Source organism: Charadrius vociferus, unplaced genomic scaffold, assembly GCF_000708025.1.
Source record: "Charadrius vociferus isolate BGI_N301 unplaced genomic scaffold, ASM70802v2 scaffold76, whole genome shotgun sequence".
Classification (NCBI taxonomy): Eukaryota; Metazoa; Chordata; class Aves; order Charadriiformes; family Charadriidae; genus Charadrius; species Charadrius vociferus.
Window position 1 is genome coordinate 878,974 of NW_009648779.1, and position 67,491 is coordinate 946,464.

General features: G+C 38.4%; 1 protein-coding gene across 1 annotated transcript; it reads left to right on the forward strand.

The window, feature by feature from the left end:
- The first annotated feature begins 8,294 nt into the window (after positions 1-8,294).
- MCHR2 (melanin-concentrating hormone receptor 2) lies at positions 8,295-30,254 on the forward strand. Its single transcript, XM_009886759.1, has 5 exons — positions 8,295-8,476; positions 15,853-16,062; positions 26,497-26,691; positions 28,707-28,826; positions 29,939-30,254. Exons 1-5 carry the CDS (start codon positions 8,295-8,297, stop codon positions 30,252-30,254), a joined length of 1,023 nt encoding a protein of 340 aa, XP_009885061.1.
- The last annotated feature ends 37,237 nt before the right edge of the window (positions 30,255-67,491 follow it).

Below are 67,491 nucleotides of genomic sequence, written 5' to 3' on the forward strand. Positions count from 1 at the left end.
TGGGATGCTGGACCGAGGATGCTGCGATTTTCTGAACTTTTGTGTTCTGTGTACTGTCAGCCATGAGGGATTTCTTTCTTTTTCCTTTTTTTTTTTTTTTTTTATTTGTTTGGTTTGGTTTCGTTTGGGTTTGGGTTTGGTTGGTTGGTTGGGGTTTTTTTTAATTAAAAAAAATAAAATCCACTTTTGGCTTGATGCTTGTCTTTAGTGGAAAGGCGCGCATGTGCTTTCAGTAGGTGTTACAGAAGGTCAGTTGCCTGGGAGAACGATGAGAGTCAGAATCTCTCCAAGCCTGTCTTGGAGACAAAGATGCTGTGGCGTTATTTAAGGCAAAGTGCTCTAGATGGTGGTTTTATAAAGAAGAAAATAGGAAGGCTAAGAAAAGATTTTGTGTGATATGACAGCTATGGTTTAAGTCAGCGGTTCAACTCTTTAAAAGAATTATATTTTTCCAATCTTTCTTACTCATTGGAATGAGTCAGAATGACCTTTTCTGTTGGTCATTCATTGCTTCATATTTATTGAAGATGACACATATATCTTTCATTTGCAGCAGAAATTGAGTCAAAAATGAAACGTAGAGGGGTTTTTTAAAGGCTGTTGTGCAGAATGAACTTTGAGTATTAAAATCCAGGTTAAAAATCAGATGGGGTTATCGAGTTTATATAGTCTTTCTCCTGACACTGTACCTTTTTTTCTCTCATTTTGACATCAGACTCATGTGAAATCAAGTCATACCATGTGAAGAAAAATATCTTCTCTTAATAGTTTAACTCACATTTATTCATCAAAATTACAGAAATAAACATCTGCTTTGTAATGCCATCTAAGGAGTAGCTAGGGATTTACTGAAAAATTCTGTGGAAGTAGTTCTTTCATTGAATTTATATTGGTTTTACATAGAAATCTCCAAGCAGAGCTTCTGCTACGATATCATTAAAATTCTATGACTCAGTGAAAATGTCATACACTGAGCAACATTTTCAGTATTTTCTAGTTTTCTGTTGTTACATCCCTAAAGCCAAAGAAAAAAAAAAATCTATCAAAGGGGTAGATGTTTGTCTACATGACAGTGGTTTGTAAATCCAGGGTTATTATTCTGGATACCACATGAAAATTTTAATGGTGGTTTGGAAAGTCATAGTTATTCTCATCGGTGAGTATTTATTAAAAGCGTAAACCCAGATTATTTGCAGTTGTCTCTGATACAAGTGTGTGGGCAGTAGACTGCATGGGAAGCCAAGGAAAGGCAAAGAGAGTCTGTCATGAGTAAAGAAGGAACATCCAGAAGGTTTCTTAACACTCCCTGTGGTAGGGAGTGGACCACACACAAAGACCAGGGAAGATTATACTTCACCACGAAGTGCGATATCACTTAGCTACAACCTGGTCTTGAATTTTTGTCCATCAGATCAGTTATGTGGGAGCAAAGACGCAGTGGAACTGTGAGTATACTGAAACAGGGGAATACAGAAGAAGCGTAAGTAACAATTCTCCCAGTTCGGTGATAACATCCCAGTGGATGAAAATAGCAGGACAGACACTAAGCAGGCCAGAGATTAATGTTTCTGCATTCTCATTTAACCTGGTGTCCAGTTCATTGCTCATTTTGAAACTTAGTACTATGTCCAAGTAATGGGAAGTATCCTATATCTACTCTTATAAAAAGCCATGTAAACTGTTTAAATATATGTGCTGCTTCTGTTTCTTCAGCCTCCATGGATATAAATGGATAATCTAAGCAGTAACATTTACCTTGCATTTCCAGCATTGGTCTTGTCAACATGGGGCAGATGCGCTTGTTGCATGGTGGTAGAAGGACCTGTTTTAGTGATGCTTTACAGAACTGAGGCAGATATTCTGTGGTCCAAATTTGTTCCTCAGTTCTTAGGCCAAGTAGGTATATCTCTGCTTAATTACTTCCCTTCTTCTCTACTCTTTATTCTAACACAGCTATCCTCACCCAATTGTTAGTACAAACCAGCCCTGTTGATGAACAATCTCATTTATTTTATTTTATTTACTTGGACAACAACCTTAGACAAACAACCTGTTAACTTTTTTCCACCTTTACTGCCACAGCAACAAAAAAGGAAAGATAATTCTTGGGCTTTGTAAAATCAGAGTTTAGCAATCTCATCTTGAAATGGATACAGTAAATGTCACCAGTCTTCTCACTTGCTCCCTTGAGCAGGAGGATTTCTGGATGTCCCACATTCTTATGCAATGGCTTCAAACAACTTCACATAAATTTCAAATTTCTGCTTCAGACTTGTCAGCTCAGGGCTCTTTTCCTTTCCCAAATCTCTCTTCCTCCTTTCTTCTTAGTTTGTTCTCTTGTAAGTTTTGTTTTATTTTGTAAAATAATTTCTTTCCACAACAACAAAAAAGGATTAAAATGTATTATTCATTTGCAGAATTCATGCCTTTACTGATTGGGATCCAAAACACACTTCAACACTGGAGAAGTAATTTGAGAAAAGGAGTAATTTCACAGATGACTATTCTCCAAGTTTTGAACAGGTGCTTCAAAACCAGAATAACTATGTTCCTTTTCCAGCTTCCCAAAAGATGCTGAATATCATTCTCTACCTGCTTATGCTCCACATCCTGCACTTCCTGAAATATGCCTACTTCACACAGGTTACCAAGTGACAGAAAGTAATTCTTAGCTGAGAAAAGTTAATTACTAGAGGAGGTCACTCTAAAAGCAATAAGCATATTTTCCAATAAACATCAAAGTGTTAGTTCTTATGAGTCCTTTATAGTTGAAAAAAGAAAACAAATCTAAGAGATCAACGAGAATTAGTACCTAGTTTTAAATAGATTCTTGCAAGATACTTGTCCAAGATACTGAATATTAAGAAGTTTGCCCTTATTCCAAACATTCCAAATGTATTTTTATCCAATCATAGGCTGTCCTCTTCCAATCTATGGGTAGCTTTCTTCTTCTCTACACTCTGATGGGAATACTTTCAAGTCATATATTGGTTTAAAGAGAGTCATTTCAAATTGTAAATAACTGTTTCTAGAGAGATACAATGTACTAGAGAGAAGAGAATCTGCCACACAAGATAGAAATTAACTAAAACAAGCTACTTATACCATATTCACACCTGGTGGAAATCTGATGAGTTCTCTGGTATGGCCAGCTCTGTCATTTCCTGGACGTAGCTTTTTTTTTTTTTTTTTGGTGCCAGAAACTGTCTCAGTTGAACTGTAGAAATCACCAGAGTTTCTTCTGTTGTCTTCTTTTTAATCTTAAGTTTGTTCAAGCACAGAGGTCTCATTTTGAAGCACCCTGAGGTACTCTTGCATGTGCAGTCAAATGCCTTAGAAGCTGGCTGGAATTTAATCTTACTCTTCTTTTAAGAAATAGATAATCAGAAATGTCCGACAAGTAATAAATGTTGTAATCAAAATGAACAGCAATTGGCATAGAGTTAAGAGAAAGGGAAGTTTACAGTTCTGTGTGAAGAAGAATCAATGAATTCCCTAATGTGAATTATAAATATACTCAAAGCTGTAAGTGCTATTTGATCAAGCAGGATAGTATAAATAGTCATGTAGGTATTTACTTATTTTAATGAGGAATAAAAATCAAAGAACTACTTCAGAACTCATAGCCTATGACTATTCAAAAAGTACCTAAAAGCTCTTAAAGGCAATGTAAAAACTTCTACTGACAACAGCATGGCTCAGAGTTCAGGGTTGTGCTGTACAAGCACAGGTTGCACCCATTACTCTCAGGTTTTCCCACTTTTTATTAAAGCCCTTATGACTGTGGCATTGTAATTGTGTAATTTGTAAGACGTAGATTGAATACCAGTATAGAGAATATTTTCTGTCTCTGGATATTTTTTCGCTTTACTGAGGTGTAAGAAAAACTTCGTAAGTATTTGCATTTTGCAGATGGACTAACTGAGCAACAAAAGATTTAACAAACATGCCTGAGGTCATGCACTGAATCAGTGGCAGAAGCAAGAATTAAATCCACATCTAGGTTTTTGAGACAAAGGATCAGAAAGCAATGAGCCAGAAGATGCCTTTCCCTAATTAAATGAGAACAGTTTCTGACTCAGAACATTCCAAGTTAATGCTAAATTCAGTACTGAACTGCAGAACCTTGCAATGGCAAGATGTGAATGTGCCCTTCAGACAAAATCTGAGCATGTCAAAGGCACGAGAGAAAGTGAGAATAGTCACTAAGTCAAACAATAGTCAAATTCTACAGCTGACTTTTTCCATGTAGGAGTCAGTCTGTAATGGCACAGAATTGAATGAAAAGGTGAATTATTTTTTTTTATTTGATTAGGCTGTTGCCAAGAATTATTCCCTCAGAATGCATAAATTATAGATAAAAGAAGCTACTTTCCTTGATTGATTTTGCCTCTAGTAAAAGTGTGTTTTGTTACTAAAACCAAATCAGGGTTAGTATGCACTCACTCCTGTAATAGTCCCTGGCAGTTATGAGGAGGAAAAAATTCATAGTATAAATTCCATCTGGTTTAAGTGTCTGAACTGCTTAGTTACAGATATTTAATAAAAAACACATCTATATAGAAGAAGTTAAGTTAGCCTGTATAAACACTTCAGTAGTGTAATGGTCAGAATATACAGGAGAAATTTTAAAGAGACTCATTAAGAGTCACAACTATTCTATGCAAATCTTTACTCAGTTTCATTAGTCAGTTTGGTCCAGACCTCAAGAAGCAGCCCTACTCCATGTCCTAAATATCTGTTCTTCGATGCTTAAGCAATCAAGGAGCCAGCTCCCTCTTTTCTCAGCTTTTGGGTTTTGTGAATTTGTGTCACTGTCAGGGTGAATTTGTGCACCACTGGTTTCTGTGACCTTAAGTGATGAAAAATTACTGGTTTGAATTTCCCCCTGTAACTCTAGTTCTTCATGTAATGGAGTTTTGTTGATTTTACTGTAGGTGGTGGCTTGCCATGTCGTAGAGGAACAACAGGATGGGCTGTAAGCATCAGTATTAGGGACATGATTTAGTGGTGGACTTGGCAGTACTGGGTAAACGGTTGGACTTGATGATCTTAAAGGTCTTTTCCAACCAAAACGATTCTATGATTCAGCATGTTACCCTGACTTACAGAGCTATTATAGCTCTCCCTACACTTGCAAGAGTCTGTTTCCTCGCCAGAGTCTATGTGAAGTGAAGTACAAGAAAGAATTATGCTACTAGATCAGTAGGGCCCATGAGAAGACATCCCTGTGTTTATCTTCAGAATATGGACTATCTGGGTTTCACTTTTATAGTCAAACTTAGGTTAGCCAAGATGTTTTCCTTACTGACTCAGCCTTCCATTTTTGCACGGTAATAGCTTGTCAGATGTTAATACATATGTTAATACATAGCAGATGTATTAAACATTTGAAGCTTCAGAGAGTATATTTTAGCTTTTATATTTTGTCACTGAAAAAAGTTGATGATACACTTTTGAATAGTCTGTCCTTTCAGGGATGATGTTAATTAAATTATAAGGCTTTTTTCTACTCCCCAGCTGAAATTTAAAGGGTGACTGATGTCAATAATTTTGGAGGCAAGTACTAAAATAATGCTCTTTAATAAATCAAGAGAGTTAGAAAAAAAAAAAGAAGGGTTTATTAGCTTTAAAGCTGGTCTGTTTTATCTCACACTGTACTTCCTAAAGTAAATGATTATTCTTTTCCTGATTCTTCCATGAAGTGCTGATCTTACATTTTCAAACAGAAAGAAATATGATTTTTTTAATTGGCTGAAAAATTCTCATCTGCCCTTTTTACAAAGAAGGTAGCACTCATTTACTTCATAGAAGCTAAGCACTAAACAGGCACAATTTTCTTTTTAGCCCAATGTATCTTTTTACTATTAACGGATCATTGGATCAATCACTCACTGTAAATGGGATATTATACCAATAGCAGAACCAATTTTGGGGTTTCTACTTTTTTAATTCTTGAATGGTATGTGATTTGGTAGAATATGTGTAACGACCATGCCTCTAACATCGCTTATAACCGCCTTAGTAAGGTATGGTTTCAAGCAGAATTGTGAAGAGGAATTGTTTTCACTGAGTGAACCATTTATCTTCACCAATACAAGTAAGTGTGTTTATGATCATGTGCCCTTCACTCAGGCTTCGTATGGCACATATCAAACTTCACCATCAAAACATACTTTCCTACATCGTGGCTTTGCTGTGAAACATAAAGTTTGTAAAGTTCTTGGTGGTCTTTGACTTAAATGGATTATTCAGGTGGAGAAATTACCCCCATATTTGTAGTCAGGGAACACATTGTTGCAGGTAAGTTTCTTCTCTATAAACAACAGAAACTGCTTCTTTTTAAATTAGATTTTTTTAAAAAACCCTGTCTTTGCATTTTATTTTCATTAATTTTTCCTATTTCTGGTAATGTCCTGGAGCCCTGGTTTCGGCAAGTAAATTAAGCATTTATTACCCACTGCCTTCCTTCTATCTTGAAGAGCAGAAACCTGCTACTGTTAATTTGATGTTATTGAAGAGCAGTGACTCATCATACCCTAAAGACTAAAATCTGGTAAAAGGGTAATATTATTCTTAAATGCATAGGGGAATTTTATATTACATAAAGCATTTTTTTACTTCATCCTGCGCTGCAATTTTGCTTTAAGATATCATATTTACTGAAATAAAGACCAAATTTCCTACAGACATAAATTTGCCTCAAACTAGAATTAAAAATACACAAGTATGATCTGCCTCTCAATTTACTGTTTTTTAAAGTTGGGTATGGGTGTAACTGCAGGGCAGTATTGTTCTTCAGCGCCTTATCTGAAGTTGCAGGGCTTACTGGATTACTTTGAGCAGAGTGCCTTTATATATTTGTTCAGATCCTGCCAGCCTGAAGTTGCACTGGGCAAATAAAGCAGAGGGAGACTCAGGCTACAGCTGCATAGGTGAACTGGTAGGAAAAAAAATTATTTAAGGAGAAATATATCGTCTTTTCTTGAGGAAATATAGGATTGCCTATGCAGACAATTCAGAATCTTGAAGGTAAAGATTGATTCTGTTCAGTGTATTATGGAAAATGAGTGTACTGGATAGAAGACACCATTTTGCTGCAACAGCTGACGCTCTTGAAAAAATAGGCTATATGCATCTGCACCAATAGCTTTGTCCTCAGGTATAACTCACAGCTGAGAAAACCGTAGGCTTCTTGTAGCTTCAGGCATCTCAAAATGGACACACAAGATTAGAGATGATTTTGAATAAAAACCTTAGATCTAACATCATTGTCTCATATTTCACATAGTCAAGAAATCATAGAACAAGTGATGTAGGAAGAGACCTCTGGAGGGCACTTATTCAAACATCCTTCCAGAAGCAGGGGCTGCTCAAGCATGTTCCTTGGGGCCACATGCAGTTGTGGGTTTTTTTGACATGTCTGGGAGATATTTAGAGATGGATGTTTGTGGAGACCTCACAATCTCTCAGGGCAACCTGAGTCCGAAGTTTGACCACCTTCACAGGGAAAATTTCTTTCTTGTGTTCAGATGGAGTTTCCTATGATTCAGTTTGTGCCTGTTGCTACTTGTCCTGTCACTGGACACCACTGAGAAGAGTCTGGCTCCCATGCCTTCACTCCCCTGCAACTGAGTATTTACACACGTTGCTCAGATTCCCCTGAACCTTCTCCAGGCTGTACAACCACAGCCCTCACAGGCTCTCATATGCCAGACACACCAGTCCCTTCACTAACTCCATGGCCCTCCAGTAAGTTGCTGTCTGTCTTGTATTTGGGAATCCAGACCTGCATCCAGCACTGCAGGTGTGTCACCAGAGCTAAGCAGAGAGGAAGAATCACCTCTGTTGTCCTACTGATAATGCTCTGCCTAATGCAGGACTGCATGGTGTTGACCATCTTTGCTGCAAGGGCTCATTAATGGCTTGTGTTCAACTTCTTGTCTGCCAGGACCACTCCAGCCAAGAGAAAAAGTGGACTGTGGGCTTTCTGAGAGCAGAATAAACACTGTGGATCTAAAATGATGTGTCTTGGAAGATTACAAAATTCTTTAAATTACAATGGAGTTACTACGTCACAGATTTCATTTTGAAAACAACAACATCCAGTTCTTTTATGTCCAATCCAGAATGTACAAAATGTTTTGGTGAAAGGTTTTTATGGAATTCAGATGATCATTAAACAGTAATGTAGACTTAGATAACAAACTTAACTAATGATATTCAGATGATTAGTTCATGAATAATCAATTTTCTCTTGCTACCACAGAACTAAGTCCTAAAGTCGCTGAAGAATGACTGAATTTCAGCCTTTCTATCAGAATGGTACACCAGGCTTGTTTAACAGGTCTTGGAGCGGATGGCACCATTACCAGGTGATCGGTGCTGCAGAGACAATCATCCTTCCCTCTCTGATTGGGATAATCTGTTCAACAGGCTTAGTTGGAAATATCCTCATTGTGTTCACAATAATAAGGTATGGAATTGAACACCCTTCGCAATAAGATTTATTGTTGAAAAAATAAATGATGACTAAACTAAGGAAGTGAATTGCCTAGCAAAGACAAGGATAGGAAATTTTTCATGTTTCATTTAGCCTTTGACATTTACTTCTCATTAAAATAAAAAAATTAAATCATGACTACAGATAGCGGTAATGTATGCCTGCTTAGCCTTTTCTGTTGTGAGAAAGCACTTAAGTGCATGATTGACATCAAACATATTCAGGGAAACCAAAATACATGCCTTCTTCCCTGGCTTCCATTATAATTGGCAGCAACCTTCCCACTGGCCCATGCAGGCTGAACTTTAAACTTTAGTTATGGTACTAGTTAGGCATTATAATGTTTTACAAAATGCTTTTAAGATTGGTTATATAGTCTTTTTCTCCTTTGAAAACTGCATTTCTACCTCAGATTATTTTAATAACAAAACCCTAGCTAACTTTCGCCCATTTACAGCAGCTTCCTAAAACTCATTGCTTTTTTCCAGCATCACCTTACTTCTGGAAACAAGGGTCTTAGCGCCAGTCAAGGATTCTCACATGACAGGAACTAATACCTCAAGATATTTTTGTTGTATTCTCAGAAAGTAAAATTGCTGAAGTTGCTAAAGTTTTTTGGATCATAAAATCTGACCCAGACATCCTTTATGCAAGAAAATACATTCTAGTCTCTTAATTTGGACAAGATACCTTTTCTATATAATAAAGAATTTGCTGTCAAGTGGCTGATACTACCACAAACTCTAAACCCATAAGCATGTATCCTGAAAAAGTGGCTTTTATCTTCAGAGCAAATTAAACATAAAGAGTTATGACAGCATAAATCTAATATACGTCACACCGCACAAGGATTAATAGATGGAATCCACCTCTACATACTGTACTTTTAAAGGAAAGATTTCCAAAGGCCAACCTAGGACCAAGTGTCTGTCAGCCTCTGAGCTTTAGTAAACTTCCCTTGAAACTACCAGAAGTCCAATGTCTGGTACACTCAAGAACATTGTAGCTCATAATCTGAATGCAGAAGAGAAGAAATGTGGAAACAGTATGTCTGAAGTGAATACAATGGCAATATGACTTTTTAAATGTATGAATGAATAGAAAAGAGAAAAGAAACCAATGAGTTTCTAAAAATTAGTTTTAGAGTCTCTAAAATATTAGAATGGAAGGAAACTGAGAAGAAACAAAGATGGTTTTTGTCCCTGGTGAAAAGCCTTTGTCTAGCTTAAATAAAAATATGAGAGGCAGAGGGAATAGACACAGACAATGACTTGGAAAAGAAGAATATAATTTAAACCATATTTGGGTTCTAATTTATGGGCATGAACATTTATACATAGGAAAAGAATTTGAAAATAGTGTGTTAAAAAGTTAACAGAGTAGTTACCAACACTAAAAAAGACAGCCACAAACCTCTGACGCTGTAGATGAATGTACATTTAAAATGTAGCTACATTTTGAAAAATAACCGTGTCAAATTCTCACCTTTCACTAAACAGATTGGATTCTATTCAATGGCTCTGCTGCTGAGTTGCGTCTCCGCTCTTTATTGAACATATTTTCTCATGTATACATTTATATTTTGTTAGCATTACAGAGTCAATTCTTTTAAGAGAGAAGCTAAATTATCTCTCTAATTAACTAGAAAGATACTTTCCAGTAGCAAATGTTTTACTGATGGTAAACTGTGGTAAAGAAAGAACCTTGGAACTTCAGCTCTCCAGTTCTGTTTGCAGGTCGGCCAGCTAGGGACAAACATTTTTAAGTATGAATTAAAATCATATTATCGGCAACTTACTGGGAGAAAATAACAAAAAGTCCTAGTGAAAGTTACACATAATACATATCTATGCACTGAGATTTAATTTAAAAATTAATAACTCAATGTCTTTTGGCTGGCCCTCCTTGTGTGAATGAATTTCATCCCTAGGGAATAACAGAGAGAGTTGAGATGTGTTGCTATTTAATGAAAAAGAAAATGGGGGCAAAAATGCTGCAAGAGTTCAGTGTCAGCCAGAAGTACCCAATAATCACCCCAGCAACCTAGAAAAACTGGTCCCTAAAACTGCAGTTCTGCTAGCAAGCATTTTATGTAAACCTACTGTCTTTGGTGGACCAGCTGGTGGGAGAATGGTTATGGTTTGGGGGAGGGGAATGAGTGATCCAGACAACCTCTATTAGCTGCATTAATCTGACTTTATATTTTTAAGGAATTGTGTGTTACGGTACAGAAAAGGGAATCAAATACAATTTCAATTATCTATAAGTATCGCTTTTCAGATTAACTTGATTTTTAATAAGGTAACTAATTGCAAGTGGTAAAATAGCGTTTCCTAAAATAGAGATTGCCAGTAAGTGTCACAAAACTTATTACTTTCATTCTGAGTCTTCAGCTGGAGAAGGTGTATTTGCAGCTGAATGTAATCACCAGCAGAAAATTTTTGAAACTGATAGGTACAGCCAGCCTATCCAGATCAGAGATTTTACGTTACCAGATTTTATATCATGTTATCATGTTCGAAGTTATTAACTCAGCAAATGAACAATCTAATTAGTTCAAGAATTATAACATGAGTTAAACAAGTTTTCTGAAAAGATTTTCAGGAGAAATAGGTTAACGTGGGACTTTCAGGGACTGATTGTGGGGCCAGCCAGATTTCATACTTTGCCTTAGAGACCTGGGGCAAAGCGTAGGAGTGTGTCAATAGTATTCCTAATGACATACACTGGGGAGATGTGGCTGATGTGAAGGAGTATAGGCCTGTCGTACAGAAAGGACCCATTAAAGAATAGAGGAGGGACTAGGACTAGAGCAATAGAAATGCAGTAACATTTAATAGCACAAAGCCATATAATTAATTTTAGTTTGTTTTTTTTTTTTTGTAAGTAGGAAGCACTGCTGTCAGTTAGAAAACAACAGAGGAAAGCCTCCTGGGATTGCTGTGGGCTGTCAATAAGCTAAAGCTGTGTGAGAAATACACAGCTGTAACACGTGTAAGAGTCTGCCTTTCTGGGAGAAAGAGGTAAATGCTAATGCCATTCTCCAGGCTCGTAACAAGGCCTGAAATAAAACTCTCACCAGCTGTTTCCAGGAAACATAGGGTATTCAGACTGGAATAAAACCAGAAAAGAGCAATTACTGGAACCAGAAGAGTGGAGCTCTATGAAAATTCACCTAAATTTGTTTTGTTAAAAAAAAAGGCTCAGATGTGTATGTTTGCTCTCTATAAATCAGGTTCAAATACAACAGAAAGGGTAAAGAACTGTTTAAAGTAAAGGCTAAAACTGTTACAAGAGCAATTGGGTAGACCCCAGACGGGAGGTATCGAAGGCTGATAACTGGAAGGTGATTTTTGCCTTCTAGAAGGGTAGTGTTCTGTGATGGCCTTCAGCAGGCATAGTGGAAGTAAAAAAATTATTCGTGAGATTAAATTACTCTGTTATGAGGACGTCTTTTCTGGTCTTGTTACCTGTGACAGCCGATAACAGTTCTGTAACCATTCTGTATCAAGGGTTATCTTTTCCAATTTTAGGTTCCTGCTTTTCCTAAATCCAGCGAAAACCCCAAACATGTTAAACAATGTACCCAGTGCCCTATAACATAACTCGGCTGTTCTTTTCTTTATTCTTTGTTGCGATGGGAAAGCGAAGTGTCTCTGCACTGAGACAGCATGCTCTCAGTTTACTCTGATTTCTCTGATTCTGTTTCAGATTTGTTTCAGAAGTAAAAAACAAGCTAATGTTAGAAATGTGGGACTTCCCATGATGACATTTGGCACAACAACTGATACATGTGTCTAAGTGATGTTATCTGGCTTGAATATGAGATTCAGCTGAACGGTAATACTTTATGGACCAGAATATCTTGGATGAACATCTGTAGCTATTGCTAATCTAGTGCTGAATATTAGATAATCTTGTTATCCAACAACAAATTAGATAGTTGAATTATTTTGAATTCATCGCTAGATATGGTTAAATGAGGGAAGACACAGAGGGAGAGACGTAGAACAGAAATTTCTTTGTGTAGTTTTTCATAATGGGTACTGAGCAAGATTCAGTCTCACAAGATTTTATAGGTCTTATCCAATTGTACAGATGTAAGAAACTTTTTTTTATCCTAACTTTGACTGCCCAAGCTGGTCTTCTTGGTCTCTCCATGGAGAAGCATTACTGAAAGTAATAAATATCATCTTTGTCATATACCTATGTAAGACAGGATTAATTGCCCCCGTAGATCTGTTTCTCTGCAGTGATTATAGGACCAAGATCACTTGGAGACATTAGAGGTCTAAATTTCAAACACAAAATTAGCTTAGAAGAATTCCACCCTCAATCAAAAGGAGAAAAGATACACTAAGTCTTTCCTGATCAATATTGAGATATTTTTTCAGTCACCAGGGGAAAATCACATGTACAGAAATGATCCAAGAGGGAGCACAGTGTGTGCTTACCAGCACAAAAGGGCCACATGATAGTGTTAAGCAGGTGTAGGAATGCTGCTGTTGGACCTGTTCTTCTCAGGGACCGAGGATCAAGGTAAACTCCAAGTGAGAACAGAAGGGAAGCCAACTATGGTTACCATCAGAGTAGGAAATTTTAAAAAGCTTCTTCCAAGTCAAGCTGGTTTGCTGGGAATGGTTCAATTTTGTAGGAGAGATGTAGGAGAGGACAGGCCTGGGCAGGAGGATAACTTTAAAGCTGGTGTTACCTGCCATTGCAGACCTTGCCCATAAGGGATGCCATTTTCACCTTTCCTGTTTGAAGAAAGAGTATGTGTTTGTGTTTTTAAATGTGTGATACTTATAAATCGGCTTGTCTTTGACCTGACAGATCACTTCCAAATTAACACTTAAGCTTCTAGTTAATGAAAACTCTGTCCAGGAGGATATAATAAATAAATACCAATGACAGCACATAATGCAGTCAGAGTGGATAAATAATGACTGATGACAACACATAATGCACTTGTCATGTTTCTTGAAGTTGTTACTGGAGTGACAGCCAGTGTATGGATTATCACATTGTTGTATATGCTCAACACTTCTTTTTTTTTAATGGATTGGGATCATTCAAATTCATTTTTAATGAGTTTAATCTGTAGAAGTAGAATTGAAGAGAAGGTAGAGCAAGCCATAGATTTGACATATTCACAGATTTTGCAGAACAGCAGTTGTGCTTTTGTACATTTTCATAGGGTGTTTCAGAGACGGAAATTCACCTGGCATGGGTGGCAGGATGAATTGACCAGCTAATACCTGTGGCTTGAGAAACTGCTGAGAAGCTTTCAAATCTGTGGCAAGACGGTAGAAATCACTGAAAGAATTAAAAGAAAGAAGTTTGAAATTGGGGCTATCACGATTATTTTCCTGGATTTGTTGTTGTTGTAAAGTGATAGTTTTAGCAGAAGGCAAGCACCACTGTTAACAAAAAATAACTAAGTTATAAACTATAAAATGTGGCCAAAATTATTTAATATTACAAAGTTTAGTGCATATGTTACCATTTAAATATCGTGTCTCTGAGCCACCACAGGAAACTACACAAAAATCTGTATGAAAATACATGTCCTGGCCTCTGGACTCTGATCTAAATAGGCATCGTTTTTTGAACATAAGTGTAAAGCTTGAGACAGTGAATATTACCACACTTCCCTTTACATCAACCATGGGACGACTGTTCACTGTATATTCTTTGTTGATTAAATTTAGCATAAAGTGTGACATTTGAGAATTTGAAATGATTATTCTAAGTCCAAAAGTAATTTCTAATTTAGTATGATTTATCCTGTTAATGTAAATGAAGCAAAGAAGAAAAAGACCATTTTAACTTTTCCATAAAATGACATGTGCAGGCAGTTTTCAGATGCTTTGAAACCTGTGTGTTTGAGCATAATGATACCATTTGATGCCTTGCAGGAAACACAGTTTGGGGCTTTTCTTTTCCTGGAGATTTTGCATCCTTCAGTGTTCACAAAGCTAAAGGCACTTGAGTAAAAAGATCACATATGCGTCATTCTCTCCACAAGCTCCGGTCATTAGTGCCAGCAGATATACTTTGTAGATGTCTGGCTTTGGTTTCAGCATCATAACCAGATGACAGTGAATCATACTTTATTAAAAATGTTTGGAAAAAATACTTTTGTCTGGCTCATTCCCTCTAGCTTAAAATTGTTTATTTGGAAACATAATTTCATAGTTTGTATGTGAAAGCAGTGAAAGCAACATGAAAAATATGAAATTAGGAACTCTTCTCACACAGGTCATTTTAGGAAATTATGGTTGTACACTTGGACTTCTGAATGTGGTTTGTGGGCAGCCAGGTGGTGTTCTCCCAGCTGCAGGTTATTCTGTGTCTTCCGGTAAGAATGACAAATAAACTGGTACTTTGCAGTAGACTGGAAAAAAAATAATTGGTTAGAGATACTGAGAGTCAGCCTAAACAAATAGCTCAGACTAGACATCTAATTTATAAGCGAATTCAGGTGTGGTGATTTCTATATAGAGATTGTGGATAAGGACCTCTTTAAAAAAAGTCCTGTAATTTAAAAATATTTTATAAATATCAGTGCTTCTCAAAGACACTTTGTGCTTCTTTCCTTTGTTTGTATAGAATAAGGCAATTTAAAGTCAAGAATTCTTTGCTAAAGGAATCTAGGGAATCATATATATCACACAAAAAGCTATGCAATATAGACATTATGAAACTGGAAAAGCCAAACTTGCAGTACTTAGATGAAAACTGTGCATACAGTTTTAACTCAGTTGTCTTCCCTATGTATGTATAAACTTCATGATACTTTATGAATGATTCATGATACTCATGAATCTTTAAATATTTTTTTATAGACTGTTTTTTTCCCAGAGGATCATTCCTCTTTCACCAGTTCCCTTTTCACCTTGAGCACTTGAGAACCTCCTGCCTGCACCTTTAAGCAAGATTCATCCCTGGGTCAACTGCATCATAGGAAGGCTCTGATCTCTCCTCCTGTTCATTCTAGGCTGATATTTCTAGAGTTCCTATGTCCGTCAGACCTGTGTTTATTTTGAACACTTTATAGTTTTCAAAGGAGAATACGTACAATTGTGCTGATGTTAATAAATTAAAGATCCCATTCAACCTCACTGGAAAGCAAAATTATGACCAATAAAATTCTGTTGAGCCTAAAATGTTTAGTTTGAAATATCTTTGGGTTGACAAACTTCTCCCGACTATAAAATAGTCATTCTGACAGTGTAATTATTGGTGTGCAGTTCAGTTTTGAGGTCTGGTCTATCAATGTCATACTTGGATATACAATACAGTAACTATGTGAAGTAATCACCTTCGTGCCCTCCAATTTATTTCAGGACTCAGAAGAAAACTATCCCAGATATCTACATCTGCAATCTGGCTATAGCAGATTTGGTTCATATCATCGGCATGCCCTTTCTCATTCACCAATGGGCGCGTGGAGGCGAGTGGGTTTTTGGCAGCCCTCTTTGCACCATCATTACCTCCCTGGACACATGCAACCAGTTTACGTGCAGTGCCATTATGACTGCAATGAGTTTGGACAGGTATGTGGTTTCAGATTTTAATTCTGTACCCCAGGACAATAATACCTGTTTGTGTTTGTGCAAAGCCGTAGTAATTCAACAATGAGAAGTGCCATCAGTTATGGCTGACGATTTTTTGAAAACTTCAGTAATCCTTTTCTGTTTGTGGAGGTAGCAGAAGTATTTTAAGTCTTGCTAGAGCATCATGCTGTGAACAAGACCTTAAGGGATCCTAGTCACCATCAGTATTACTGTCCTGGGGTTTATCCTTAGAGGTGCAGCTTCTAGTAAAGGTTTAATGTGACTAAAGCTAGATTTGTTTTGACCATTCTTGTTTAAGACAAAAAAATGACTTCCAGGCAGACTGCAGAAACTTACTGTATCAGTTATTTTTAAAAATGTTATTAAAATACATGAGTACAACAAGAATTTTAGCTTTTGTCATAACTAAAGATTTCAAAACCAGCTTCTGTATATTCTTGATCTTAAGGAAAAAGTGACCAAATTTGGGAAAGAAAAGTCTTCTTTAGTCTTCTTTCATATGTCAGAGAAAGCATGAAGGAAAAAAAAAAAGACACTTTCCTGCATAGCACAAGGTCAATCATTAAGAAGACATTCAAGAGACAACATTGAACTTATAAGCTAGGATAAACGGAGCCAACAGGAAGGATGGTTGCTATTGAACTTGTAGCATACAAGGCAGCATGCTTCCATGGAAGTGGAATGTAGTCACTAAAGAGAGAGAGAAAAAAATTATCAGAAAACAGAATGCAGAAAGTAGAAAATTGAAAGTTTGAAATCATTTTGAAATGGTTAAAATATGGCTATCATAAAGAGGCTACACTAATGCATGATATGAAAAGTCTTATTTAGTTCACGTGCAGTTAAAAAAAGAGCCAAGAAATTATCAATTCCTTTGAAGTTCTGTTTTAGAAGCTCTGTTCTTACATTTGCATATGAGCAATGTAACAAATGACAGCCTTTTCCTATACTCCTCAAGAATTTACACATAGCAGTATCTTCAATCTTGTTTAGAGAAACATTTTTATGCAAAAGACAGTGAATATTAAAGTAGGAAAAAGACATGACATCCTAATGAGGAAAGACAGAATATCGAAACATGGTATAAAAACAGTTTATATCCCAAGTAAAGGCATGTCTTAAAATAGATATTTGGGGTTTTTCCAGATTATAAGGGTAAGTCTGTACTTTCTTTTCTATTTTGAGGCAAGCTTTTCCATCTCAGGTACACTTGCCTAGGGAAAGTTCTTCAAAATACTTCTCTCCTATTTGTTTTATCAGTGCTGATATCAATTGTGACACTATAGCCAAGGCAGACAAAGGCTTTTCAGATAACAAACTCGCAAACTGTTTAGTGCTTGATAGTTTCAGTGAAGCACCTCTGAATCCACCCAGGAGCTTTCATTAAGTGAAAAGATAAAATCAGGTATTTTGGAAAAAAAAAAAAAAATCAGCAGAGCTTATCAGACTTTGTTTGACTGTAAAATCATCCCAAATTCAAAATAAACTCAAGAAACATAATTATACCTTAGTAAATGCTATGGCTAATGCAATATTGGACAGCTTTATGTTCTCTTTCACATTTCTAAAAAATGAAGGTAATTCTAAAGGAAGACAAGAGCAGGTCAGACCTGGGAAGGCACTTCCAGAAGAAGCCTGAGCTGAATAAAATGACTAACACATGCAAATTAATACCTGTCATATTTCTGGATAATGTTTTTATTCCCATAAATCCTCTACTTCATAACAGGAGTGAACTATGCCATGCAATGGTCCAACAGAGATTTTAGAATTAAAGCATTTCTTTTTGGAAATCAAATTTCTTTGTAAGATCTTAAGAAGTGGCAAAAACAGCTGTTCTCTCCATGGAGCTTTAGGGGTCAATTTATGAGGGGTGCAACGTATAAGAATTTGCTTTTCATTACTCACTTTAATATGAAATAAAAAACATTAAGGAAAACTGTAAAAGCTAGGCAAGTTGATTATGCATATTAAAATTTATGAGAAAGTTTCATAAACTGACATCAAACACATTTTTCTAATACAGATTGGTGTTTTTGCCACAGGCAGACAGTGTGTAAATTAAACAGGGATGAAACTTTGGTAGCAGAAGTTTTGCCTATGGGTTAAAAGTGTCCTAAGAAGCACCTCATAGCACCTTTTGTCTGGACAAGGATGCACATACGCACATATAGTCAGCAATCCTAATATAATTTATCCCCATGTACGTGAAGAACAAATCTGACTGTTCAATGAAAATATCACTATGCAAATCTGGCCTAAGTGAAATCAGAACTGAGTACGCTGCAGACAGCATCTCCTTGAGCCCAAATATTGACATACTCTTATATTGCAGTCTCTGGTGAGACAGAAGAAATGGTAAGATGGGTGAAAAGGAGGTCCAGCATGATGTCCTACACTAACATTGTTATTTGGAAAATTTCAATAAGCCACTTGACTTAAACTGAAGATTAACATTCCAGTTAGCCATGTTAGTGACTTCTTTAAAATGGCAAAGGAACACTGGCCTATGACATTTCAAAAAAAGATCCAAGACTTACCCGTTCAAAATAACTGATTCAGATTCAGAAGTCACGTCAGTCCTTGTTCCTTCATGGCACACAAGATGCAGCTGGTAAAGCCTATGTCAGACTTTATTTCTGTGACAGGAGATTGTAAGGCACATCTTATTCCCCATAGCATGAATCCACTGGGGCATCTCACAGGAAAATGCCACTGTTTGAGTCCCTTCTTACAGAGTGCACCTGCTTGTGACTACTTCTTCTGCAAACTTTGGTTATAAGATAACATGTAATCCTCTTGATAGGGGGTCAGTTGTCTGTGATCAGAGGTGTACTTTTGGTATGGCACAGTTATAACAATCTTCTTGCAGCTTCCTGAGAAAGTTGATAAATGCTAAACTGTGTGAATGTACCTAGAGTAGAACCGTATGCTAAGAAAGGTAAGATAGATCTCAGCCAGACACAAGATTGTTGAGGTGGAGGACAGTCAGCAGCTCAAAGGTTCAAGAGAAATACTGGCATGAAGAGATATATGACAGTCAGCAGCTCAAAGGTTCAAGAAGAGAAATACTGGCATGAAGAGATATAAAATACTAACAAAAATCAGGGAGTCTGAAGATGCCCTTCACTCCCATAGCCAGCTGTCCAGCAAAGACTCAAGGGTGCCATGCAGGGGTGGTAAGTCCTATCTGTCTGCTGTCTATTGTAATAGTCAAAAAATAATTGCTTTGTGTGAATATCCTGTTTGCAAAGTGTCTCTCTGCAGGGGAATACTTCCCTGAGCAAGTTCTCGAAGTCTGAGAGTTACATAGGGTACCAGTCAATTTTAAGGGCTGCGTAAACATTTATTTAGCCTATCCCCTTAATGTTTCAGGCACATAAATGGAGAGGGGAAGCTGGGAAGATAAATCTCAAGTAAGTAGCTCTGTGATGGCTGAGAAGAAACAGGCAGGTGTTCTAAGTGTTTGCAGCACCAAGACTGACAGGCGTGAGAAAAAATGTCCCTGTTTTGCCCATTGTTATATTGTTGCTCCAAGAAATATTTACCAAGGCAGTATCACTGGTAGGGTGGGTCCATATCTCTATGAAACTCATGGGCTTTCAGTCACTTAAAACCAGAACCACTTGATTTGTCATGGACTAATCCATTTACTCATTCTTCACACTCCTTTTGCTGGCACTCCTTGCTTCACTGCGACATGCAGTCACAAACACCCCAGCCAGAGGAAAAGGTAAAAGCCTTTTAAAAGCTCAATTTCCTGAGCAGCCCTTCATTTGCCTTTGAGTGTAGTACACTTTGCTCCCTCTTGCAGCTGTCCTAACTGCAGTACATTTTAAGTCCATTCAGATAATATATTAATAATTAACATTAATCAGATAATTTATACTAATTATTTATATCAATAACAATAATAGTGTCAGTATACTATATTGTGACAATATGCAATACATAGTAATAATGTTAGATCATAGGATGTCAAATATGATAGGTAAAGATATGTCCAGAGGCAGGAAGAATAAAAGTGAGGACAACCTCAAGCTCTAAAACATATTTCCCCTCTCCTTGTCCTATGTGCAGGACAGAAGTATGACCACGTGTTTATGGCTTTGCCAGAAATCAGACAAGATGACATGCAGGTAGCTACAACATTAGCCAGAAGCGCATGGTCCCGTGAAATATTTTCTCTCTCAAAGCGTCACCTTGGCTTTCATGACTGTACCATGTACTTTGGTGACGGTTGGTCTCATAGATGTTCCTCCAGGCAGCATTGGAACAGCAAATTTCGCAGAAAGGAAAAAAAGAAATGCTGTAATAGGCACGGGTAACTGGCACCACATACTTGGTGCTTTGTGCTTTTTGAGAGTTTGGCAGGCTCCATCACCGCCTCCTTCTCCAGTTCTCCGTGTCTGAGACACAGCTCAGACACTCCCGTTAATGTTTGTTTCAGATAAGTATTCTTCAGACTTTTCCCAATGAAAGACTTTTTTATTCCTGATAATTACTTTGTCAGGTGAGACACATGTCTGCCTTTAAGTTCCACTTTCTGTTTGAAGTGGAAATTACCCCTTATTTTCAAACCAGCATGTTTTCCGAAATCCACCAATCACATTTTATTTCAGAAATTTTCCATTGGACAATAGGCAAGCTTGAAAATTGCATCCAAACTGAAACAACCAACAGAAACCCACTGCTGCAAAAGAGTGGATACACAAGCCGCTTGATAAGTGTTTAGGGTGAGACTAATTTCTTTTTTTTGGGGGAAGGGTAGGTCAGAATACTGGCAGGCTGGAACGAGTTCAAGTTCTAGCAAGAAAAAGAATCTTTTACATTTACACTGAATTGAATTTGTGGTGCTGTTTTCATTCCATCCAACCCAATGATTTCCTTTTCATCTTTAAGTTCATTAGATGACTTTTTTTCCTTTGCTCAGAATAAGAACTAGAAACCCAGGCAAATCATCCTTTATAGTCACATACCAATATATGAAAATGTACGGCAAAATAATTGATCCAGAAAATGTAAAAAGTCATCTCACAATACATGCAGGCCAGATTTTAAGGCATCCTTAGTAACCTGCCCTTTATGAGTAATCCTATGGAAACTCAGCTGTGTATCCAGGAAAACAATGTACACACCACAAAAGGAGCTAGGATCAGACATCAAATGGGCAATGATGGGAATCTCTGGAGCTAGAAGATATGGATTCAGTGCCCATCCCAGGATAGAGGGTTCCTTTGCACGTGCCATTCTTTCCCTTAACGAGCTTCAATGCCCATTAGCGCCGTTAGTTTTATTACAAACTACCCTGGTCCAATAACCGCTAGACTGCAGCTGCTATCAAAATGTTACATTCACTGTTGATAAGTTTTGAGCCGCGCTGGGCCCCGGTTCTTTGAGCGAAGGCAATATCATCCCTTAAGCCACACGTCACACGGTGCCTTAAGGGCCTCAGCCTTTTGCATTGCTAACAGCCCTCTCTCTGAAGCTCTGTAGCTGGGTTTCTGCTGGCAGCTCTGCGCTCCGTCACCCAAGCTGCCGCAGCAGCCTTTCCCAGAGCCTCTGGGGCAGCACTTTCCCCTTGTTCCCACGCTGTGGATCTCGCGCCGTTATCCTCTGGCCCCGCACCTGCAAACCCAACCGCGTTGTTACGGTGGGTTCTCGTGGGAAGTGACTGCCACCAGCGTGGGAATCACCCCTTCTTCCCCTCCCTTTTCCTACCCTGTGGTCGAAGCCTCTGGTTGACATTAGTGGACCCAAAAACATGCATGCCCCAAACTTAACAGCAAGTCAGCGTGCAGCCTCAGTAAAGCATGCTCTCGGCAACACCAGCCGCATCATAGGTGGGAGCAACTGGTAAGAAGTGAGTCCTGATGAAAACTATGTTGATAATGTGGAAAAAAACATTACAGGAGGAACCACGTATGGCACTGGAGAAGTGACCTACAGAAGGATGCTTGTCTGGGGACCCCCCCATTGCTTCTCTTCCCAGCTGGCCACTCAGGATGGCTTTACCTTTCCACATTCTCTCTTTTCACTTTGATTTTTCCCTTGAAGTAACTATATGCCATCAGCTACAGACCCTGCTAATAAATCTCTGCATGTGAACCTGTCTTAAAAACCTTTGTGCAACACACAGTTCTTAATGAAAGAGCTAATAAGAAATAACCAATGTTTCTGTGGTTAGCTATGTTGTGAGATTAACCAGTTTGAAACAGAAGGGAGATCTCACTGAAACCTCCCTTCCAAAGAGAAGCACATGAAAGCATTAAGACATTTTTGTATCATCCAACTGTAGACATGAGATAAAGTTCAGTCTCTAATTAACAGAAGGCAGCAGGCATGTGTGTCTAAGAGGTGACTCACAGGGTGTATGGAGAGCACAGCAAAGGATGGAAAATCATGTCCTGTCACCTTCTTTGCAGCCTGCAGGAAGAGGGGTGCTTGGTTAGGTGCACTTCTTACTCCATGTCAGCTACTAATGTCACTTTTCTGTGCTTCCCCAACACACCTTATTTCCATCTTACACGCTCATTTTCTCACAAATACTTCCTTTAATTCACAGTTTATTCGCTGATTTATTTGTTTTTTAATGCCCATTGTAACTTTCTTCAGTATTCATTCTTTGGAAACATCTCTGCTACCAATTTTAAAAAGAGTTGCAGTATTGTTCCTTTACTTTGCATGGGCATGTTGTTGTTTGCACCACTTGAAAAATGAAAGCGAGCTCAAAGCGTACACAATATGCTTACACAGAAACTAAGAGGTCAAATTTTGTGTAAAGCAGCAGTAATCACAAGTTTTAAGAACTCGAGAAGCCTGTAAATTACTCTCAATTACAATGATCCTGTAAGCATATCAGTGTCAGAAGCTATTTCCATGAAGCAGCCAGTGAAATAGGAGAGGGAGCTGTACTGAGAATGGTACAAAGCAGTTCTACCATTGCAAATGCAGAGGATATCTGTTCTTTCTGTCACCATCATGAGGATTGAGAATAACTGCATGAATTTAGACATAGCTTTTTAAGATATCATATGCCGGAGAAGCCTTTTGTGATTCTAGCAATAATGGCCATTACTTTAACATTATTTAGTGAAAAGAACTTGATTGTTGCAAAGCTTGAATAATGAAAGAAATCTCTTTCACATTCATATTCAAGCAAGACCAAAAATAATTTATTATCACATGAAATATGAATCTTTCTTGATCTTATGCACTGGTTCCTGATCTTCATTGGCCCAAGGGCAATAATCCCAAGCAAATGAGGTGCTGCAGGCACCTTGTTCTAACAGGCTGATGAACCTGAGCTGTGAAGAACAAGTATAGGACTTTGAGCAACATTCCAAGGTTCTTGCAGGCAACGTGTTGCTGGCACCTACAGACAAGGATCTTCTGATTTGTGTAAGATACTTACATCATGTTAAATGTACAAGTGTGGCTATGTATTAACACAGATACAGCAACACAGCAAAGGAATAACAGGTATTGAAAGTTACTGCTGTCCAGTTAATGATATTTCTGCCTATTTACTGGTACCGGTACCAAACAAGCTAACCCATAGTCTAATTAAACTTGACGTTTTAACCTGACGAACGCATTCTTAAGCAGCCAGTCATGTACTAAGCTGCTTCTCTCAGCTGCATTGAAGAAACATCACAGCAGTGTTCCTGGTTTTAGTGGAGTAAATGTAGATGCATACCACGGTACCAGAAAGCAAAATGCATCGTTTAATTTGCATGGATTGCAGTTGGTGTTATACATGCCGATCTGGCTTCTTCTGTTTTTAACAATGTAAATCTAGAATAACTCCACCAAGCTCTGTTCCTTTATTTCTAATAATTTAATCAAGTTAATACATGTCTACAGCTGAGTTTTTTTCATGAAATGCTTTTATGAAGGAATCACGTTATTATGAAGACTATTCCTTGCAGGCTTTTATTGTTTTTTTTCTGCATTTTTCTCACTTGATCTGTGAACAACAACCATAGTTTACTGATTAAGAGTTTTTGATTTTGAGCTATGGTAGAGCTTGAGAGTGATAGAAAATTAATCTCTAATGGCCCTTGTTCAGAGCACACGGAAGATACCACGTTCTGGGAGAAAAAAAAAGTCTTCTGCGAGAATGATGTACTTTCCAAATCAGCTTTCTTATTAGCTGAGCACAGGTCCTGTGGGATTCCACATGTAGATGATAACCCTTTAGAAAAGGGTGCCTTCTTAGGTAGTACCAGAAACCATTTTGACATTCATATTACACTAAATTGGACTGTCTTGTTTTGTTGGACTGTCATGTTTTTCTGCTCTACAAGCACTAAAGTTCAGTGAAAATTTCACCAGTAAACATTTCTCAGTTTTATCCTTTCAGCTTGTACAAGTTTTAAATACTCTGACACAAAGGCAACAGAATAGAATTTGATAGAGAAGCTGTTAATAGCCAATCGCTAAGAAAATTATTTTCAAATATTGTTTAAATTTCTATATTTGCCTTTCTCATAACAGCTAGTAAATCACTCATTTTCAGTTAATTTCATAAAATTACAATTTCAAAAGATTTCTGTGACTGTTACAGTTTTCAGTCTTTTTAAAAGAAACTGAGTCAATCTAACTCCCACAAGAGAGATGTCTTTCAGTGCTACTAGCCAAAATTCTTCCAGCATCGTGCATGAAAAAAGGCATGTATTTTATAGCTGAAAGGGACAAAATTAAATTTTTGATCCATTTTGTAGAGGTTGGTCATAAAACAGATATTTTCTATGAAAAATAAAAAATGCCCCAAAGCTTCCTCTCTCCTTTTTTTTTGTGTAAAACTTTGACATTCAGGAGCTTTCATTTAGGTGTATCACTTGTTATTAATTTAAGAATTATGAATTGATAAATGGATGAACTGAGTTTTCTCCATAAGTATCATCTCACCCGTTTCTCTTCAGTGTTATGTTTCCTCATCCACCCACCAGTTCCTGCTGCCAGAGACTGGGTTCTTCCACCTGCCCCTTTCCTTGTCATAGGGAGTGAGTTGGTGGACGCGGGTCCAAGACACAAGCATAAGCCTCCAGTCACCTACAATCTGAGTGGCAATGGGTACAACCACCACTAGCATGGCTAGGACCTCAGTCGTAGCCCTCTCATCACAGATGAGGGGGGAACATAATTGATCATGTCCTTAAACTGGCAGCAAGGTGATGAGAATCATCCCTCTGCCAGGTTCTCCACTAAGGGCTGTATCCAGAGCAGCTTGCACCAAAGTGAGGTTGGTTGGTGCTGGTTTCTGGTTGTTTCATGTGGTTATATCACCCCAAAGCCATCACAGGGCTGTGTTGCAGGTCCTCTCAATCTGTTTTACAGAGCACAGCAAGTTTGACAGCCAGAAAGCAGTACCAAGACCCAGGACAATGGAAATTTTCAGCCACTGTTGCATACTGTCTGCACCCAGTACCTTTGGCCAGGCCTGTGGCTGGTCCCAGTATGCCAGATTCTACGTGTGCAAAGGATGGAAAGAAAAAGGAAGAAATTAATTGTTGGGTGTCTTTACCTCTGTTGAATTTATTCTAAAATGATCTGACACTATTCTTCCCAAACAAACTGTTAAACTGTGAATCAGTAGTCACTTTAAGTAGGTAGTCTGATCTTGTATGGAAATGAAAAGGCGTACCAAATGCAGTGGACTTTGTACCTGCCCCATTCACTCCTGAAAAGAATAGAGGTAAAATACACCCTCCTTTAACTTCCCCTTCTTTTTATGACCAATGAGTTGTTGGATTTAATATTCTGCTTTCAGCTCAAATATTGCCCATTTTAATCCATTTTGGTCTGACAGATTAAAGTTCATGCCAATTTTTTACAAAATGTGAAGGTCATGAAAAAGAAGGTGAATTTGTTTTGTATCAGAAGCCACTGCTAATTGAAGGTTACTTCTAAGGTAGTGAAGTCTTTCAGTTGTATCTTCACTTATGTGGAGAATAAACATATAAATTATAACAGACTTGAGCAGTCCTAGAGCTAAAATAGATCAGAAAGTCCTATTTTTAAAAAAAATAGCAGTCTTTTCTGTACTAGATTGTCTCCAGTCCTTTTCCAGAACTAACTTCATCTCAGATTTTCTCTGCTTGCTTCTTGTACATCTAAGTTTTTAAATTCTATCTCCTACATGCTAATCAACTGCTATTTATTAAAAACTTATATCATATTAATTAAATAATGTTGTGACCAAAAGTATGATCAGTTATAACACTTGTTGAAAGCTAAGGGAATTGCTTGAATAAAAGCCATTCTGGCATATTGTACTCAACAACTTTTTAAAAATGTGATTTTCTTCCCTTGCAATGGCTATTCTTGGAATTTTTATTTTGCATTCAATAATATTAAACTAAATATTTTATTGTTGTTCTATTACATCGCTGTTACCTGCTTTTACAGGTACCTCGCTCTTGTCCAGCCGTTTCGTCTAACGCACCTGAGAACAAGATCAAAGACAATTCGAGTCAATTTATGTTTATGGGTGGCATCGCTTATTCTGATGTTCCCTGTGTGGGTCTACTCAAAAGTAATAAAGTTCAAAGATGGTTTGGAAAGTTGTGCTTTTGACCTAACCTCACCTGATGATGTTCTCTGGTAAGCTTTCAAAGCTCAGGGGGTGATGTCTTCAGGTGGTGTTGAGGATACCACCCATTTTGTCCTTGACACGCCTGGCAGGTAGGCAGGCAGGCAGATGGATGGATGGATGGATGGATGAAAGGAATAGAATTAAAGGCTGAAGCTGAGCCTTGTATCCTTCAAGTCATCGCATCTCAGATTGTATTGATAATATAGAGGTAGCCCCAGCGTGATCAAGTTCAGCAAGACAGCACCCACATAGCAAATGTAACTGAAAGATTTCTGTTTCTCCTTATCTTCTCTTGCTTCATGTAGGCAACTGCTGTTCACAAATGGGATCTCATTGCCCTTTCTGACCTGGCAGACTGTCATGTTTGGCAGATATAGATCACAGAAGAGATTAAACACTCCTCAAATTGCATACATGACTTTCCAGTATCTCAGGGCCAAGCAGATTCCTGCCTATTTGTTAAATTCAAGCTAGCTTGTTGAGTGATGACTAGCAAGCGACATAAAAGAAAATTTTAAAACTCTTGTGTAACAGAGAGCAAATTTTGGCTGATTCTGGGTGCTTTTATATTAGCATGTTTGTTTGGATAAGGAAGGTATTTTTGGATTAAGTATCGAAATTGTGTCTAATTACCACACTTGAATTCACATTATTCAGCAGTCTCAGAGCACATGACCTGTATCCTTTTCAGGTGAAATCAGACTGGAAAAAATGCTCTGGGAACTTGATGAATGGACTCCAATCACTTTTGTGTACTCAGGCTTCAATCCACAGGATCCAGTTAGAGAAAATTCAAAGTTAAAGCCCCCAACATGAGTATAATGTGTCATGTCCTAAGCACCAAGTGCTTCACTCTATAGATTTTCACTACTCATCTGTATTACTTGTTAATGTAGACAAAGCCTAAAAGAGTGTATTTGAGGCATTTTTTGTTCCAGCCCCTTCCTCCCCCTCCTTCCCCCAGCAGTTGAATTGCAACCAGATTTCTATGGAATTAATTCTAACTCCGGAGCACCAGAAAAAGAGAAAAAAAATATGTAACAGTACAGAAGTCAAATATTTTAATGTCAGCAAAGCTTGATGAAATTCAATGCTGAAGACTTAAGATACTAGTAAAAACAATCCCTGAAATATGACTGATTATTTTCAAGAACTTTTGAAGGACATGGCACCCCCAATAACCTGAAAGAAATCAGATAAAATAAGAGAAAAACAGGGCTGAAAGGATTTGGGGAATTCAGTCTAGTCCATCCTCTCTCAGATGGCATGACCAATTGTCGGAGGCTTCTTTAGTTCCACATTGGAGGCTTTAACACAGGGAAATATGAAGACAAGTAAAAGGACACTGTGGTAGATAGACTAAAAAACAATGAACTTCAATAACAAGAAAGTTTAACAAACTATTAAACTCTCAATCTGTAAGGTGATAAGAAATACTTTATGTCTGTCAGGAACAAATTATAACAAAACAATCTAATTTCCTACCTTGATGGAAGTATTCAAGTTGACAAAGAATAAATAGAAACAAAATAACTTGAATTGTAACAAAATACCAGCAAATCAACTAGGAAAGACGGTGTAGATTAAATTAGACTAACAATGCAAGAATGGTTGAAAAAACTGTGCTCAGAAGGTAGGCATCACTGGTCTACTATCAGACTAGCAAAATATCAGGGGACTAAGCATACTGTGTCTTGCATAAACGCTTGCAAGAATTTTCACTAATTATACAGATGCTGGGAAAAGTGCATTTATACAGAATTTGGAAAGCTACGTGGTATAATTTGTAGTTATCTTCTTGTAGTCAACATTATTACCAGAAGTGCTGAATACAGACTTTAATACTTGAAAGTACTTGGAGTTCTAGGCACTTGCTGCTACCTAAAACAGGCTCTGTGTATCTCTAATGAAGAATTGCAAATCAGAGACCACGTTATGAAGAATGTCATTTATATTTTTTTACATTTATGAGATTTTCTTTGTGTAATCACCTTGTTTGTCCTTTTTTCATTTTGTTTTACAGGTATACGCTTTATCTTACTATGACGACTTTCTTTTTTCCTTTACCGCTGATATTTATTTGCTATATTTTAATTTTATGTTACACGTGGGAGATGTATCAGCAAAACAAGAAAGCAGGAAGGTAAAGTATTATTCATGCTTCTTTCTATTTCACATGCTCTGCTCAGACTGCAAAGTTTTTATATGCAAGAAGTCAAAAGGAACAGTCCTAAAATGACATTTAGGCACTGCATCATATAACTTTCAGTGCTTAAGATTGCATTAGGTTCCCAGGAAAAAGGCTAGGGATGGGATTCAGGGGAGGGAGCAGGATAACCCAGTTAGAAGGAAACACTGTGGAGAAAGTTATGGCTGAAGTCCTCAGCTTATTTGAGGACAACAAAAAGGCACAACCCAGCCCTGCAATTCTGGCTGTGGGAGGGCACCCGCTCAATCGGCTCCAAGCTCTTGGTTCAGGGATTAGGAAACCCTGGGAGAACGCGGGTGCCATGTCTGGTACCAGCTGCTGTGCCCCCAAGGAGCAGCAAGTCAGATGCCTTCAGGCTGCATTGCCCCTCCTGTGGGAAGGGGACTCCAGGCCCTACGAGGATCCCTAGCCACTCTTTGCAGCCTGGAGAATTCTAGGCAATAAAAGAGAATCGACACATGAAATAGATGAAATACGATTTCCCAGTTTTCATGAGAGCAACTCCTGGTCAGAGTATTTTAGCTCCAGGACTACATGCTTTGGATTGATCTTGTACTAGCTTTCTATGAAACAGGAAATTGATTTCCATTTTAGTGTGATTTTTAATTACTCAGGCAGTAGAATCATTTGCTTCTTTTGTCTAAGTCTCCTTTAAGCTCTTAATAGTCATGCTTTAACTGGGTATTTCTCTTCCCGTTGTTAGCAAAAAAATTGTAGTCATAGATGAAAAAGGATGCAAAGCTATATAGCTCCCATGTTGAAAAAGAGGAAGCATTTTTAGTGAAAACAATTGTCAGTATTTCGTCAAATATACGTAAACGATTCTCAGTGGCTCCTGTATGTGTGTAGCACAGGATCAAAATCAACCTAAGCAAAAGAAACAATAATGTGCAAACAGCAAAAAAATGTAGTTGTTGAGAGCTGGCCTTTGCTTGCACTGTGGATGAATTTCGTCTCCAATAACTGCCGTTCATTAGTACACTCAATCCATGCCATCATTTTCCCACCTTGACTTTCCATGCTAGGGATCCTTCCTTGTTTTGCAGTTACACCACCAGCATCCCCAGGCAAAGAGTCATGCGGCTCACTAAGATGGTGCTTGCTCTTGTCAGCGTGTTTGTGGTAAGCGCTGCCCCGTTCCATGTCATCCAGCTCATGAATCTTCAGGTTTCTCAGCCGACCCTGACCTTCTACATGAGCTACTACGTCTCCATCTGCTTCAGCTATGCCAGCAGCAGCATTAATCCTTTTCTCTACATCTTGCTTAGTGGGAACTTCCAGAAGCGTCTCCAGCAGTGCACAAACAAGGAAGTCAGGATGGCAGAACGGGATGTCAACGTCATCGAAAACACTCTCAAGTAAAGTTTTTGAAAGGAGGGTCTTATCCCAAGAAAAATGCATTATCTATGTGTACATTTGATTGGTTGCAATGATTGCAATCAGCCTGATTTCACTTCCGTTGTGAAAGTGTAACTCAGAAGCGGCTTTGTTGCTGGAATTGCACCAAAGTCAAGCTGATGTAAGAAGACGATCTGCACCACTGTTCAAAAGGTTAGAACTCCCACAGAAGGGATTATCTGCAAAAATATTCTTTGTTACTGTGTCATTGCTTTCTTTAATGATGATTTGTACATAGATGAACCAAATGTATGGAGATAAAAGTGAATTTTAAAAAACTGTAGTTCTCTGGTAGTAAGAAGATAGAAGGACAGTGGCAGGCATTTGGGATCTGACACTGTGCGAAGTCGTGGAAACTGTAAGTTAATGACCAAAAGAGACTTCGTTACTGATGATGCAGGAGGGAGCAACTATTGATTTTTATCCTATCTACAGCTGTCTCATCTGGCACTCACTTTTGCAGCTATTAAAGGCAGGAGAGAGACATAAAAGGCCTTTTTGGAGGAAAACTACTTTTGAATTAACCTGTGTACATGTCCTTGCAAAGAAAGAAGTGAATTCACAGTGTGCATCATTGGAAATTATTAATCCTAAGTTTTGAAAAGAACTCTACATTTTGGGGAGATGTCTTTGCTTCTCTTTTTTCATAATCCATGCTTCCAAGACAGCCCTGAGAAGGGTGTTCAGTCCTGAAAGAGCTCAGTGTTAATCTCACTACCACTGCCAAGGGGAACTTCGTACTTGCCCAGGGTGCACTCTCACTGATTTCAAGAGGGGTGGAAGAATGTCTGCTTGTTGTCAACAATTAATCCACAAGACTTCTAGTAGTAGGATGTAGTCAAGCAATATGATTAGCAACTTTAAAGCTAATACAGAAAATTGGTGAAAAAAAAAATATTGAAAAATCTAATGTTCTTGAGAGATGTTCACAGTTTTGGTGTCCACCACACTGTGGGTTTATCTGCATCATGTTCTCTTCTCAGACCACTCTGTCTTATCTCAGGACTTCACTTATCGCTTTATTGGGTGAAGATAATGTTTTGCTAGGACCAGAGGCTTTACGGCTGCAGTATTCTTGTTTTTCAGAGACCTGGTGAATCTGAAACACTTAGGATACACCTTCTTACATTTGCAGTTAGGTCCCGTCTTGTCCTACCCCAAATGGGCCTTTTATTCATTTATTTGCAGCACTGTGGAGGTCACACTTTGTGACCCCACTCCATGATCTACCAACTCACTGCAGGACCCATGACACAGGAAAGAAAACTTTCACCGGGGGAAGACTGGGCTGCAGATCCCCATATTGTGGACTGAGGTACTGCTCTGTCTTGTGCCATCACGTGGCATCTGCCAGTACCATAGAGTCTCACACATACAGAAAAAGGAGTTCGAGGGCTTTGAAATCACTACTCATAGTGTAAAGCCAAAGCTTTAGATAGAAAATGCATCATAAAACACTTGTGATGGTTTTATTGTAACCATAGTAGTCTAAGGGAATACTCAAGATAAACTTTACAAGTGGAGGAAATATTATCATTAAACCATACAGGACAGATGCAAAATGATAAGATACCAACAGATCAGTTTGTTCAGAACTGAAATGGTTATCTACTTTTCCAAGCTGTATGAATTAGTCCATTAAAAGTGTTATCTCTACCTATAGGCCTTGTCATTAAAAATTAATTCATTAATTAATTAGCAGTCTGCACATGAGGTGACTTAAGAAGTGGCCAAAATGTGGCCTTGTTAAGTGCAAGCTTGTTAGCTCACTGTTCTAGTCTGTGCCTGTGTGTGTCACCTTTGCTTCTGAGTTACAACTGTGACTTTACAGGTTTTGTTTCTTTTTCTTTTTTTTTTCCTTTTTTTCCCCCTTGCCTGGCCTTTTGAATCAAAGCAGATCACTATGTGCAAGTTCTCCCCCCAGAAGAAGATTTTTCTCAAATTTGTTTACCTGTTCAATGAGTTATATCCGTTACTCAGTAACTCAGGATACGATATTTAACACTTATAACAATGGTAAAATAGTCCTTTTTAAGAGCCTTGGTGTTTTTCTCTTTTGCCTGTCATACCTCCACTTTTAAAGTTTCTATGCTTCTGAGGTCATAGCAGTGAAACAGAACCACAGAAACAGAACCACATGAAATTATCTGAACAACAGCAAGGTCAACAGGACATTGAATGTCCTTTTGTGTGGGACACTATTAAAATAGTTTACAGTTTGGCATTTTTCTCACTTGCTCCATATTACTTTAATTCTCTGTATCTGAAAATAAAATGGATGTATTTCAAAGAAATTTGTGTAAATATTCAAAATTTTTATTTATTACTTACTAAATGCTCTATGTTAATGAAGGTTTATAGAGGAATATGATAGAAATAATTATTTTTCTTTAATGTTTTGGAGCATCTGATCTTGATTATGTTGTTTCCCCCGTAACTAGAATAAGCAGTTCGTTGGAAAACAAAACCAACCTATAGATATGGAAAAAAAAAAGAAGATATTGCAATCCTATTGAATTTTAAATAGCTCTAAAAGCTGTAAACTAGGTGATTTAGTATGGCTTTCAATTGAAATAGTACTGATGGAGAAAATCTGGATCTGAAGGAAGAATGTTGTTATGGTGTGATTTGGGCAGAATTGGCCACTGGGCGAGTGACGGATTAGGGAACAACTTTCCTCTAGGGAAAAACTATAGAAGGCCGTGTAAAGGTAAAGTATTGCTGGAATCAAACTGGAATATTGAGTCCATTCCCTGCTGATGATATGAATTTTCTGTGTAGTTTTGCCACTGCACCATCACACATAACTATAAGCTACACAAAAACTATTATTTCAAAAAGTTTCCCTCAAGATAACTTGCAATTTGGTGACTAGTATCTGTGTACAGATAGGTGGTATGCTTATACCTTCAGATAACTGGTTTTTTTTTTTTTTTTTGCAAGTAACACTTGTTTAAAATGCAGCATTTTTGATCAGGACTACTAACACTGTGCTGCAACCATCATCCAGTTCAGTATTTCAAGCTTTTATCATATTTGAACTTATGGTAATAGGTTGAGAGGGAAAATATTCAGTTATTAAATCAGAGCGTTCCAGTTCAGAGTTTCCAAACCATCAGGAAGCCAACCCTGACTGTACTCCAGGGCACTGCGGACCTGAAACTGCTTCCAGAAAACTAAATGTCAAACCTTTGGGATTTAATAACGTATCACCTGTTACATACATTGTGATGACTACTGTAATCCTATCATCCAGTCTAAAACACTGCCTGCTTGAGCAAACTGGATGCCTAAGTGAAATTGGATAGCTGAGGAGTCGGTAATGGTATGATATATGCAGCATTCCCTATCCAGTAAAAACACTTAACAGACTGCCTGCATTTTAAGCATGTAGATAGTCTCACAGAAGTCAATGTAGGAATGTGGCTGTGATTTGCCATACTGGAGCTCAAACCTTCTGTCAAATGCCGCTACCATCTGGAGATGAATTTACAGGTCCTACTCAACTTAAAGGTCTGTGCGCGGTTCCTAGCAAGTAAGTGTTTGGAAACAGTCGCAGGTATAATTAGCACTCCAGAGGTAACCTGGCTGAGGATTACAATAAGAAGACTATTCTTGCCTTCGGAAATATTTCCTGGAGCTGGATTTCTAAAAGCTGATTTTATATGTGCTTGGGACAGGATCCCATATCTTGGCCATGTTGCTGTAGAGCAGTAGTGTCTTCTGTCCCTTGTGCTGTCTGTCAGCTCCCTCCTGCCTTGCAAGAAACTCAGCATCACCTGGGTGGCTCTTCAAAGGGAAACAGCACCATCCAAAGCATCAGCAATCTCAGTAATGTGGTGATTTCATGTTTGTTTGTGCATAGAACACGTTTGCACATTTGAATGTTTGCGGGGAAATTTTCCACACAGTTAAGTGTAAAGCTAAAAGTGTGTTTACTGTTCAGTAATTAAGTTAAACTATGTATGGTGTAGTGTTGATCAAATAGTAATGACAGTCACCACAATCATTTAACCAGTCTTGCACATACGTTGCTATTATTTTAAACATTAGACTTCATATCTGCTTCGCAGACAGAGCTTCAGGATAGCTTCTGCTAATGTACGCTCCCATTTCTCCTTTGCTCCTAAGAGATGTTATGAAAACCTGTCTTAGAGTCTTCAGAGTCCTTGACAGAAGCAGAAAAAAAGGAAATTCTATATCTAGACTTTTAGTAGAAATACCTAAACTGCGAAAGGACTTTGTATTTGTGCTTGACGGAGTCCACAGGTCCCAGGGTCTGTTACCACAGGTCCAACACCTGGACCTTAACATTCAAATTGCTTAGGTTACAACTGCATTATGTCTTAAATCAGAGTTTTTAATCTTTCACCTTCAGCTTTGCAGGACTGTGAAACAGAAAATTGGTTTCTATGGCATCATGGTCAAAACTGGAAAAACAAAAGGAACTAACACAATGCACGAGCTTTCTTAAACTCTTTGTTCATTCTGAAAAGGCTCTGAGTTTCATAAAATAACTATTTTTGTGTGTTTTGTTCCTTGTTTTCCCTAACTATGAGTGCTTTCTTGCCTTCCCACCCAGGAGGAACTGGCCAGTCGCCATTTTGTTCACATGCTGTTTGCCACTGTACACACTGCTGTGCCACAGGTTCTTTGCACGCACTCTGTGAAAAGAGGACAGACTGAGTCCAAGTATGAACTGTCTTACCAGATAGATAGATAGATAGAAGATGCCTTCTAACATGGACCATACCACACTATCATAGGTGGCTACCTTCTCCATTGCTCTAGGGAAGGGGATGAAGTTGAGGGGACCATTAGTTACTATTGTACTTTCCCATTCCAAAGGATGTCATTGGAATTAATCACCAAGACCTGTAAGATGTATACCAGAAAGACCTCTGATACTGAAGGAAGCTCTAGTTTTGTCCTTATGCAGATTGACTGTATACTGCTGCATCTTTACCATGTTGCTAACGATGACCCAGGCCCATTCTTGGTGCTAAATAAAAGAATAGTAACTTTTTTCTCTCTTTGATTAGACATGAGAAAATGAAGCATATTTCTTAACTGGGTGTCCTACCCTATAAACTGAAAAGAAGCACCTTAGAAAGTAACACCATAGCTGTAAGAACCAATTGCGCCAAGAGCTTCAGCCTCAGCTCAAGCTTTAAACTTCATCCATATGTCTTCATACAATGCTCTATGTAACAGGAGGGATAGAAAAGTTATCAAGTGTTTCATTTAGGCCATTTGTACTGAAAACTTAAACATACTAAAGGCTTTAGTAAAAGTATTTTTAATAAGGTTTTTAAGACAAAAGTAATAGTTTCTTCCTTTTAGCATAAGTATTTCTGACATTTTGTTTCAATGAGGTTTTCATTTTAAAGAATTCTTTCCACATGGGATTTGTATAACAATGCCTCTGCACTTCCTTGTTTTCTTGCACATTGCAACAAACTCTGCTGGGGGATATTCTCAATGGTCAATAAATCATGTTACAGGTTGTGTAGAGATGTCCTTTACCTTTTTGTGGACATAGCCATTTTAGAAAAATAGATCTTTGTATACTGCAAATATTGTCTGTTCTAAATATACTGCAGTTCCAGCTCTGATTCAGCAGAATACTTATGCACCTGCTTTTCACGATTTAATTCATCTGGGTTTAGAAGTATGTTTGAATACTTTGGCAAGCCTATCTTTTGGTCTCCTCTAGAGAAATGAGAATATCAGAGCGATTTCCTTAGCTTTTTGTAAATCACCCCTTGAAGACAATGAAACTTTATCTTCACTTTGTGATATGATATACTGCTTTGTCTCCTGCATGGTTTGAGATTTGGAGGGGCTTTGGCCAGCTCCGGAGCTACAAGTGGGAAGAATAAGGCCACTTAAACCTGCACCCTTCACTTCAGCAAATTAGTTGGATAAAGCAGACATTTGAGCAAAGATGCACCTGACCAGATTTCGAGCCACTTGTCTGGCTTAAGATGTGGGATCAAAATGGAAGTCTTGTTTGTGATTTCCCAATTCCTTCACATACACACACCTCAGAGAAAGACAATTTTGAAACAGAACCCATTGTCAAGAAGTTAAAAACAATGTCCAACAATATTAAGTGTCCCAGGCAGACAGCCCTTCCCAGGGTATCTTCCAGCCACCGAGGGGTGGCGAAAGATTTCTGGGCTGGGAATACTGAGGTGGGCAGAAGCGCCGGCATTTGGCAGCCCTGGGCTCTGGGAAGGAGCTGGGGGCTGGCAACTTTCCCTGCGCTCTGGGAAGGGAGCAGAGAAATGCCTTATCATCCAGTTCAGCCTTTTCCTTTTTAGTTTCAGCCCGCCAAAACTCATCTCCCTCTCCCATTCTGTCATTCAGAAATCATGGCAGAGGACAGGGGAGAGCAGATAAGACAAAGCAAGAAGGAAAATGTAGTATTTGAAGAATCAGAACACCGCCTTCTTGAAAGTATTTCCACTAGGGAAGCGGGAAAATACAGAGAGAAAATCATTAATAACAAATGTATTCATTTAAACTTGAGGAGGACTTTTTTCCTTTCCTTTTCATTAGTGGTGCTTTTAACTGCTGCCATTCGTTAGACCAGCAGCAAAAGAAAACAAAAGGAACTTGAATATTCTCATAATCTGCTCTGTTTAAATAAATGGGGCTAAAGTCTCACAAACAAAAAAAAATAATAAATTAAATCCTTGCTTTTAGCTGGAGAGAGAACTAACAGTTTGCATTCCTGGGACATAAGCCATTTTCTCTAAAGTTTATATGTATAGTCTGAAAGTCCAGTAAGCATTAGTGGCAAGAAGAAAAATGAGAGGAGGGGAGGGCCTGGCTTTTTCAGCACTGCTTTCTACACCTTCAGAATTCTGTGGATGAAAAAAGCAATTTAACTATTGAAATAGTGATATTCCTGCTTTGAAAGTAAAACTATATGAGCAGGAAGAGAAATTTTTTTCCACTGATATCTTATTAGGTATTCTGCTGTACAAGAAATCTGTAAGGATTTGGACTTTAAGGCCTAATCCTTATAAATCTACAATAGCATGAATGAAATATTTAACCTTGCAATTTTTCCATCTGATTTTAGAGGAGAAAAAATTAATTGCTGAACTGTAATCAAATTTTTGAAAAAATGTACACACTACTTGGCATTTCCTCACACATCCTTGTGAATACCACATTCACTAGAATTTGCCTGTACTTTGACTTGTACTACAAGTAGAGATAACTAACATCAGTACCAGCTCTAGTCCAGCTGTAGCAGCGTGGACTGAGCTCATCAGCCATATTTACTGTGCCTTTTGGCCCTCTCCACTACTTTAACAACCAGGTCTCTGATAAAGCATGTTGGGCAAAATTCATATGTCTTTTCTATTCTAGCAGGAACTCCTCCTTTTCATTGTATTTTTACAGCATAGGATAACTTTGTGAATTTACCCAATTACTTCCAACACAAAGCACAAACGAAAATGTCCTAGTAGCTCTTTTTCTTAGTTTCAATGTTTCGTTAGTGAATTCTGAAATAGGACCTTTTCTAAATAAATCACTGTGGCAGTACATTTAATTGACCTTTAGTAAGACAAGTAGCCACTTAACAGAGCTGCATCTAAATAAACAGAAAAGTAGCATAATAAATTTCTAGAAATTTTTTGCAGATCTAGGTGTTGTGACTTTAGCCCCCAGTTTATGCATCATAAGAGGCATTTTTATTACAAGTTTCTGAGCATTCATCTTCTGCAGTGGAGGATCCTTGACATGGGCAAAGCTCACGGTGCACCCCCTGCTCCAAGTTATCAGCCATTTTCTCCAAGAATCAACATGAACGAAAACATTTCAAAAACTAGAGTATTTTCAGTGAGTCAGCTCAAAACTCCAATAATGTGAAAAGTTCTTGTAGCTTGAAGAACTGTTCTGTTTTACTAGAATGAGTACCAAAAATTTTAATAAATATTTTCTGTTGAAAAATGCCACCTGTTTCTCGGAAAAGAAACAAGTTGTAATGAAATTTTCTGCGAACGCAAGCTGCAAGCAACAATAATGAACAATCTGGTGATAAGCACTCAGTAAGCCTGTGAAAAACCTCGGTGCAATCCCAGTCTTCAAGCAGGTAGAAGATTGGTTGTGATGGGCTCAAGTCAATGAGCAAGGGAGTCTGCCTCTTCTACTTTATGTTTAAACACTGTTTAAACACTTAATTTCCCCCAGGAAGACCTGAATTTCTAATTCAATGTCTAAGATTCCCCTGGCAGTACAGGAAAGCCATCCTCAGCTTGTGACCACCATTACACAGCAGAATTGAACAAGGCTGTCATCGCTCATAAAAGAGTGACTAAACCAGCAATAATGAGTGCCAGTATTTAGCTTATTCTCCACTGCAGCTCAGCAATATTTTATGAGTAACCTGATACAATAGCTGGCCATAAGTCAGTTCATGCTGTATTGCATGAATTTATATTAAAAGGTCTGTTGAAGCTACTACTCAAAGTTAGCAACATTGGGGAATAAGTTTTCTCCTATCACTTTTGCTAGTATACAAAAGCAGCACTGCACTTTGAACCAAGCCACCATTTGATATGTCATGCCTCACCAACATGTAATTTAACATACTATAGTAGAAGATTTGTGGTGAAATGGGCAGTAAGGTTTTGCCATCCTTCTGCTAACCTTTAGAGCTAAGGAGGGAAAAATCTATGACTCGGGCAATTCATATGATTTATTATAGACATCCGTACTAGAATGAGATGAATCATACCCATTTACTGTTCTTCCACTGATTACAAAAGGAGTCTGAGGGCCTGTGCAAATTAGACACATGCATCACAAATGCAGCATTTGATTAGATGAATCACACCTAATATGTCTACTTATGAGCAGAACGTGTATAGACTGCCCATATGTACTAAACATTTTGCCATTTACTGCACTACTAGCATTCAAATGCTATCTTGATGCCACTGAAATCAGAATAGAACAGAATACAATAGAAGATAATTTCTACTAAATATGCAGTTATGATCATAAAATGGTTATGGTGATTCAAATTTTTTCAAGCAAATTTTTGGGTCCTGAAAAAATCTAGTTCACAAAACAAAACCTAACTTCTTATCTGCTTGGAACATTTGATCCTTGAAGGCTGGGTTTGGAATTAAGCTTGGGAAAACAGATCTTATAACATGGCATGTCACTTTGTGAAATGCATTTCAGCATGCCCTAAAAAAAGACCAAGCAAATAGCTTGGAAGAGTCTACCCAATACAAAATGAAGTGGTTCAGAATAACTCCTGTACTGTCTAGCATAAAATAATTGGTTTTAATTGACAAAATTGATTAAATGAAATGCAAATTTAGAAGTACATTCAAAACTTTTCTTTAGTATATTCTTACCCACTTGGATGAGGTTAGGTGCATGGAAGTCCAACAGGAGAAAAAGCACATGTCAATCTTTTCCACCTGGACACCTAGAAATAAACAGGCACTTTTAAAGTGGTTACCTAAGTAAAAATATCTTGATTTTTAATAGCTGATGATTTACGCTAGCAGTTATTATTATTTATGATTATGATGTTAGCTATGCATAGACTAAGAGACTCGTATACTTAAGGAGGTCATTTTAAGGGACAGATCACAGTTAAGAGTCCCTTCTCACAACTGCAAGCATGGCAATGGCAGTGGCATCTATGCTCCTGTGTTCCTGGCAGCCAGGTTAAGGAGAAGGCTTGCCCTCCCTCCTTCCACCCAAGATCCCCACCGAAAATGCAAAGTGCTTCCAGGAGCCAAGACCGACGCTCGTTGTGCATTCTGCTACCTCACAGCTGTTCCCCTTTGCTTTTGTGGTGTAAACTGAAGTGCTCTGGACTTGGTCTTCCAAAGTACTGAAACATTCTGGGGCAATTCCAAAAAAGAATTTAAGCATATGCTTACTGTTACACTTATGACTTCAGTGGAGCTTCTCAATGTGCTTCAGAGCTCGCAGATTCTGCAGCGTTCCCACCTTCGGCAGGTGGTGCTGGTCAGGCACAGCATCTAGACTTCTGTGAAGGGAGCTGAGCTGTTGGTACCACGGGGCAAATGAGGTGCAGCATTACAGATTTATGAGGTAAAACAAATTACCCAAAGAAAGACACTTTAAAAACGTAATTTGTGCTAATATATGCAACCAGTTGAAAAGTGTAAGCTGGTGAAGTGAAGAGAAACTCTAATGCTAATTCAGACCTCATGAAAAGCAAACTGTGTTCAGTGACAGATGGAACAAGTGTTGTCAGAATAAGAGCTAATCTGCACTGTGGAGGATCAGAAGACTTACCTCGGTGTTCCTAAAAAATATGGGAAAGTAAATATTGGAAAAGACTGGTAATGATTTCAATGACTGTTTGAAATGAGCATTTAGATTTGAGCAGATTGTTATGATAAACCTGTAAGATATTTAAAAGGAAAAGAATATTTATTGGCAGTGGGATATGCAGTATATAGAAAAACCTCATTCAGACTTCCCTGTGCATCTTGAGCTTCAAGGGACACCTGTCTTGCAGCTGCAAAGAATGCTGCACATTGGATCATACACCACTATATTTCATCCCACCTAATGACCAGTCACCAAACAGCTGGTCAGGTCTGGGGCTACCTTCTGCTATCAGAACACCCTGGCAAAGCCCACCAGCTGAAAGTGTAGGTCATTATATGCTTGTCCTTTTTAACTGTCACATTCTGCCATATCCATTTTCTGCCATATCCATTTTTTGTGATGTCCATTTGCTGTCATGCTTTGTGAGATTCCTGAAATCTATAGCCAAATATGCAGAACTAGATTGTCATAAATCAGTTAGACGTGAGCATTTCAACTTGACATTTGATGATAAATGGCCAGGGCATCCTTTCTCTGTAACACTGCAAGTCTGGAACAAAGATAATTTGTGCAATTTGAACCCAGGAAAATTGCTCTTACGTCCTGGCCATTCAGCTTGGGCAAATAAGATGCTGTAAAAAAAAAAAAGAGGTAAAGACATTTAATGAATGCTCTAGTTTGCCAGGGCAGATTAACCCCATCCTTTTAAGAGTAAAGACTTCTGACACCCTGAACCAGGTATTGTACATGACTGCCAGGGACACCACTGCACAGCTTGACTAGTTGGCCTACTGATGCCACCAAGCTGACAAAACCCCCACATGGACATGATTTACAGCAGTAAAAAAAAGTCTTTCTGCCTTCCTGGATTATGCTGTTTGGAGTGACTCTTAGCTGTACTGGAAAACAAGTCAATTTTTCTCTATATGCCACAGGTCTATTAAGGAGCCTTGCTACCAAGACAACACTGTGACAGGCACACCAGTGGCATGTGGACTGACCCCAGAGCTTATGAATGAAAGACAGGTCTTAACTCGTTCAGGTGATTAAGCCCCAGTCCAGAACAACTAATACATCAAATACGATCAATAAAGTGAGAAAGAGAGGACAAATTTATAAATGAGGTCTCAAAGATACCTGACAGTCTTGTTTTAGGAAGACGGGAGTGATTCAAACAAGCAAAAGTGGCTCCAAGAGCAGGGCACGCAGAAGTGGGGGGCAGGCACTGGCACTGAGAATTTGGTATTGGACTTCCAACAGGGGAGGAGAAAGAAAAGGAGCTACCTGCCACATGTGGACAGCCAGGACCCTAGGTGCACGTGCAGCAGCTTTCCAGAGGCTGTTTCTTCACATGTCTTGGGAACCAGCTGCTCTATTAATAGCCCAAACTGTCTCCATCAATGTCTCAAGTAAGAGTTGCTTGATTTACATTACAATATCCAAGTCCAGAATGAGTATTGAGGATAGTTTTGCTGCTTCCAAAAGTTTATTGCACCTCCCACTTCTTTAACTAAATTTGATCAGCTGGATTACCATTGCTTAATTTAAATTTATCATTGTTCAGCACTGAAAACCTGAATTTGAGATCTGCACTGCAGGTGTCATCTTCACCACTGCACAATCTGTATATGTAAAAAAATATACAAGATATCATCATGAATCTGAGGAAAACCTTTTCTTATATTCTTAGTCCCGGGAGCTGTGTTCAAGGTAAATCTAAATTCCCAGTCCCTAGAGCCACACTCAGTGAGATATCAGTGGGGTACTGGGGACAGGATATCACTTCACTAAATATTATGCTGTCAGAGTGGAAAGAGATTTACTTCAGAGCAAGTCGATGAGTATGAAAAACTGCTATACATGGCTTTTGCCAATGAATTTATACTACTATTAGTCCTCTGTCTTGTGTGTCTTTAGATTTTTTTCAGTATAGAATGAGGAAAACAAAGGGAAAATGTTGGATTCTTAAAATTTAAAACTTGAATGTACCATTAGATTGGGTTTTTAATCACTTCCAGTTAGTTCTGTACCTTGTGCTTCACAGAATGTAAGCATATCTTTCCAAAAGGTAAATAACAGTCATATGCAGATATCAAGATATGGAAAATACACTTTCTCCACTAATTGTCCAATCAATAGTGACCTTCAGTATCCAAAATGTGTACCAAATCTGTCATTTGCATGTATCTGATGCCAGATTCTGACAACTGGTCTTTGCCACCTTTCTGTGACACTGCCAGAGTCCTTCTCTAATTGATATTTTCTGTCTATGAGGGTATTTACAAACTTAATCTTCATACTTCACACTTCTTCATACACTGTTTGAACAACCTAAAGAGAAAGAGGTCTTTAACACTCTCCTTGCAAAGAGCTACCTCCATCATTCAGATTGTTTTACGGCTTTTTTCCTGTGTCTTATTTATTTATTTATCAGCATTTCTGTGAAAACATGGAGCAGAGAGCACAAATCCAAAATGAGATATAGGGAGATCTAATGCAGGATTTAGGCAGAATCTAGACATTTACCCTCAAAATTATTACCTTGAAAATGCACACTCAGTTTCTATCAGAACTGATAGAACCACCTTTGCTTTTCACACTAAGTTCCCACACCCCTAAAATCATGTGCCCAGAAGCATTCTGCTCTTAGACAAGAGCAGCTTGGCTCTTGTCTAACCAGCATCAGTACCTTTAGGCATATTTCTGTGTATCATATCTGAGGATCTCATTTTGGAAATATTCAAAGAGTTTTGCTCAGTGACCATTCTCTGCCGTTAAAATACTGATGCTATTACTCATTAGCACACTCTTAGAAGTGCTTACCTGCTAGGAAGTGGAAAGCATGGTCCCTCTGTCTGAGGGAACTCAATCTATTTCTTCCCCTTCTCAGAGTGCGCCTTAGCTCCCAAATTAATTCAATTTTCTTTGAATTTCCCTCAAAGGACATTCCATTGACAGAAACAAACAGGTCACCAACAGCACTCCAGGATAGTGCCCTAAGTATTCCCGGGGTAACAGGGCACCAGGCATGTTCTGCACTGCTCAGCTTGCTCAGGAATCAAGCACATCGGGACATGCACAGAAAAGACACCTGGAAACTTCCATGTGAACAAAAAGGAGACAAGGAAGCAGCTGATTCTGTGACTCCAACTGGAGATCTTCCACTTGTATGTAACAGTTAAAGCTGCCCTTGGCCAAAGAGAAATGTGTGGCCAGGTGTTTAGGGACCTGTATTGGAAGGGAAACCTTAGACTCCAGCATCTGTTTCTGGGACTGTCAGTGTATTTTGTATTAAACAGATTTAGAAATACACCAGCTCTAAGCTGTTCTGAAGCCACTAGGTTTGGTGCCTGTGCTCATTTTCTCTTTACCTCTGACCCTATTACTTTTGAAGCTCCATTTTCTCCTCCTTACGCCCAAGCACACCTAAAGCATGCTACAACTTCACGGTTAGGACATCCCATTTGAGAAAAGCTTGTCTAATCTCAAGCAAATAAACCAATTCCCATCTGCCTGTTCAACATCAGTAGAGGCACAGGAGCAGACATCTTTTGGGAAAGAATCCCCACTCTGAGAATGCCTTCTACAGTAAAAACTGTATTTGCTGCCACTTTCATTTTTTTAAGAAAAGTCATAATGAAATCTCACCTTCTCTGGTTATAGCTGATGATGAGAGGTTTCCATAGTGATCAAATAAAGTTTAATAAGGATGGAGAAATCCTGACACTACTTTACCTGGCCTGGTTTTTGACATTTGTAATACCCTTTAGCCTCAGCCAAACGATGCTGCAAGTGATTAGTGACAAGTGGTAGATCTCAACACTACTTAATCACGATCAATTCTCCTGGAATAACTCATTTTTTGAAAGATTATCAGCAGAACAGATCAGCATTTCAGAGGGACAAGTGTAAGAAAAAAACATTGTGAGGTGTTGTAAATGTATTAAAAGGGAGAGGTTTGATGTCAGGACCTCAGCTAGTGTGAGTGTTGCATTGAAGAGATGGTTGAATAACATTTGTCAATTTTATAAAAGACTTGAAACTGTTTTTTAATGAAAAATGTTAACAAAACAAAACAAAATTGAATTGTTACTTACTATGTGGCATATATTTGAGCTGTCTGCTTCCAGCTGAGTTTGACAAAGTTACAGAGGAGTTTTTTCACAGCCTGAGGGAAAGGATCCATCAGGCTATGTGCCAGAGTAGCCATAACCTAGAATGACTGCCCTGAAATCAACTGCAGCAAAACAGCACATTGACTTAGAATCATAGAATGGTTAGTGTTAGAAGGGAGCTTAAAGATCACCTAGTTCCAACCCCCCTGCCGTGAGCAGGGGCACCTTCCACTAGACCTGGTTGCTCAAAGCCCCATCCAACTTCAGAGCCCTGTCCCCAGGGCCAAAAGTGTTAACATTAAGAGTCTCATAATTTTTTAGATATGGAAATGTGTTTTGAAACTGAAACTGTATTTAAAAAGAAGAATGGACCATTTCTTCTGATGACAGCTTAATAGGAAGATGAAGTGCATAGCAGATTCCTCTTTTCTAGCGATAAGAGTAGTTATATTCTTCCAGAAGTTGTTATAAAAGCAGGGTGGGGACAAAACACTTGGAAGAAAGAACTGTGATTTGTGTCTGTAACACTGTGACCAAGAAACATTTCTAAAACCAAATAGCTCAGTTATATGCTACTCTTTTTTAGTAGCACACTATGATAAGCACATTGATTGATTCTTTCAACCCTCCAGTAGTCACATGGAAGCAGAATTTGCACAACCAGAACTGTTTCTGCATATGTTACTAGTACAGTCAGAAATGTGCTAGAACTGCTCCATGGCTTGAACTGAACCATCATTTTCTCTCCACCACATGCCAACAGCAGCTAGATGAGCATATTACTACTGCAAATGGCATTGATGTGACTATCCGTTTAACTAGCCTAAGGTTGTTACTTTTGCCAGATGTGTATTTGCCCCGGTGTTTATCCATAAGCAAACTGCAAAGTGAGCTTTAAGTTCCAGACTGACACCATTAGAATTTGATAGGGAACTTTAAATTTTTAGCATTTGTTTTCATTCTTCCGCAAAATGAAACCTCAGGGTTATACACATTGTGCACATCATGGAATTGTGTGGCATTTATCTTCTTCAACATACCAGGACTGTTGCACCAGTGCCAAATCCAGTTATGATTTTCCTGACACCACCACTATTCCAAACTCCCTCCAGTCCACTTGGATTTTAGTAGCTATATTAGTTGGATCCAGTCTTTTAGCTGGGACCAGTGTACCTAGTTTGGGTAGACTGTTACCCCACCCAATTCAGTGACCTCTACGTGTTGACAGCCACCACACTCAAAGTGCAAATCATTATCTGTTTAATCATGTCTTTGTTTCGAAGGGATTCACCAGTGTTGGAACACATGCCATACAATGAGCTCTCCTCTACCATTTTGGAAGGCCTTCTTACAAGCAAAACTTCTTTATATATAATGTTTTGTAGTTGGCACTGCACACAAGAACCTTGATTCTCTTCCCAGTGATCACAGTAACACAAGCATTATACCATCCAAGATCTGATTTCATTTCATTTGATCGAGTGGTACTTCAGCAATCCATCAGGTTGACTGGCAACACAGATATTTGTCTGAAGACAAACAGAGTGAAGTCCTGCTTAGAGTCTTCCACAGCATGAACATGAATGTTTAAAGTCAGCTGCTCACAAATCAGCTAGAGCTCTCTGAGATGCGTCAGCTGCTCTATATTTATTACTCCCCTCATGTTGCTTCCTTTCTTGTTCAAAGTTTCTTGCATACTAATAGGTAGCATTCTGGAAGACCCATGTAACATATTTAACCTCATCATGATTAATATAACATTGCTGCAAAAAAAATGAAATGGAAATGAGAAAAATTCTAAGAATGTTTGACTTGTGTCTCCAGAAAGTTCATAGATTCGTAGAATGGTAGACATATAGACTTCAAAATAGTTCTTGAGACATGACCATAACCACCTTCCTCCATCAGGATAAGGTAATAGCTTATATCATGCTTGGCAGGCATTTATTGAGAGCCATGTAATGATAGAGTCCACAACTTCTTAAGCAACCTCACTTACTGCTTCATTATTCTTACTGCTAATAAGTAATTCCTATTGTTCGTACTCCTAATATCTAATCTGCTTCAATTTAAAACCATTACTTCTTGCCACCTCCCTCTAGATCATGGAAAACAGATTATTCCCTGTGTCTTTACAACAGTGTTGCATAATTGAAAAGTGCTCTCATGTTTCCCCTCGGGCTTTTCTTCTTCGGCTGCACACTATAAAATCACATTTTCTAGGCTTCTGTTGATTCTGATTTCCTCAGGACTCTTTCCATTTGGCTGGGGTTTTTTTTTGGAGTGCAGTCTCCAGCACTAAGAGCAACAAAAGAATTATTTCTGATGCCTTGCAAGTTGTAGTCTTGTTCATACACAAGAGAATTACGTCAGCCCTCTTCAGTGTATGTTGCTGATGCCTATTTGGCCGACATCAAAATCACTGTGGAAGAGCTACTACCTGGCCAGCTGCTCCCCAATTTGAACATAGGTATCCAGCACCAATGTAATACCCTTGGTTGGATAACATCATGTCCCTTTTCACATAATTTCTTCAAAATTTCTGTCTAGTTAGCATATTAGTGAGAAATGCTTATATTAGTAAATCAGACTACTATATTGTATTCTAGGACAGACCACTCACCATAGGGGGGATCTGAGAGGGATCCAGCTTTGTGGATGAGTTATATAATTCTTCTTCAGAGACACAAACACACCACCTTTACCAGGAAGATCCCATAGGACAAGTGCCAACAAAAAGGGATTTCATGAAACTCCTTTCCAGAATCCTCCTCTTGGAAAGGAATAGGGGTATAGATCTCCCCGGTTGCTTTTTAAAGCATAATACTAGTACAGGACGAATTTGGCTTAGACTCTTGGAATATGCAGATCACTGAGCAGGACTGAGATTTCCTGACAGCAACACCTTCTTCCAGAAAGTGAATATATATTCCACGGTTTGTTGAAGCACTGCAAAGTGGTTTTGCACTTATCCTTAAAATCATCACTCTTTCAACCTGAATCTGTCAGAGCCATCATTCCCACCAAGAGTGACAGACGAGTTTTGTGTCAAAGTTAACATCATGGGCCTTGCATTACTCATTCTTGACTTCTTATTAGGATAAATGCACAGGTGGCTTAAAAAATCATGTTTGCTACACTCACTTTTACCAGTGTTGCCAGCAGGTCAAGAGAGGTGATCCTTCCTCTCTATTCAGCACGGTTGAGGTCACATCTGGAGTACACTGTCCAGTACAAGAGAGATATGGACATACTCGTGAGAGTCCAGTGGAGGGCCACAAAAATGATTAAGGGACTGGAGCATCACCTGTATGAGGAAAGGCTGAGAGACTTGGGACTGTTTAGCCTAGAGATGCAAAGGCTTGGGGAGATTGGGAGGATCTGATCAATGTATATAAATACCTGAAAGGAGGGCTTGAAGAAGACAGAGTTAGGCTCCTTTTAGCGTGCCCAGTGACAGGACCAGAGGCAAATGGGCACAAACTGAAACACAGGAGACTCCATCTGAACATCAGGAAACACTTTTTCACTCTGAGGGTGACCAAGCACTGGCACAGGTTGCCCAGAGAGTGTGTGGAGTCTGGAGATATTCAAAAACCATCTGGACATGGTCCCAGACAACCTGCTTTTGGTGGCCTTACTTGAGCAAGGGGGGTGGACCAGATAACATCCAGATGTCCATTTAATCATTCTGTGATTCTGAGTACAGGATAGAAACAACTGGACGGATCCTGAGAAAAATCAGGGATTCAGCATCAAATAATGCAATTTCCAGAGTGATAGACCTTTACAATGAGCAGTGAGGACTTAGCAGTTGAGATAAAATGAGCCCCTGTTCCAGCAGGCAAGCTTTACTAGATATATGCAGAACCATCCTCTATAACAAGATTTTGGCAACATGTTGGCCAGGCTTTCTCAGTCTCAGGAATGTCATTATGTTGTATTATAACTTTCCATGAATATTCAGTTACTTTACATTCAACATCTTCACACAATCACAGTTTCTTTGTTCTGGTCACCTTTGATAGTCCTTCCAGCTTTCTTTTTGGAATTGATAAAACACTTCTTTTAGCTTTCACTTTCACTTGCCTTAGCTATTACATTTCTCTTTGTGCCTTTCCAAAAACACCTTCCTGAGCTCACTTTATCTCATCTTGCTTGCTTAAGGAATCTTAAATCATATAATGGCAGCTACTCTTCTGGTTATTAACAAAGGTCTAGGAGGAGTTCAGCTATTTATGACTTTATGCTGCAGCTGCTACTCATGCTGCAAGCTGCTTGGACAATAACGTACCCAGAGAAGAAAAGATATTCAGAAAGTCTGGATACCAAGAGTAGGAATTTAGCAATTGTGAATTTTCTGTGCTTAGGGTCAGAAGCATAGAAGTCCACTTCAAACAAGTTCAAGGGAGGGTATAGAAGGTGTGCAGCAGTGAAGGGAATAAGTAGCAAAATTTGCGAGGTTAGATGGAAATGCCAGCTGGTCAGAGCGGGCTGTAGGACATCTATCATCTTTAGAAAACCCGAGTTAACCTTTGCATGACAGCTTTTTATCATTGATACCATCACTGCAGTGCCTTTTTACAGCTCTTAAATAATGCTGTATCTCTGCATAGTGCTAAAATGAACAATAGATTAAAATACAGAAATTTATACTTCTTTCAGTATCTAGAGTCTGACAGGTATCAATTAAAAGGTGTATGCATTTTGATATTAATTTTTTAGAGTGCACCTTGAGAAGGAGATATATTTTTCTTATTATTTTCATATATTATTATACAAATAAGCCTGCTTTGTTCCAGGATATTAGTTACTAAATCCTCTTTCCCCACATCCACAAGCAGACCAAGATGCAGTAAGATTTTTTCAACATTCCTGTCCCCACATCTGTTCAAGATGTACAATTGGGACATCAGATATTTTGCTGTCTGTCTCCATAATCCCATGTGCCTTAAGTCAGTGATCAAGGCTGTAAGTGTCATATAGCAAAAAAAACCCCAACTTTAATTTTCTGAACAAAAAGATAGTGCTTTATGGGTAGCTGATCATTCAGCATCAGTGTAGAACTCTCTTTAGAGAGTTTGATCATTGATCATTGATCAGACAATTTTTCCAAATTTCTGTCTAGAGATCGTTTTGGGGAGGAAACGAGGGACCTATTCATCTCTGATCTGAGGAGGTGAGTTTGCTACACTGATTTAATGCTCAGTGTCTTATTTGTTCTGCTAATTCTTTCACTAAACATTTTTAAATATTTGTGGACTGTGTTCACCCTGGCTGTCCCAGTTTGAGGTAAAACAGAACCAAGTTTCTGTTCAGTAATTTTACTTTTCAGTTAAGCCTCTTCTAACTAACTGCACTCACTGAAATTAACAGCATATTGTCCAGACACTGTCAGCTTCCAGCAGAGATAAGACCTGATGTTTAGACTTTATACAAAGGAGAGGTATGCAGAGAGGCTCTTGCTTATACTTATTGCTGTAACAGCCAAGGGCAGCTCACTTTGTTATTTGCCCCGTTGGATGATTGGAAACAGAAAAGCATAGAAGGGTCCCACCTGCAGGGACGAGCGGACAGGACAGGTGACCCAAAACTGACCAACAGGGTATTCCATCCCATCTGCCTCATGCTTAGTATAAAAGCTGTGCCATCAAAGGGTGAGTCCTCTTTCTTCAATGGCCGGTGTCTGAGGAGGACTCTGTCTGTTCATCTGCCTTTGATCCTGATCTGTGCATTCCTGAATCCAGATCCTGAATCTAGTTCCCACCCATTGCTAAGTCCAGTCTGGGACTTCCCCAGTGTCTGCCGGTGACATGATCATCATTCTGGGAGCTTGATAGTGGGTTTGTATGTATTGTATATATATTTCATTATTGTCTTTTTTGATAGTATTATCTTTTCTTTTTATTATTTTATTAATAATATTTCATTAAAGTAGTTTAGCTTCTTTTAAACTCTTAAGTCTTACTCTCTCTCATCCTTCTCTCCCTGAAATGAGATGCTCTCCCTCCTCCGAAGGGGAGAGAAGTAAAAGACAGTATCTGTCATTCATTTCAGTGGTCAGTCTGGCCCAAACCACGACACTAAGCAAGAAACCGTTGCATGTTTAGGCATTAGTGATCCACATAACAGTTACGTTGAATAGGCACAAGTCTGTGCTGTGCTGCATGTACGGCGTGGCTTTCAGGGCCGTGTTGTGCTGCACAACATCCTCAGCTGCAGGGTAAACTCAGCCACTCGTTGGGACAGAGGACTCTACAGGCAGCTCCCACTGGGTACCGGCAATTCTGCCACCTGCACAGCCTTGCCTTTTACCTAAAAGAGCTGCAAGAAGTTCTCATGGGAACATCCTTTAGGAGTAGAGTTGTTTTCTTGTAAGGAAATTATATATTATCTCCAATGACCAAAAGGGAGAGCTTCTCTCCACAGTCAGGATCTGCTCTGCTGCACACAGTGTGCTGTGTAAAGACAAGCACCGCCTGAGAGAAGCAGCACTGGCTTGTCTATCTCCTCATTGAGACTGGATTCCCTCCTGAAAGATTTTTTTCAAAGATACCCTTACATTACATACAAGTTACTATATTCAACACAGGAATGACTAGATGTGGCTGAATGACATGTGAGATAACAGAGATTAGCGTAGATGATCTAAAATTACCTTTTGGCCTTTTATCAACCAATACAGAGAATTATATGCTGCAAGTCATCAGGAAGAAGCAGAAACTAGCTGTGAAAACTTTTATTCACTCTTGAAAATGTTCTCATGTTTTCTGGACAAATGGAGATTACAGTCATTGCTAATATTAAAATAATCAGTACTTGGTACTTATGGTAATTAAAGAGCCATAAATCATTTCTTGAATGAGAGAAAGACTGAAGTATGATGCATCTTCAGGGGAAAGCAAAAGCAGTCACGAGTTTTACAGTACTCATTCCTACATACACTTACTTTTGGATGAGATTAATCTCATTCTGGACAGGGTGGGTTTTGGTTTTTTTCACTTGCTCTAGAATGAGTTCACGGTAACAGATATAGGTAAATTAAATATAGTAAAATATATAGTATTATATGTATGTATATAAATATTATATAGTAAATTAAAGTGTGTGTGTAGTCAGGTAACACCCACTGGTTTTGTCTAGTGATAAATGCTTCTTGTATTGCCAAGCAGGAGAACAGAGCCTACAGCTGTGCTCATGCAACAGAAGTTATGAAAGACTATCATTCTGTCCACCCAAAAAACCCCAATGAATGACTAAAACAGGGGGGAAAATACTTTCTTCACCTTGCCTCAAAGTTGCTACAGGCTGAAACAATAGAATTTACTGAGACCCAGGATGAAGAAAGGAAGGATTTCAATCCAAAGCTCCTGTGTCCTGTATAACCTACCCAACACCAGATAAAATTTTGCCTTCAGAATTCCTTTATTTTTTAATCTCATAAGTATGTTCAGAATATTTTTTAAAAATAAAAAACTCTTCTCAAAGTGAAAAAAAAAAATCACCTGGTCTCAAACATTTTCTATTGTTTAAAATTTTCATCTTAGAAGTGCATAAGGCTTCCAAAAGAGGTTACGTTGCAGAGTCATTTAATACCCTGTTGTCTTAAGAATACAGTCTAGATGCTCTGTATTACAATAAAAATATAGTTTAACAAAAAAGAAAAACAATTTAATTTGGGGAAAAAAAATGAATAAGAAAAATATCCTAAATTAAATCCTAAATGTCAAAATTGAAAGCCCAATTATATTTTTTTATGTCTAGACAGTTTTAATAGATTATGTTTGAAAATGACTCAAATGAAAATAAGCATCATACTGATCTCCTGGTGATAAAAGAACAAAATAGCAATAAAACATTCTATTTTTCCTCAAGTAGTTTATCTTCTGTAAGAACTAGTTCTAAAGCAATGAGTAGAGAGAAGGGTGGGAATCTTCTTTTTCAGGATCCAATTTACCTCCTTTATCAGGATCAGTGCAATTATGCATGAAAAATAGTGTTAAATGTCTAAAACTCTCTGAAAGACTAAAAGCAACATCAGGGGGCAGGTGGAAGCATAGCAGAACAATTAGTTTTTAAGACAGACGTGGGTTTAAGTCAACTCCATAAAGGCAACAAAGGTTTTGCCAACAACTTTAACAGAAAGACACTTTTATCTGAACTGTCTCTGCCCTTCTTGAAAGAATATGAGGACAGAAATTAGTAAAATGTTTTCTCTGCATGCGTTCTTCTGGCTTTGCATGCAAGAATGCAAAGTTTAGGGAAAAATAATACGTATTTAGGAAAAAAAATATACGTATTTTAATAGACATCATGTTTTTTCCTGTATTTATGATGATATTATGATTTCAAATGCAGAATTATTTTCCATTCACTCTAAAACTGCCTGCGAGCAGTAAAACTCATTCCTGCGCAAAGCACTACACTAAATTTAAAAATAAGTGTTCTAACAGTGACTTAAGGACCTGTAGGACTTCAGCTAGCTTCTGAACATGGAGAAAGTTTGCCTCTTTAAAATACACAGTTTTTAACATAATGTTTTATCCATGCCACAGGCACAATAAAAAAGCCAAACATTAGTATCTAAGGAATAATCCAAATTGCTTTTCTTTCTTTTTCTCCTAAGCTAAACAATAAAAAAAAGTGTTAACATTAACCAAAAAAAAAAAAACCAAACACAAAAAACAAACAGTGAACATTCAAAGCTGTATAGTTCCTTTCTTTGAAATATCCAAGTCCATACTCCACTTTTATACACAGAAAGACTCTTGATCTAATTTTCAGAACTGTTCCACTTAATCTGGTGTCTCTGTTTTTTGGACTTAACATGCTTCGGTTGTAAACTTTAGCTGTCCACAGCTAATTCATTTAACAGTCTGAAATTAGGCAAAGTTGCCTGAATTTGTTGAAAACATTGGCCAAGGTAAATTGCAGAAAGCAATATAGACAATCTTAGGAAAAGTACAGCCTCTGCTCAGGAAAGGAATATCTGAAAGCTGAAATTTCTGTCCAACAGGAACAGCATATCTAAAAAGTTTCTCTGAGATATCGCTTATCCCGTCATTAAGTTCCTGCAAGATCTTTTTTAGTTTTGTTGAATCAGCACTTTCCAAGAGTAAAACATTATGTCTGAAGATTCTTACCCGTATGAGATCAGAAGTTGAACTCAAAATCCATGCAATAACTGCCAGACCCCGTGAGATAGTCTTTTATAATATGACTGATATATATTAACCAAATATCATAGATAACATATGAGAATCACATGCAGGACAAACAGTGGAAGTTAGCAAGACGATATCTGTTTTCTTTTCTGATAGGCCAATCAAACAATTAAAGAAAAAAAATAATCAAGCTCTAAATGTAAAAAGAGATCAAAATTGTGCTTATGCAGGATTGTGACCTGAGTGGAGAAAGCATAATCCATAAATAAATACAAAAATAAACACCTGGGGGCTTTTCTCCTCCCACTGAAGCTGCCAACACTACTTCCATGAAAGCTGTGTGAAGTCTGTGTGTCAAACCTCTGTAGGCAAATGAGAGATTCTGCTTACGATGACTGAGGCTTTGTTTACCCTGATTTGAGGGTATTTTCTTTGGCAGATAAAACGGCTCAAACACTTGAAGTGCCACCTGACAAATCAGACTAACTAAAGAAGATACTCCAAGGTGGTATCTACTACCCTTCTGCCAGAGGTTTTTACCTCAGCCCTCTCAGAATCAGCAAAAAGAGATCTGCATTCACTCCTCTATTGCCACACTTCTCAGTGTTCGTTAAACTCACATCACTGTCCGACTGAGACTCACGCAGCATTAGACATTTGTGCATATCTGCTTCTATTCGGTCTGCAAAGGGAGGTAAACTGGAGAGTCAGAATTTCTTAAATCACTCTGCCACAACTTGTGATCATTTGTCTGGAAGCCCCCTTATTCACCCAGTAAAAACAGTGCATAATACAGAGATACGACAGCATCCTTTCAATTTTCAAACACAATTAAACTGTGATCTAGATTAAGTAGATGTCAAATCAAGGTTAAAGTAGAGAGAAAAAAAAAAAAGTCCTTTAAAAAATTAAAAAAAAAAAATTAAATTTAAAAATTGGGTGGCGTACCTTTGGACAAATCTGTATTGCAATAAAGCATAAATCTAGTAACAATGCATCCCGCTTTCTCTAAAACAGACATCTCTATACGAACAATTCTTTTGAACATTTGCATTGAAGACATCTTCAGCTTCAAAGAGCAAATAACTGACCTGGCTCGGTGCAGAAAATTTGAAGGATTTATTATACAAGCCTGCATAGCAGCCTTAACTAAGTAGATTTGAAAACTCTTTTTTCTGGAAGCCAAAACAATTAAATATCATATGATTAAAATCTCTATGACTAAAAATTACAGGTGTGGAACATACCTTGTATTCTGTGTTATACAGCTGAGAAAAAGCTTGCCAAATTTATGGTAGTGATTCTTTCCTACAGTTCTGCATGTTGCTGAGTAAAATCAAAGTAAGGATTTTCTCTGGCAGCAGGAAAGTGTAAGATTTTAGAGCTATCTGTGTCCCCTAGACACCTATTCTTTTAGGTCTTGCCTTGTTTTAGTCTCATACCTGCAAACTAGTTCTATTGTTATCTTTATAATACAGAAGTGGTTAAAACATGTCTGTTATGACATCTTTCAGTATAACATAATTTTCTTCTAAACATCTATGGGAAATTATTGTCATTTTTTAGACAAAAAAGTCTCTATTATTATCACTTTCTGCGGGAAGAAGAGAGGAGGATTTTTAAATATAAACATCTCAAATAATTTTCAGTTTTCAAAAGAATAGACAGAAATAGCCAGCTGGTTTCATATACAGAATACAAAATAGGGCCAGGGGAGAACTGGAAAAGGTTGACTGAAAAGCTAACAGTGTTTCCCCGGAAACAAAAAAAAAAAAAAAAACCAACAGATTTTGACCATCTATTTTCATAGCATCCTCAGTGGCATCTGAAATGCAGACATCTGCTGCAAACATCCCTCTTTAATTATGTCTTCAGCTATTTTTAACTAGACAAACTTATCTCAGACATTCAGATCCATGCTAAAGGTTTTCCGTCTTAGATCTTTGATCACGCCCATACTTTAAGGGCACTGGAACACCTTCAAGGTTTTTAATGCACTTACAGTCGTAATAGTGTTGCAAGGTAGGGAAATCTTCCCATGTGATTCGGTAATTGGTTTGTAGTCAAGATTTTAAAGCAAAAAGCGTATGCTTAGAGAAAAAGATAAAGGAACACAGCACAAGCAAAAGGATACAAAGCTGAAAAAGCTCTTGTTTTACAATACTCCAAAGTTAGTTATGAGATAAGATAATCCCTCTGGTTTTCAAACTGCTGGGATGCACTTTATATATATTTTATACATATTTATATATGTATTTATATATCTCAAAAAAACATCAGAGCCCAATACATGCAGTTCCTCTTCCACTATCTTCACAAAAACATCTAAAGAGGGGAAAAGTAAATCCCATGTAATTTGTGTCATCCCCTTAAAATTGTGGGTTACCCATGGGTCCCTTTTGCTATGCTTGCCATTTTTATTAGGCGGTGATGATGACGATGATGATGATGATGATGATGATGATGATGATGATGATGATGATGATGATGGTGATGACAAACTATTTTAATCAATCTATCAGTGTCCCTGTAAATTTATGGAAGACATAAAATTACACTTCCCAGAATTAATAGCTTAAGGTTTTTGACATGTGACATTTTCCTCATGTAGTATGCCCTCACCTATCTTCAGTTCCCCTGGCAGCCTCCTTCAGGCCTGTATAGAACTTGTGGATCATCGCTGCTTTTCATATCTGCATATCTGAGTTGTATCAGAGTCTGGTGGCTCTCCCCTCTGGGAGCAGTGGATAGAGGGCTAGATCAAATTAAAGACATTTTAAGCTTAACATTAAGAAAAAACAGGAATAACTGTATTGCAAAGGCAATTGCAAATCTGGACAGACTTTTCTTCTACAAAATTAAAGATGAATCTGCAGTAATTGAAATCTCTGCTTTTCAGCGCTCTCACCAACAGTTTTTCCCCCCTGTAGTCAATGTCTCTTATCTCCTCTAATGAACTCCAGAACTTTGTTCCACCTTCCATGGCCCGTTCAGCTCATATCCCCACCCTTTTCACTTCCAGGAACCCTGCCAACCGTCTACTTTTCCTGAGGTCCGCAACTTACTTCTCTTATCAATTTTCTGTATTTCATAACTTATAACTTTTGATTATTTCCACATTTGTTTTCTGCCTATTATCTGGGTGAGGTTATATATATCTATATATATGTGTGTGTGTGTGTGTTTATGGATATAAATCACTGTGCAGTGACTTAGAGCAAATGTGTTCTTAAAAGATTGGAAGTGCATGGAGGAAGGAAGTAGCAACTGATGATTCAGAAATTGCAAGGAGCTATCCTAACAGAAATTGCAAGGAGCTATCCTAACAGAATGACTGAGAAATTTCTGTCCAATTAATTTAAGATTATCTAGTAAATATTATAAGCATTTTTTGTATTTAACATTGAAGGCACATTGATTTGCATAAATGAAGCCAGCTAGCTGCTTTATTTCATATGCAATCTGCATGGCTTTTAATACATATGTAAAAGCAAGAATGTTGTATTACAAGTATTCTGTTGAAAATTGGAGAATGTTCCCTACTGTGTTCTGTAACTAGAGGATACGAGAAGTTTAAACGAATTTGTATGCCACAGGTATGTATCCAGACCAGTAGGTTTTGATCAGGAAACTCAAATAAATTAAAATCACTTCAAAAAGATCATTTCATTTTCATCATTTTCACAAGATCCAATGGCTTGCAAAAGAAGCTGAACTTCTAAAGACTTAGAAAAATAGATAAGTTTGGTATAAAAACATGAAGTACAAGAATCCAAAGTCCAGTTTGAATAATGATGAATAGTAGCCTGTGTGAATTTCAGAAGACACAGCTGGTAATTATTTCAGACTTTATGGAAGCAATTTTTCATGTACAGACAAGCTTTTGGCAAGGCTCACTTCTCAATAAAGCGAGTTGGACTGCAGATGCAAGAGGAAAATCACAAGTTAGATGAACATTTTGCAAAGCATGAGCAAGGTGGTGCAAATATAGGTATGGAAGGTCAATAATGATCTCCCAATGGGTTATCAGTGGTGGAGCATGATGACAAGTAAGAATTTAATAGTGGTAAGTAGCTGTCCCTGGCTTGCAAACAAGGTTGTAGGTAGTGAGCCCTCCTGTTTAGCAAAACACTTAAGAACTTACTCAAAAATCAATAAAATACTTGCTCTGAATTTTAATGGGCTCTGGGTCAGACTCTTCACAAGCTATTCACTTAAAAAACACAAGTAATTCCACTGATATTAGCTAGACAACTCTCGTTATGCCCTTAATGCTGTTGCTTAAACAGTCTCAGGCTCATCATGTGCCTGTCGACTGCTGAAACCTTACAAAACATCTTGCTCCGTGAAATACCAATAATTGTACTTCATCATAAATCTGTCATTTTAACGAAATTATTACCATTTAAAGCTTATTTTTATACAGGAGGTACCTGAAACTTCTGTAAAAATCAGCTAAATGGATTGTATCTGATATATTTAAATGAGCTACTTAAATCTGATCTGTTTAAATGGATATAAATGCTCTGTCTCACTTAGGCACCAAGGAACAGAACAAATTAGTTTTGTCTTCCATGAGCTTCGAAGTGGGGGACAGCAGACAGCTGACAAGCTTAATCCATTTTGTTGTGCATTTCCCTCCAACTGCCTAAACTACCGACCCACTTTTGAAGCACCTCCTGAATCACTGGAGTTCACAGCCTGGCATGATAAGTCAAACAGATCAGAGACTGTTGTACTAGCAGATGTCCATGCCGAGGCAGTAGAGTTTAGCTGAAGGTGGTAATTTTGCCCACCAGCTTGATGTGAATCATCCTGTCAACAACTTCACGTAATCACTTTTTCACCATTATGGGAACATCAGTGAAGGTATCTATTTTCTTCTGCAGACAGCTACATGAGGAATAAGAACAATCATATCCACCGTTAGAATAGTAATAACTTTCGTAAACATGCATATATCCTCTGCTCTTACTAAGGACATTAATTTATTATTTTGTCATAAGTCTTGTGGACCAGAAAGTGCAAAGGAAAACAAGTTGTGCTGTGCTTCTCCATGTGTTGAGAGAAAGAGACATGTACCTGGCTCAACCTTCATCAGCTCGCTCTTCTGGAGTGTTGGGAGCTCTCAGAACCACAATGAAACAAAATGTCAAAACACTGAAATCCTTTATGAGAACCTTTCTTCATATAGCTCTGATTACATTATATTGGTGTAAGAGAAACTTCAAGAGTGCTCAGGCAAGACTGGAAGAGATTGCTGTCTCATTACAGATAATAGGGGGTATGTGCATATATCTCTGTGTGTGTGTGAGAGAGAGACAGAAAGTGGCACACTGATCTTCCCAAGTAATACATATATACAGATATATATATAGGGATGTGTATGTGCATCAGATCAATAGCAGAATTTGGAAGGAGACTGTTAGGTTCCCAAGGCTTCCAAGCCAGAGTGCTCTTGTGACTTCTCTTCTTGTTTAATTTACACCTTTTTTTTCTTTAATATGATATGAGGGAGTGGAGATTTACAGAGCTGTATAAAGCGCCTGTCCTGACTCCATGGTCCCGCAGTACAGACCTAATGTCCAAGGCCAAAATAAAAGCTGTTTGCTCTTGTTCTCTGGCAAGACCATACTGGTGAATTGTGAGTCTCTAACGATTACACCAAGTTGACCAGTCAACTGGCAACTGGCTGCAGGCTGTCTGTGCCATTATCAAAGTTGTTTCCCCAAGGGTTTTGAGAACAAAAAATGTACCTCACATCATAACTGGCTTTCAGAAAATGGAATTGCTAGTGGTAGGTCTACTTATTCCTAAGGCCACCATATTTATTGCGCATGCTGAGAAAAAAATGCACCGTGACTGCTCAGTGGACCCAGTGGTTTCCAAAAACAATAGATCAGTGCAGAAGTATGACACAACAATTCTGTACATATACAGCACATGCTGCGTTTCCCAGTCATAATGGATTAATTATACACAGACAGCAAAGAAGTATTGGTAATTACGCGTCGCAGGCAGTCTGCATGCATATGGTAAATCCGATGCTTGAAAATCTACCATGCTTTTGCAAAATGTCTTCTACGTATATATAATAGTAGTATGATGGGAGAGAGATAATGGGAAGCAAGGAAGCCAAAGAATACAATTGAGTAAATGCCACTATAGGAACAATTAACCTAGCTTGTCACTAGCTCCTCAAAATTATATCCAACAAGTGAAGATCTCTGGCTGAATTAATTGTGTTCATAGTCTTCATGTGGTCTGCTGTTTGGAGACTGCCTTTAGATATCACTTACAGTGGACAAGTACAGGCTGTTTGGTGCAGTGCCGGGCAGATTTATGACATTACAATTCCTATGCTTACACAGAGATGCCCTTCTCTTACAGTCACATTGGTAGGGATGGGAGGAAGCAACATTCTTTATTTTGGGGAACTCCCTTTTCTTCCAATGGTTTCTGAAATTAAACCTAAACAACATGGGACAATTCAAAAAATTCACATACTTGTAGTGACAATGGAAAGCCAGCCTGGAAAAGGTGAAGGCAAGAGAGATCTCTCTCCACATCACTGGGTACAAACAAATACCATCCTCCTCTTAACACATCTCCGAATCGACGGACTTTCTGTGCATTTCTGAAGCATTCTCATAGGAAATGAACCTGGACATTTGGGATGCTTTAGCCAACATGCTTAACTAGAGACTACTTCCCCCTTCAGTACAGGGTCCCAGGGTCAAGAGGAAAGGGAATGGCATATGTGTTTACATTCACAGAGGCTCAAATATCTTACTGATTTGACATGCATATGGATTGCACATTACCACCAGATTTATTTTACAGATACAGGTTTTTCAAACTCCTGGGATTGAAAGATTGTTAATCTTTCTGGAGGATTAAATACTTGCTTAATTTCAGAGACTGTTTCAGCAAGGTGTCTCTCAAATAAAGTATTAATTTAAACGTAAATCACATTGGGTTTGAGTTTGGGGATATAGGATGCCATATAATTGACTGATATAGATGGCTTGTTTTCTCATACATCAGTAAACTGGTTTGTAGAACTGGGAGTGAGGAACTGGAAAGGTAGAACTGGAAGCATTTGGGGAAGACAAACATTGAGCGTTATTTACTTAGTAATTACATTGGGGAGTAAGGACAAAATGATACCATCAGACCATACAACTGCTGGTGACAAAGACTGTTTTTTATGGGGTTAGATAAGGTTCAATTAGTAAAACTCAACACAAACAAAAAAGTTGAATCCTGAAACCCTGAAATCCCACAAGTAACCTCACTAGCAGTGGTGAACTTCTACTGTCTCTTTACGTCTACATATCCCAGAGCTATAAAAGCTCAAACAGAAAGGAAACATTTGTACTCACAATTGCTTGAGCTGACTTTCCTCAAGAAACACAAACAGTTCCTGGTGGTGGATGCCTATGCTGGAATTACATACGTTCTTCAGGTTCAAATGTTCTTCTCTGTAGGATGCTGACAAAACGTCCTAGTCACTAGTCCTGCACACATTCTAGTCACTAGTCCTGCACAAGGTTCAGTAGCTGTCACCAAAGCTGTAAAGGATCAGCTGGCTGCCTAAGGATGAACTGAATATAAAGCCAGGATGAACAGATGTTCTATAGTATCTGTCCCCGCAATCCCTTTTTCAGTTCTCCCATCAGTTACAACTGATTTTCTCATTTTCTTTCTTACCTGCAATGACACCTTAAATTGGATATTCCCTCTTTAAGATTGTTAGCTATACCTAACTTTTCTCCTCTAGATAACTTTGCCTCCAGATCTTTAAACATTTGCATTTACTATTACTATTTTTGCATTTACTATAAACTATTACATTTTAGTCTCACAAGACATTAATTCCTCACACATTGCCCACAGCCACCTAGCACAAGGAAGGCATGATTTGCAATGTTTATCATTTTACTACATTATTTACAAGCTGACTTTCTATCTGGTTTAGATACATGATATCAGCTCACTACGTGTTATAAGAGCATGACGCATTTTTTATTTATATCTCATCTCATATTCCAAAATGTCAGGTGATCAAAAAACTTCCCCTGAAGCATTAGAAATATCTGATGAAATTTTCTTCTGAGTTCACTGTGGCTGGAAGCACAGCTGTTGCAGTCGTATTTTGACACACAATCCTCTTTCCCTCCACCACTCTGTAAAAAAGCTCCCGTTAGAAAACCAAACTTTTTCCTCATGCAATCTCAGTGCTTAGTGCCTTACTGGCAACCGCGTTACAGACCTCTGCCTAGCGGGGCGTGCTCATCAGCAGCATCCTCTGTGTCACAGCAAGGCTTCAGCACACTCCCTGAACTATCTGCCAAGAAAGCTGGCTTTAGATGGCTTAACGTGACAGCAGCTGTTTCTGCTACTATTGCCAAACTTATGACTTGATCATCAAAAACCTTTATGTACCTCCCATCCCCCACTTCCACACATCAGAAACATCTTCAGATTGGTAAAAAGATAAGGATTTAAATACTGTGTCATAAAGGGCAATATCTGCTTCCAAGAAGTAATGGCATTGGGACAGAGGAGCTGAAGATTGCAGTCATTATACCAGAGCATAAGATATCAGACTCAGCTTATTCTAAGAGACACCAAAAGAAATAGCAATGACAGAACGTTCTGGTCAAAGGTATGAGCTCAAAAATTACATACATGCACACAGAAAAAAAATATATATTTGAACAGTTCTGAAGAAGGTCTCCTCACCACTTTTCTTGGTAGATTTTTCAAATAGTGACCAACTTTGCTATGACATCCTCCACAGTTCTTAATGAGGACAACATTAGAAAGTACTTTATCATCTTCTCATTATATGAGTACATCACCCTCTTCTCTCTAAATACAAACCAAGAAGAGTGATTGAACACTTCTGCCCTTTGAGCCTTTACATTAACTAGAATCTCCTTTATTCTTTTAGGGTTTTCTTCATACTTTAAACTTTTCTTTCTTTTTGGTCCTATAAGCCATATGAGTATTTTTCCTGAAATCCTTAGCTTCCTGTAGCCAAAGCCAAAACTGTATAGTGTGAAAAGCATTTGTATAGTTTCTCTATTTCTCACATTGTCTTTAAGCACCTACCATTGATCAGCAGAGCACTGGACTATGTGAGCCTTCATCTGAATGAGAACAGCCATTTTTATTTTCTGTTACATTCTTAACAATGTTTTGCATATCAAACCTACTAAATTACAACTTCTTCTATTTATTTCCCCTACTTCTGTTTGTGGTACACAAATTTATACTCAAACTGCTCTCTTCAACTCATTTTATGAATGGTCTTATTGCCATAGTTGTCCTCTTTTCTGTGGAATGGGGGCTTCCACAGAAGCTTCAAGATAATACAGAAAGTTTTCATTGCTTTCTACAAATGTTCTCCATTGCACATGGTTCAAAGTTTTGAGTGATATCAATCTGTAAATTTTCATATGCAGTAGAAGATATGTTAAAACCAACTGTGAGTGGGAGGGACTATGTAAATCTGCTGATTCTTCTCAGATCCTTTTAGGCATCCCAGATGTCACTCAGAGGCGGGGAGGCTCATTACTGCCCAAAATGTTACATTTATACTAAAGGCGTAAACGTTTCTTCCTCTAAAATCCACCCACTTGAAAGGAAATTGTTCTAATTTTATATTCTAATTGCTCCTTGACTAAACATTTTCAGAGCTTTTACAATGACTCTCAATAAATTTAGCCTGTTTAGTTCTGACGCAGGAACTCTCAAACATACCATTTGCAACACATCTGCAGGCCCTTTTTCTCCAAATTCCATTGTTAAAAGCAGAGCTGACAGTGGTCAGCTTTGTGACTCTTTGTGAAGGGCCTGAATATGCAATTCACACATGACAATTCTCAGTCAGAATGAGCTAGGTGCTTTGTACTTTCCCATTTTTATATCTCTCCCATTTTACTTTGGCTTTCAAGTGAGATACTAGGTAAGGTGAGATACTAGGTAAGAAGAGCAATCTGGTTTGGGTCCACACCCAGGTTCGTTGGCTGATTGCTTTTATTTCACTTCTTTTCCCTTCAGTTTCTGTGTGAACCAACATTTGTGTTCTAAATACATGTCATCATTGTAGGAGATGCCTTTTTCAGCCACTAGAGACATAAAAGATAAAGGCAGAAGCAGCACTCTTTTTCTGTCCTAAAAGTCTTTCCACAGTTGTTTCATCTTCCCAGTCTGGAGCTCAAACACTTGTCAGGGAAGCGAGACCCAGAATCAGTTCTTCCCACAGCCTATGGGGACACAAGACATCTGCTAAGAGGGTATCCTAACTATGCTGTCTGGGTTAAAGTTTCTCCATTCTTCTTACTGAAGCTGTGTCATTACACAGAAAAAAATCATGATTCATTGGGCCAGAGTGGTCTGGTCCCTGTATGAATATAGGGCACTATTTCTTCTTCCAGATGCCCTTTCAAAGGAAGTGACTGCAATCCTATTTTGCAGGGGGCTTGTCTTAGTGGCAGGTGTGCAGTTTGTTCTGCAAACAAGCCCAGCAGAGGACCACAGTGAAGATGACTCTGGTTTTAATTCCTAATTTGATTAATAATTTCTGGATTATGATAAGCCATGGGCTTGAAGAAGGCACTGGGATGTTTGGACTGGGGCAGTTCTGGATATGCGCAGAGGTGCAACTGTAGTTTCAGTAACAAACTGAAAGGTTTGTAGGTTTCAATGCTCTAAGGATAGGGAGCAGCTGAAAAGGAGATGTAGGGTTTTTTTATGTTTCCCCAGTTTCAGACTTTGGCACATATAGTTCATCCAAATCTCACTTCAGGGACTGGAAGACAGCATTTGAACTGCCTTATTTGGAGAGTAGGCTGAATTTAGGTGCCTAAATCCAGGACCACAGTTCAGCAAGTCTCATGTCTCATATACCAATGAAAGCTAATGGGACAAGGCTCAAGGTTACAGAATACATGACTGCATGCAGCAATCATAGCTGATAGCACTTCAGGGAATTGTGAGAAAGCAATAAGTGTGACTCACCCCAGTGGGCCACTAGGCAGGCTGAAAGATGTGAGAGGAAAGCCATTTTCTCTTGTCACTTTGAATTTTGTTCTTTCCCTTTGCTAAATTAGTATGAATATTCCTTTCATTATTTTTCTGACTCATTTTTTCTTGTACGGTTTTATTCCAGATTTTATTTGTGTCATCTTTCATGCCCCTTTTTGCTCTTCTCTAATTTACATTCATTTGTCTAGCAATATAACAACTGCCTTTTACAGTGCTGGCGCAAGTTTTTTTCTTTCTTAGAAATCTTTCTAATGACCTTCTTAATTTCCATTTTAAAGCCTGCAAGATGTTAAAAAGAAAAAAATATGACTCATCAACAGAATGTCTTAGCAGCTCTGGAATACTGACAAGAGATCCACTTCCAAAGACTGAGTTATGGTTCAGTTCCACAAAGTTTGCAAACTTTTAAAGCTCTGAATGTGTTACAAGATGTCATGCTTTGGGGAGGAAAAAGAACACATTGATACCATTCCTTGGACAAATTAAAGTAATATATTGCTGGAAAGTGCAAAAGCAACACATGCTTTTACAACACTTTTGTCCTTGCCAACATCATTAAAATATCATCATCAAGTTAGACTGCAAATATACAGGGTCCAGTGACGAAAATAAAAATATAAACCCATTAGGATTCTTACAGTACCATAAGACTACCACTGAGTATAATTTACATTGACAGTATTAGCCCATGACCCAAAACATTTGTGCTGGCCCACCAGTGTGTATTATGTGAGTGAAGTGCTCCATCTGCTGGGTACCCCGGCAGGCGAGACGGGCACTTTGCGCTGTGTGTCCAGACACCCCTCTGGGCTCCAGCACTCTTTATTAGCTATATTTGCAAGCACAGGAACTGCAAGTGCTCTAAGTTATCTGGTGCTCAGCCAAGAAAACAAAGCTTAAAAAAGAAGACACAGATGATAGGGTTGCTGGTCTTGTGTAGAGAGTTCCTGCACTGCTTTGCAGTTAGCAAACAGGGTGCTTGGGAGCATCACCTATCTGTACCGGAGATATTTTTGCATTAATGTTTTAAGCGTGATGTTAATGTGCACTGATTTGAACGTGCTTACATACAGGAAACTATTTTCCTGCTAGGTGTCAGTGCAACAGCCAGCACACCGGGTGTGCAACAACCTAAAATTCAACAGGTGCCTGAGCTCTGTGGAAGTTCAAGAGGCTGCGTCCTTGAAAACTTTTTCTTTATTTTCTTTTTTATAGTTCTCTGCATTTAGATCTAATGCATATTTCAAGCCAGACCTCTTGTTTTGTTTTGTTTTTTTCTGAGATTCTTAGTTCTACTTTAGTAATTTCTGAACTAGCAACTCTTCCCTTTGTCACAGCAGGTTCTGCTACATTATCATCTTTGGACTGGCCTTGGTTACCTCACCAACACACTGATTTGAATAGAAGAAGGAGATCCTTTCACCTTTGCAGTATAAACTGTCTTTCCCATTTAAAAAAAAAAAAAAAAAAAAAAAAAAAACTTCTATCCATCCAAATATATCACCGCAATATCAAAACAAATTGTTCTTCCCATTAAACTTAAAATTGTGTTAACATAACAGTATTCCATACTGCAAACAAAGCATGCATTTTGTGTTTTGTGATCATATCGATGCTTGGTAAATATGACCTACTTGTTTTAATAAGACTAGAACTGGCAAACGCTAGCTGCTTAATCCAGTTTTCTAAGATTTTTTGTTTATTAAATACTAGGCGAGGCCTAAAACGTGCTGATCAAGTAGTTTACACTGCTGAAGACTCACTTTTCTGGCTTGTGGGACAGAATTGTGACTTTGAAATAACTGGCGTATTTCATTCACGAGCCTAGGTAAAGAAGAGTTTATGTTTAGAAAGTCCTTGCTGTGGTTCTTACCTTTGTTGCATTTCTCTTTATAGCTAGAAAAGCCAGATGTCTGACAAATCTTCTGTCTTTTGAGAACTTAGATCAGAAATGCACAAGACGCCAGATAACATCCACAGCAGAGGACCCACTTACAAGTCAGAAAGACTAAAAGGACTGGGGCAGGGAAATTGAAATAAGGGACTCCATCCAGACCTAGATAGGAATCGCCTGGGAATTTTGACAGGATCCCAGAGAAACCTCCTCCATGCAGTCTCCCACCATCCTGTCAGACCTCTTGCCTGCAAAACACCAAAGTGTTTCAGTTTCCCACTGTGAGTGCAGCACAGCTTCACTGATGTGACTGTGATGATGTGCTGCTTAGAATCATTGAATCATAGAATGGTTTAGGTTGGAAGGGACCTTTAAGATCATCTGGTTTCAACCCCTCTGCCATGGGCAGGGACACCTCCCACTAGAACTGGTTGCTCAAAGCCCCATCCAGCCTGGCCTTGAACAATTCCAGGGATGGGACCTCCACAACTTCCCTGGGCAACCTGTTCCAGTGCTTCACCACCCTCAGAGTGAAAATTTTTCTTCCTGATATCTATTCTAAATCTACCCTCTTTCAGTTTGAAACCATTACTCCTCATCCTATCACTACATGCTTCCTGCTG

What these genes read in the sequence shown, in the direction of transcription:
- MCHR2 (XM_009886759.1), top strand. Translation starts at nt 8,295, where the DNA reads ATGACTGAATTTCAGCCTTTCTATCAGAATGGTACACCAGGCTTGTTT. An exon ending in ACTGCAATGAGTTTGGACAG is followed by an intron (nt 16,063 to 26,496) that starts GTATGTGGTTTC and finishes CTGCTTTTACAG; the next exon opens with GTACCTCGCTCTTGTCCAGC. An exon ending in TCACCTGATGATGTTCTCTG is followed by an intron (nt 26,692 to 28,706) that starts GTAAGCTTTCAA and finishes TTTGTTTTACAG; the next exon opens with GTATACGCTTTATCTTACTA.